A 72089-nucleotide genomic window follows, 5' to 3' on the forward strand; every position below is an offset into this window, starting at 1 on the left:
TTTTCTACAACCGTACATTAACAAATTACCTTCTGCCCATAACCGCGGGCACGGCTTTCGAAAGTTCAATCCCTGCAGGGGTGTCCCAACTTAGCCCATCACAAGCTCTCATGGTCAACGAAGGATATTCCTTCTCCCAAGACAATCCGATCAGACTCGGCATCCCGGTTACAAGACATCCTCGACAATGGTTAAACAAGTCCAGCAACACCGCCCGGATGTACCGACAAATCCCGATAGGAGCTGCACATATCTCGTTCTCAGGGTACACTCAGATGAGCAAGACGTCGGGTAGGCCAGCCCAGAGTTGCCCCTGGTAGCTCCGTACATCGCTCAGTTGGACCAACACTTAGAGAAGCACTGGCCCGGGGGGTTTAAATAAAGATGACCCTTGAGTCTGCAGAACCCAAGGGAAAGAAAAGGCTAGGTGGCGAATGGTAAAACCAATGTTGGGCATTGCTGGAGGAGTTTTATTCAAGGCGAACTATCAAGGGGTTCCCATTATAACCCAACCGTGTAAGGAACGCAAAATCCGGGAACATAACACCGATATGACGGAAACTAGGGCGGCAAGAGTGGAACAAAACACCAGGCATAAGGCCGAGCCTTCCACCCTTAACCAAGTATATAGATGCATTAATTAAATAAGAGAAATTGTGATATCCCAACAAAATATCCATGTTCCAACAAGGAACAAACTCCAATCTTCACCTGCAACTAACAATGCTATAAGAGGGGCTGAGCAAAGCGGTAACATAGCCAAACAACGGTTTGCTAGGACAAGGTGGGTTAGAGGCTTGGCTCAACAATATAGGAGGCATGATAAGCAAGTGGTAGGTATCGCAGCACAGGCATAGCAAAAGAGCGAGCAACTAGCAAGCAAAGATAGAAGTGATTTCGAGGGTATGGTCATCTTGCCTGAGATCCCGCAAGGAAGAAGAACGGGTTCCTGAAGAAGACAAACGGACGTAGTCGAACGGGTCCTCACAAATGCGACGTAATTGGAACCAACCCGAAGAATCAACACCGGAAAGAAACACACGACATAGTAAACAAACCACACACGTACATGGTATGATATGCGGGATGCGGTATGTGATGCATATGCATGATTTGGAAAGCAAATATTGAACCTGGCCTCAACTTAAAAATCCAAGAGTGCCACTGGAAAGGGGAGGTGATTTCGGTTGAAATCGATATAAAGATCGCCGGAATCGGATGCACGGTTTGGAAATGGCAAGCAAAACAAATATGGTACCGGTCTACGATAATCAGCAAGTGACCCAACTAAATGCATCAAGATGAATATGCTACAGCACTCAAACATGGAAGCAAAATACATGGCAGGTATCCACTCATGATGCTTGACAAAAGATGAACACTGAGCTACGGCTAATTTCATCCATTAACAGGTTCAAACAAGCATGGCAAAAGAGCAAAAGATTACTGGTTTCAGACTTAGTGAAATTAACACAAGTCCGGGATTTATCATCAGGAAGCAAACTTTAGGGCATGATAACTATATGCTACAGGAACATATCATGGCAAAACAAGGCATGTCATGAAGCTACTCTAAGAATATAACAAAAGTCCCTTAGTGACCTTGAGCCAAAAGGGATCAGAAAAAAACAATTGCAAGCATGGGAACATAGCAAAAACATAAACAGATTCAGACTTAGTGAAAAACTGGAGCATGCAAAACAGTTAATGAGTAGGCATATTTACGAGCTCGATTCACTCACTACAAAGCATGGCATGACAATATAAGCATACACCCATCAAGAAGACATGGCATAGAAGCTAGGCATGGCAAGAACAACAACATAGCATGCATGGATCAACAACAACAAGCTCGGCAAAATCGCTAAACATGTTAACAATCTGCCAGGAACATTTTATAGCAAAAGTAGAGCTCGATTGACTCAATCTAGGGTGCTCCATAAAGGCAAACAAAGACATGGATGGATAGAGCACTACAATGTTAACAAAACATCCTTACTGATCATCCTCAAAAGAGGCACAGATCACTAGGAAACAACATGAACATATGGCATAAAAATTACAGCAGGACAAGGACTTAGTGAAAAACTAAGTCCCTGAAATCAGCACCATTGAGTAGGCTACTTTGCATGCTTGTGCTAGTCACCACAAAGATCACAAAAATACATGACATACACCCCTGTAAAGATGGCATGGCATATAACAAAACACATGTAGAGCTCAGGATCATAGCATGCACACATTAATCATGGCAAAAATGACAAAAGGCCATTTGCTGAAACAGATCTGACATAATCATCACATAGCCCTCTTCCACATTTCGGGCATCAAGATAAGCTCAAATGAAAATGATGCAATGAGATGAAATGATTTACTCTTTGAGACGAACATTTTGATATGCTACACGCGCAAAACGGAGCTACGGATGCAAGGTTATGACATGATGAACATGGGCACATGAATCTGGAAACTTCGGGGACTTAGTGAAATTTTTACCTCCGCGAAAGTCAACGCGGGACGGAGGGATCCGGGACGGAGCGGATCGGGACGCGAGGAGGCCGTTTGGTTCGATGCGTTGGTGGATCTGGTCCCGATCCTGGGGACCTCGCCGGAGAAGAAGAAGATGGCCGGAGCGACGAGGCCGGGGATCGCCGGAGTAGCAGGGAGGAAGGGGCGGCGAAGGGGACGGCACTCCGGCGGGCGGTGACGCACGGCGGCGCGGGCGGTGACCCGTGACGAGGCGGCGGAGGCGGCAGCCGGCTCGGGCTGCGCGGGACGCGGTGGCGACGTCGCGCGGTGGTGCGGGTCGGCGATGGGAGGAGCACGCGGCGCGGCGGCGGAGACGTCGGCGGGCGGCGGCGCAGGACTCCGCGCGGTGCGGGAGCCCGCGGGAGGCGGCGGCGCGGCGAACCGGGCCGGGCGGCGGATCTGGGCCTCCCGGGCCCACGCGGGCGCGGTGGAGAGAGAAGCCCGGCGGTGGTGATTGGCGGCGGCGGATTGGCTGGAGGCGGCGGCGGATCTGAGGTGGCGGCGCGCGATTGGCCGGAATGAGGTGGTTGTGGAGTGGACGCATCCGCCGGCGAGACGGACATGTCCGGCGGCGCGATGGAGAAGAAGGTTAGGGTTTCATCCATGAAAATTTCAGGGGAGGCCACATATTTATAGGTAGAGGGAGCTAGGAGAGTCCAAATGAGGTGCAGTTTTCGGCCACACGATCATGATCGAACGACCGAGATGATGGAGGGGGTTTAGATGGGTTTTGGGCCACTTTGGAGGGGTGTTGGGCTGCAACACACACACGAGGCCTTTACAGTTCCTCGGTTAACCGTTGGAGTATCAAACAAAGTCCAAATGGCACGAAACTTGACAGGCGGTCTACCGGTAGTAAACCAAGGCCGCATGACAAGTCTCGGTCCAATCCGAAAACGTTTAACACCCGCACACAAAAAGAGGTAGAAAGGGACACCGGGTGACATAGGAGCACCGGATTGCAAAACGGATAACGGGGAAAATGCTCGGATGCATGAGACAAACATGTATGCAAATGCGATGCACATGATGACATGATATGAGATGCATGACATGCAATAAATGACAAGGTAACAACAGCGAATAACTGGAAGACACCTAGCACATCGGTCTCGGGGCGTTGCACTGTGTACCAGACCTATTGTATACCCTGCCCTGAGTTTGGCAAGGGAGTACAATAGTGATCTAGGAGTAGATCACTGGACATTGGTCAAAATTATCCTTAGTGGAATAAGGATATGTTTCTCAATTATGGAGATGACAAAAGGTTCATCGTAAAGGGTTACGTCGATGCAAGTTTTGACACTGATCCAGATGACTCAAAGTCTCAATCTGGATACATATTGAAAGTGGGAGCAATTAGCTAGAGTAGCTTCGTGCAGAGCATTGTTGACATAGAAATTTGCAAAATACATACGGATCTGAATGTGGCAGACCCGTTGACTAAACTTCCCTCACAAGTAAAACATGATCACACCTTAGTACACTTTGGGTATTAATCACATAGCGATGTGAACTAGATTATTGACTCTAGTAAACCCTTTGGGTGTTGGTCACATGACGATGTGAACTATGGGTGTTAATCACATGGTAATGTGAACTATTGATGTTAAATCACATGGCGATGTGAACTAGATTATTGACTCTAGTGCAAGTGGGAGACTGAAGGAAATATTCCCTAGAGGCAATAATAAAGTTATTATTTATTTCCTTATATCATGATAAATGTTTATTATTCATGCTAGAATTGTATTAACCGTAAACATAATACATGTGTGAATACATAGACAAACAGTATGTCACTAGTATGCCTCTACTTGACTAGCTCGTTGAATCAAAGATGGTTAAGTTTCCTAGCCATAAACATGAGTTTTCATTTGATTAACGGGGTCACATCGTTAGATAATGATGTGATTGACTTGACCCATCCCGTTAGCATAGCACTGGATCATTTAGTTTGTTGCTATTGCTTTCTTCATGACTTATACATGTTCCTATGACTATGAGATTATGCAACTCCCGTTTACCGGAGGAACACTTTGTGTGCTACCAAACATCACAACATAATAGGGTGATTATAAAGGTGCTCTACATGTGTCTCCGAAGGTACTTGTTGGGTTGGCGTATTTCGAGATTAGGATTTGTCACTCCGGTTGTCGGAGAGGTATCTCTGGGCCCACTCGGTAATGCACATCACTACAAGCCTTGCAAGCATTGAAACTAATGAGTTAGTTGCGGGATGATGTGTTATGGAACGAGTAAAGAGACTTGCCGGTAACGAGATTGAACAAGGTATTGAGATACCGACGATCGAATCTCGGGCAAGTAACATACCGATGACAAAGGGAACACCGTATTTTGTTATGCGGTTTGACCGATAAAGATCTTCGTAGAATATGTAGGAGCCAATATGAGCATCCAGGTTCCGTTATTGGTTATTGACCGGAGACGTGTCTCGGTCATGTCTACATAGTTCTCGAACCCGTAGGGTCCGCACGCTTAAAGTTCGATGACGGTTATATTATGAGTTTATGTGTTTTGATGTACTGAAGGAGTTCAGAGTCCCGGATGAGATCGGGGACATGACGAGGAGTCTTAAAATGGTCGAGACATAAAGATCGATATATTGGACGACTATATTCGGACATTGGAAAGGTTTCGAGTGATTCGGGTATTTACGGGAGTACTGGGGAGTTACGGGAATTCGTATTGGGCCTTAATGGGCCATACGGGAAAGGAGAGAAAGGCCTCAAAGGGTGGCCGCACCCCTCCCCATGGGCTGGTCCGAATTGGACTAGGGAGGGGGGCGCCCCCTTCCTTCCTTCTCCTTTTCCCTTCCCTTTCCTTCCCTCCTACTCCTACTACTAGGAAGGGCTCCTAGTTCTACTAGGAAAGGGGGAATCCTACTCCCGGTGGGAGTAGGACTCCCCTAGGGCGCGCCATAGAGAGGGCCGGCCCTCCCCCTCCTCCACTCCTTTATATACGGGGGCAGGGGGCACCCCAAAGAGACAACAATTGATCTCTTGATCTCTTAGCCGTGTGCGGTGCCCCTCCACCATAATCCACCTTGATCATATCGTAGCGGTGCTTAGGCGAAGCCCTGCGTCGGTAGAACAACATCATCGTCACCACGCTGTCGTGCTGACGAAACTCTCCCTCAAAACTCGTCTGGATCGGAGTTCGAGGGACGTCATCGAGTTGAACGTGTGCAGAACTCGGAGGTGTCGTGCGTTCGGTACTTGATCGGTCGGATCATGAAGACGTACGACTACATCAACCGTGTTGTGCTAACGCTTCCGCTTTCGGTCTACGAGGGTACGTGGACAACACTCTCCCCTCTCGTTGCTATGCATCACCATGATCTTGCGTGTGCGTAGGAAATTTTTCGAAATTACTAAGTTCCCCAACACGAAGCGCCTGGCCTGAGCCTTGGGTGTTGGAACTCGAGGCGGGGGGAGGATTCGATTGAGTACGAGAGGGAAAAAAGGACAGGCCTTGGCCTCTTTATAAAGAGGGTGAATATCAAGCGTCCTCCTCGTGGCCGTTTGGGACTTGCCTAAAATCGAGGAGTCATACCAACGGGCACGATTGGGTTACCCACGTCCGTATTGATGAGAATCCCGTAATAAGGGGGACACGATCTCTACTTCGACAAGACGTGCCAAGGAAACCACCTCGCAATATGTGCAGTAGCTGGTTGAGAAAATGGTTCGAATAATGACCGGGCCATGGCATGATGTCATGTTGCTAAACATGTCAGCAGATTAGATTTGTGGAAATATTATTCTCTCTACGGTGGTATGTGGAACTTGTTTTGCAGAGCCGGAAACTATCCTTGTTTTTAAAATCTTCTATGGAGTATTCGGAGGAAGAACCCGCCTTGCAATGCCGAAGACAAATCTGTGCGCCGGACTCATCGTCATTGAAGCCTGGTTCAGGGGCTACTGAGGGAGTCCTGGATTAGGGGGTCTCCGGACAGCCGGACTATATCCTTTGTCCGGACTGTTGGACTATGAAGATACAAGATTGAAGACTTTGTCCCGTGTCTGGATGGGCCTCTCCTTGGCGTGGAAGGCAAGCTTGGAAATGCGGATATGTAGATCTCCTTCCTTGTAACCGACTCTGTGTAACCCTAGCCCCCTCCGGTGTCTATATAAACCGGAGGGTTTAGTCTGTAGGACAACAACAATCATACCATAGGCTAGCTTCTAGGGTTTAGCCTCTACGATCTCGTGGTAGATCAACTCTTGTAATACTCATATCATCAAGATCAATCAAGCAGGAAGTAGGGTATTACCTCCATCGAGAGGGCCCGAACCTGGGTAAACATCGTGTCCCCCGCCTCCTGTTACCATCCGCCTTAGACGCATAGTTCGGGACCCCCTACCCGAGATCCGCCGGTTTTGACACCGACAACAGGAGACCAGTTGCATAACTCTGGTCACCCACCGGTCGTCAAAGTCCTTTCATATTAAAACTTCCCGAAGGAAGGGCCAGGAAACCGTATCATAGGCCTTATGAAAGTCGAGCTTCAAGAAGACCTCCCGTTTGTGTCTGGACCGGACTTCGTGAAGGACCTCGTGGAAGACCAGCACCCCATCTAGAATAAACAACCCTTGGGTGAAGGCGGATTGGTTGGGGTGACTGGGTGAGTGATAGTGTCAGCTAAAAGGGTCACCCTATTGGCGTACCCTTTAGCCAGGATCCGTAATATCACATTAATCATGGTGATAGGCCGGAACTGGCGGATGTCAGAAGCCCCCAGAACTTTGGGGATGAGGGTGATGACCCCATAGTTAAGGCGGCCAAGATCCATAGACCCCGAAAAGAACTTCTCGAAGAGGGCCATGATTTCCGGCTTGATGGTCTGCCAAAAGGATTTGAAGAAAGTCACAGGCAGGCCATCAGGCCCCGGGGCCGAGGAGGGGTTCATGCCCTTTATGGTCGCGAGGACTTCGTCCTCCGAGAAAGGTGCCACCAAAGCGGCATTAGCCGCATCGGATACTAGCTGGGGGCCCGACCAAGTGTCGGGAGCCAGCGCGGCCCCACCCCTAGGGGTGAGGGAGAACAGGGCTTTGTAAAAGCCGTCTACGTGGGCACGGATATCCGAAGGCCGGACAAGTTGGGTACCTCCATCCCATAGGCAATGGATGGAGTTACGACACCGCCGCCCATTAGCGATCGCCTGGAAGTAGGCAGTATTAGCGTCGCCACGAAGCACCAACCGATGGGTGCCACGGAGCCTCCAGTACGCCTCCTCGTCCGTGTAGATGGTCGAGAGCTGATCCTCGAGATCGTATCTCTACATCCACTCATCCGGGGAAATTCCGGTGGTGTCAATGCGGGTGTCTAGGGTTTGGGTGGCGGTGAGTAGGGCTTTCTTGCACTCGCGGAGGTCCCGGCCAAGGTTAGCGCCCCAACCCTTCATAAATTGTCGGGCGAGCTTGGCACAGAACTGCCACGAGTCCATGGCAGACATGGAATGGTGGGGGGCAGCGCGCGCCGCGATCCACTTAGCCGCGACCGCCGCGTGGAATCCCGCCTGGTTGAGCCAGCAAAGCTCGAACCAAAACAGTGGCGGGATGGGGGCGTTCGTCGGTGGTGGGTAGGAGGAGAGGAACATGGTCAGACCCAATTTGATTAATCGTCCGAAGCGAGGTCAGGGGACATCTGAGGTCCCATTCCAGGGAAACTAGGACACGATCCAGGACAGATCGCATCGGGTCAGCCTGACGGTTAGTCCAGGTGAACTTGGCACCCGTCCGCTCAAGCTCACACAGACCTAGCTCCACGATGCAGTCATTGAACAACTGCATCCGAGGGCGGTTGATCCGGTCATTATTCTTCTCATCCGGGGAGCGGGTGAGGTTAAAGTCACCTCCCACGACAACGGGAAGGAGGGAGGCGGAGACCTTCTGCTGTAGCTCAGCGAGGAAGGTCGGGGAACGCCAGTGATCAGTCGGCCCATAAACAATAATGGCCTCCTATTTGAAGTTGAGCGCCCTCTCGAAGAGCTCCATGCTAACGAAGAATTCGCCCCGGTCCATACCGCCCACCTCGAAGGTGGCATCCTTCACATCGAGAAGGATGCCACCCGAGTGCCCAGCGGTCCCACTAGAAGGGAGCCAATGCCAGGCGAATAGGTGTGGGCTAAGACTATCAAGCTCGGGGAGAGAGAAGTATGTGCGCATGGTTTCCTGGATGGCAATGATGTCTATGTGTTTGTCTCGCATGTACTCGATGAGTTGGCGATGCCGGTCGTCATGGCCGAAGCCGCGGATGTTCCAAAAAAGGACCCGCATCTAGACCGCCATCGAGGGGCTGCTTTACCCCAGAACAGTCGAGGCGCTACGGGCCCTGAGAGCGGCAGTGCGGGAGCGGTTACGACGATGAATTTCCTTGACCGGTGTCGCAGTATAGAGGAGGCGGGCCCGGGTCTCAGCAAGTTTCCCATCGAGGATCTCGCGTGCCCAGATGGCCGCAATCTGCTCTTGGAGGGGCCTAACTCCCGCTGGGGGCCATCCAACTGTTTCAACGCCCTTATAAAAGGCACATATATTTACCAGTTTGCATCAGGTTGATTGTGATGAGGATTATTAGAAGTAGGTAAGAACAACAAAGTCAATAGTTCAAATAGCTATGTATGGTCAACTGGTTTCTTGTACCGATGCACCAACAAACTCGGAGAAGTTGCAAAGTTTTGGCACCTCATATTTACCATTACAGTTCTCGTGTTCATACTTCATAATCCTCTTTGTGTGAGAACAAAGAACACGTGCCACGAGAGAGATGTAATGAATGAACATGTTGAATGGTGAAATGCATGATTTAGTTTCTGGTCTCTTTTAATGAATAGGTTGAATGCTTGCATGTTTAGGAGAAACTTGGAATTCCGATCTTAGGGTCGTTCCTGTTTCGTGGTTGTTGAGAGTGTTGAGCGTACGTTGTCCACTGCATATGTATAGGACTTGGGTCTGTATTTATAATGTTGTATCTCTCTCTCTCCCCTTGTATATTTGTACTTCTTGGGAGACAAGTAGAGGCCGGTCCACCCTGTACCTATATATGTGCACCATGCACACAATCAATGATTATCGATTCGTGCAATCTCATTCTTCCTAACTAACATGGTATCAGTTTAGCACGCCGATCCCTTTCCTAGCTTCCGCCCTAGCCCGCCGTCGCCGCCCTACAGCCTCCGCCGCCGCCCCTCTTGCGTCGCTGCCGCCGCTGTACGCTGCCGCTGCGTCCCCTTCCTCCCCGCAGCCGCCACACTTTACCTGCTGCCGCTACCTTCCCTTCTCCTCCTAGCCGCCGGGCCACCCAACCCTAACCCTACGCAGCGTCACCGCTAGCCAACCCACCCGAGCCGCCGCCGCCTTCCCTCCGCCGCCACTGCTCCATGGCCTCTCCCCACTCTAGCAACTCCAACCCGTTCGCCGGACCTAAGCCCAACGCCACCGCCATTCGTGATCTCGACATACACACCCACGTCCCCATCAAGATCGACCGATCCAACTCCTCGTACTACACCTGGAAGACCTACTTCAACCTTGTCTTCCGCGAGTACCATCTCCTCGAGCACATCGACTGGTCTATGGATGGCGACATCATGGCAGGCGATCCGGACTAGGCGGCCATTGAGGCCTCTCTCATCCGGCGGTTCTACCTAACCGTCTCGTCGGACATCTTCCACACGGTTGTCTCGGAGAACGACAATGCGTGTGTCGTATGAACCAAGATCAACGCCCTCTTCACCGACAATAAACTCCAACGTCTTGTGATTTTGTAGCAGGAATTTTTCGGGTGCCATCAAGATGACTCATCCATCGACGACTACTGCGTGCGCCTCCGCCGGCCCCGACTCACCCGCGTCTGCCCTCACCATCGGGGTATTTCCCCCTCCCACTGGCCCCGCCCGCGCCACCCGCCCCCTCGCAGCAGCCGCAACAGCAGGGCGGTGGCCGACGCAACCGGCGCCGCGGAGGAGGCCGCTCCGGGCCACCACAGCAACAGCAGCAGCCGGGGTACGGGGGCTGATACGTCTCCAACGTATCTATAATTTTTGATTGCACCATGCTATATTATCTACTGTTTTGGACATTATTGGGCTTTATTATCCACTTTTATATTATTTTTGGGACTAACCTATTAACCGGATGCCCAGCCCAGAATTGTTGTTTTTGCCTATTTAGGGTTTCGAAGAACAAGAATATCAAACGGAGTCCAAACGGAATGAAACCTTCGGGAACGTGATTTTTTCGCCGATGACGATGTTGAACTAGGTATTGAGATACCGACGATCGAATCTCGGGCAAGTAACATACCGATGACAAAGCGAACAATGTATGTTGTTGTGCGGGTTGACCGATAAAGATCTTCGTAGAATATGTAGGAACCAATATGAGCATCCAGGTTCCGCTATTGGTTATTGACCGGAGACGTGTCTCGGTCATGTCTACATAGTTCTCGAACCCGTAGGGTCCACACTCTTAAAGTTCAGTGACGATCGGTATTATGAGTTTTTGTGTTTTGACGTACCGAAGGTAGTTCAGAGTCCCAGATATGATCACGGACATGACGAGGAGTCTTGAAATGGTCGAGATGTAAAGATCGATATATTGGACGACTATGTTCGGACACCGGAAAGGTTTCGGACATATACCAGAGTACCAGGGGGTTACCGGAACCCCCCGGGGGCCTTAATGGGCCTACATAGGCCTTAGTGGAAATAGAGGGCAGCAAGGGGAGTGTATCCCCCCCCCCCCGAGACGCAAACTGAACTGGTTTAGGGCAAAGGGGGCCGGCCCCCTCTTTCCTTCTCCTCATCTCCCTTTCCTTCCCCCTCTCCTACTCCTACTAGGAAAAGGAGGATTCCTACTCCTAGTGGGAGTAGGACTCCCCCTCTTGGCGCGCCTCTCCCTGGCCGGCCGCCTCCTCCCCCTTGCTCCTTTATATACAGGTGCAAGGGGGCACCCCATAGACACAGCAATTGATCATTGATATCTTAGCCGTGTGCGGTGCCCCCCTCCACCATAATCCACCTCGATCATATCGTAGTGGTGCTTAGATGAAGCCCTGCGTCGGTAGCATCATCTTCACCATCACCACGCTGTCATGCTGACGAAACTCTCCTGTGAAGTTGTGCTAGATCGGAGCTCGCGAGACGTCATCGAGTTGAACATGTGCTGAACTCGGAGGTGTCATGCGTTCGGTACTTGGATCGGTCGGATCGTGAAGACGTATGACTACATCAACCGTGTTGTGCTAACGCTTCCGCATTCAGTCTATGAGGGTACGTGGACACACTCTCCCCTCTCGTTGCTATGCATCACCATGAACCTGTGTGTGCATAGGAATTTTTTTTGAAATTACTACGTTCCCCAACAGTGGCATCCGAGCCAGGTTTATGCGTAGATCTTATATGCACGAGTAGAACACAAGTGAGTTGTGGGCGATACAAGTCATACTGCTTACCAGCATGTCATACTTTGGTTCGGTGGTATTGTTGGATGAAGCGGCCCGAACCGACATTACGCGTACGCTTACGCGAGACTGGTTCTACCGACGTGCTTTGCACACAGGTGGCTGGCGGGTGTCAGTTTCTCCAACTTTAGTTGAACCGAGTGTGGCTACGCCCGGTCCTTGCGAAGGTTAAACAACACTAACTTGACGAACTATCGTTGTGGTTTTGATGCGTAGGTAAGAACGGTTCTTGCTCAGCCAGTAGCAGCCACGTAAAACTTGCAACAACAAAGTAGAGGACGTCTAACTTGTTTTTGCAGGGCATGTTGTGATGTGATATGGTCAAGACATGATGCAATATTGTATGAGATGATCATGTTTGGTAACAGAGTTATTGGCAACTGGCAGGAGCCATATGGTTGTCGCTTTATTGTATGCAATGCAATCGCCCAGTAATTGCTTTACTTTATCACTAAGTGGTAGCGATAGTCGTAGAAGCAATAGTTGGCAAGACGACAACGATGCTACGATGGAGATCAAGGTGTCGCGCCGGTGACGATGGTGATCATGACGGTGCTTTGGAGATGGAGATCAAAGGCACAAGATGATGATGGCCATATCATATCACTTATATTGATTGCATGTGATGTTTATCCTTTATGCATCTTATTCTGCTTTGTTTGACGGTAGCATTATAAGATGATCTCTCACTAAATTTCAAGGTAAAAGTGTTCTCCCTGAGTATGCACCATTGCCAAAGTTCGTCGTGCCGAGACACCATGTGATGATCGGGTGTGATAAGCTCAACGTTCATCTACAATGGATGTGAGACAGTTTTACACACGCAGAATACTCGGGTTAAACTTGACGAGCCTGGCATATGCAAATATGGCCTCGGAACACTGGAGACCAAGAGGTTGAGCATGAATCATATAGTAGATATGATCAACATAATGATGTTCACCATTGAAAACTACTCCATCTCACGTGATGATCGAACATGGTTTAGTTGATTTGGATCACGTGATCATTTAGATGACTAGAGGGATGTCTATATAAGTGGGAGTTCTTAAGTAATATGATTAATTGAACTTAAATTTATCATGAACTTAGTACCTGGTAGTATTTTGCTTGTCTATGTTATTGTAGATAGATGGCCCGTGCTGTTGTTCCGTTGAATTTTAATGCGTTCCTTGAGAAAGCAAAGTTGAAAGATGATGGTATGAATTACACAGACTGGGTCCATAACTTGAGGATTATCCTCATTGTTGCATGGAAGAATTACGTCCTGGAAGCACCGCTGGGTGCCAGGCCTGCTGCAGATGCTGCTGATGATGTTAAGAACGTCTGGCAGAGTAAAGCTGATGACTACTCGATAGTTCAATGTGCCATGCTTTACGGCTTAGAACCAGGACTTCAACGATGTTTTGAACGTCATGGAGCGTATGAGATGTTCTAGGAGTTGAAGTTAATATTTCAAGCAAATGCCCGGATTGAGAGATATGAAGTCTCCAATAAGTTCTATAGCTATAAGATGGAGGAGAATAGTTCTATCAGTGAACATGTACTCAAAATGTCTGGGTATCATAACCACTTGACTCAATTGGGAGTTAATCTTCTTGTTGATAGTGTCATTGACAGAGTTCTTCAATCACTACCACCAAGATACAAGAGCTTCATGATGAACTAGAATATGCAAGGGATGAATAAGACAATTCCCGAGCTCTTCGCAATGCTAAAGGCAGCGGAGGTAGAAATCAAGAAGGAGCATCAAGTGTTGATGGTCAACAAGACCGCCAGTTTCAAGAAAAAGGGTAAAGGGAAGAAGAAGGGGAACTTCAAGAAGAACGGCAAGCAAGTTGCTGCTCAGGAGAAGAAACCCAAGTCTGGACCTAAACCTGAGACTGAGTGCTTCTACTGCAAACAGACTGGTCACTAGAAGCAGAACTGCCCCAAGTATTTGGCGGATAAGAAGGATGGCAAGGTGAACAAAGGTATATGTGATATACATGTTATTGATGTGTACCTTACCAGAGCTCGCAGTAGCACCTGGGTATTTGATACTGGTTCTGTTGCTAATATTTGCAACTCGAAACAGGGACTACGGATTAAGCGAAGACTGGCTAAGGACGAGGGGACGATGCACGTGGGAAATGGTTCGAAAGTCGATGTGATCGCCGTCGGCACGCTACCTCTACATCTACCTTCGGGGTTAGTTTTAGACCTGAATAATTGTTAATTGGTGCTAGCGTTGAGCATGAACATTATATCTGGATCTTGTTTGATGCGAGACGGTTATTCATTTAAATCTAAGAATAGTGGTTGTTCTATTTATATGAGTAATATCTTTTATGGCCATGCATCCATGAAGAGTGGTCTATTTGTGTTAAATCTTGATAGTAGTGACACACATATTCATAATGTTGGAGCCAAAAGATGCAGAGTTGATAATGATAGTGCAACTTATTTGTGGCACTGCCGTTTAGGTCATGTTGGTGTAAGGCGCATGAAGAAACTACATACTGATGGACTTCTGGAATCACTTGATTATGAATCACTTGGTACTTGCGAACCATGCCTCATGGGCAAGATGACTAAAATGTCGTTCTCCAGAACAATGGAGCGAGCAACAGACTTGTTGGAAAACATACATACTGATGTATGTGGTCCGATGAATATTGAGGCTCGCGGCGGGTATCGTTATTTTCTCACCTTCACAGATGATTTGAGCAGATATGGATATATCTACTTAATGAAACATAAGTCTGAAACATTTGAAAAGTTCAAAGAATTTCAGAGTGAAGTGGAAAATCATCGTAACAAGAAAATAAAGTTTCTATGATCTGATCGTGGAGGAGAATATTTGAGTTACGAGTTTGGTCTACATTTGAAACAATGCGGAATAGTTTCGCAACTCACGCAACGTGGAACACCATAGCGTAATGGTGTGTCCGAACGTCGTAATCGTACTTTACTAGATATGGTGCGATCTATGATGTCTCTTACTGATTTACTGCTATCGTTTTGGGGTTATGCTTTAGAGACGGCTGCATTCATGTTAAATAGGGCACCATCTAAATCCGTTGAGACGACTCCTTATGAACTGTGGTTTGGCAAGAAACCAAAGTTGTCGTTTTTTAAAGTTTGGGGTTGCATGCCTATGTGAAAAAGCTTCAACCTAATAAGCTCGAACCCAAATCGGAAAAATGTGTCTTCATAGGATACCCAAAAGAAACAGTTGGGTACACCTTCTATCACGGATCTAAAGGCAAGACTTTTGTTGCTAAGAATGGATCCTATCTAGAGAAGGAGTTTCTCTCAAAAGAAGTGAGTGGGAGGAAAGTAGAACTTGATGAGGTAACTGTACCTGCTCCCTGATAACCCACAAGTATAGGGGATTGCAACAGTTTTCGAGGGTAAAGTATTCAACCCAAATATATTGATTCGACACAAGGGGAGCCAAAGAATACTCTCAAGTATTAGCAGCTGAGTTGTCAATTCAACCACACCTGGAAGCTTAATATCTGAAGCAAAGTATTTAGTAGCAAGGTAATATGATAGTAGTGATAACGGTAACAAATGGTAACGGTAGTAAAAGCAATGTTTTTGGTATTTTGTAGTGATGATAGCAATAGCAACGGGAAAGTAAATAAGCGAAGAACAATATATGGAAAGCTCGTAGGCAATGGATCGGTGATGGAGAATTATGCCGGATGCAGTTCATCATGTAACAGTCATAACCTAGGGTGACACAGAACTAGCTTCAGTTCGTCAATGTAATGTAGGCATGTATTCCGAATATAGTCATACGTGCTTATGGAAAAGAACTTGCATGACATGTTTTGTCCTACCCTCCGGTGGCAGCGGGGTCCTTACGGAAACTAAGGGATATTAAGGCCTCCTTTTAATAGAGAACCGGAAAAAAATCATTAACACATAGTGAATACATGAACTCCTCAAACTACGGTCATCACCGGTAAGTATCCCGATTATTGTCACTTCGGGGTTAACGGATCATGACACATAATAGGTGACTATAGACTTGCAAGATAGGATCAAGAACTCTCATATATTGATGAAAACATAATAGGTTCAGATCTGAAATCATGGCACTCGGGCCCTAGTGACAAGCATTAAGCATAGCAAAGTCATAGCAACATCAATCTCAGAACATAGTGGATACTAGGGATCAAACCCTAACAAAACTAACTTGATTACATGATAGATCCCATCCAACCCCTCACCGTCCAGCAAGCCTATGATGGAATTACTCATGCACGGCGGTGAGCATCATGAAATTGGTGATGGAGGATGGTTGATGATGACGATGGCGACGGATTCCCCTCTCCAGAGCCCCGAACGGACTACAGATCGGCCCTCCCGGGAGGTTTTAGGGCTTGGCGGCGGCTTCGTATCGTAAAACATGATGATTTCTTCTCTCTGATTTTTTCTCCCTGAAACTCAATATATGGAGGTGGAGTTGGAGTCGGAGAGGCAACAGGGGGCTTACATATAAAAGATACTTGAATAAGAGTTTTTCAATGAAATACCTCGGTGAAGCTGCTTACATATTGGGCATCAAGATCTATAGAGATAGATCAAGCCGCTTAATTGGACTTTCACAAAGCACATTCCTTGACAAAGTTTTGAAGAAGTTCAAAATGGATCAGGCAAAGAAAGGGTTCTTGCCTGTGTTACAAGGTGTGAAGTTGAGTAAGACTCAATGCCCGATCACTTCAGAAGATAGAGAGAAAATGAAAGATGTTCCCTATGCTTCAGCCATAGGCTCTATCATGTATGCAATGTTGTGTACCAGACATGATGTGTGCCTTGCTATTAGTTTAGCAGGGAGGTACCAAAGTAATCCAGGAGTGGATCACTGGACAGCGGTCAAGAACATCCTAAAATACCTAAAAATGACTAAGGATATGTTTCTCGTTTATGGAGGTGACAAAGAGCTCGTCGTAAATGGTTACGTCGATGCAAGCTTTGACACTGATCCGGACGATTCTAAATCGCAAACCGGATACATGTTTATATTGAACGGTGGAGCTGTCAGTTGGAGAAGTCCTAAACAAAGCGTCGTGGCGGGATCTATGTGTGAAGCGGAGTACATAGCTGCTTCGGAAGCACCAAATGAAGGAGTCTAGATGAAGGAGTTCATATCCGATCTAGGTGTCATACCTAGTGCATCGGGTCCAATGAAAATCTTTTGTGACAATACTGGTGCAATTGCCTTGGCAAAGGAATCTAGATTTCACAAGAGAACCAAGCACATCAAGAGACGCTGAAATTCCATCCGGGATCAAGTCCAGGTGGGATACATAGAGATATGCAAGATACATACGGATCTGAATGTTGCAGACCCATTGACTAAGCTTCTTCCACGAGCAAAACATGATCAGCACCAAGACTCTATGGGTGTTAGAATCATTACTGTGTAATCTAGATTATTGACTCTAGTGCAAGTGGGAGACTGAAGGAAATATGCCCTAGAGGCAATAATAAAGTTATTATTTATTTCCTCATATCATGATAAATGTTTATTATTCATGCTAGAATTGTATTAACCGGAAACATAATACACGTGTGAATACATAGACAAACATAGTGTCACTAGTATGCCTCTACTTGACTAGCTCGTTGATCAAAGATGGTTGAGTTTCCTAGCCATAGACATGAGTTGTCATTTGATTAATGGGATCACATCATTAGTAGAATGGTGTGATTGACTTGACCCATCCGTTAGCTTAGCACGCTGATCGTTTAGTTTGTTGCTATTGCTTTCCTCATGGCTTACACATGTTCCTATGACTATGAGATTATGCAACTCCCGAATACCGGAGGAACACTTTGTGTGCCACCAAAGGTCACAATGTAACTGGGTGATTATAAAGGTGCTCTACAGGTGTCTCCGATGGTACTTGTTGAGTTGGCATAGATCAAGATTAGGATTTGTCACTCCGATTGTCGGAGAGGTATCTCTGGGCCCTCTCGGTAATGCACATCACTATAAGCCTTGCAAGTAATGTGACTAATGAGTTAGTTACGGGATGATGCATTACAGAACGAGTAAAGAGACTTGCCGGTAACGAGATTGAGCTAGGTATTGAGATACCGACGATCAAATCTCGGGCAAGTAACATACCGATGACAAAGGGAACAACGTATGTTGTTATGCGGTTTGACCGATAAAGATATTCGTAGAATATGTAGGAACCAATATGAGCATCCAGGTTCCGCTATTGGTTATTGACCGGAGACGTGTCTCGGTCATGTCTACATAGTTCTCGAACCCGTAGGGTCCGCACGCTTAAAGTTCTGTGACGATCGATATTATGAGTTTTTGTGTTTTGATGTACCAAAGGTAGTTCGGAGTCCCGGATATGATCACGGACATGCCGAGGAGTCTGTAAATGGTCGAGACGTAAAGATCGATATATTGGATGATTATGTTCGGACACCGGAAGTGTTTCAGGAGGTTTGAGACATATACCGGAGTACCGGGGGATTACCGGAACCCCCGGGGGATGTAATGGGCCTATTGGGCCTTAGTGGAGAAGAGGAGGGGCAGTCAGGTCAGGCAGCGTGCCCCCTCCCCCTCTAGTCCGAATTGGACAAGGAAGGGGGGGGGGCGCCCCCTTTCCTTCCTCCTCTCTCCTTCCCTTTCCCCTTCTCCTTCTCCTACTAGGAAAGGAGGAGTCCTACTGCCGGTGGGAGTAGGAGTCCCCCCTTGGCACGCCCTCCTCCTGGCCGGCCGCCTCCCCCCTAGCTCCTTTATACACGGCGGCAGGGAGGCACCCCAAAGACACACAAGTTGATCATTGATCTCTCCCAGTCGTGTGCGGTGCCCCCTCCACCATAATCCACCTCGATCATACTGTAGCGGTGCTTAGGCGAAGCCCTGCGACGGTAGCTTCATCAACATCGTCACCATGCTGTCGTGCTGACGAAACTCTCCCTTGACCTCTACTGGATCGTGAGTTCGCGGGACATCACTGAGCTGAACGTGTGCTGAACACGGTGGTGCTGTACGTTCGGTACCGAGGATCGGTCGATCGTGAAGATGTACGACTACATCAACCGCGTTGTCATAACGCTTCCGCTTAATGGTCTACGACGGTACGTGGATGACACTCTCCCCTCTCGTTGCTATGCATCACCATGATCTTGCGTGTGCGTAGGAATTTTTTTGAAATTACTATGTTACCAATAAGGATGCCATTAGGATGATGTCGTCCACATAGAGCAGCAGGTACGCAGTAGTAGTGCCCTAATGGTAGACGAAGAGAGACTTGTGCGAAACCCAAGCTGCTGCAAGAACCCAGCCATACGCTGGTACCACGCCCGGGGGGCCTGCTTCAGTCCATAAAGAGACCGAGAGAGCAAGCAGACATGGTCGGGATGCTCGGCGTCGACGAAGCCAGTCGGCTGCTCATAGAAGACCTGTTCTGTGAGGTGGCCATGCAAAAATGCGTTGGAGACATCCAACTGATGCACGGGCCATGCACAGGAGACCGCCAGCTGAAGCACTGTGCATATCGTGCCCGGTTTAACGATCGGGGCGAAGGTGTCGGTGAAGTCCACGCCGGCGCGCTGGCAAAAGCCGCGCACCACCTAGCGAGCCTTGTAGCGCTCGAGAGAATCATCAGGGTTGGTCTTGTGATGAAACACGCATTTGCCACTGATGACGTTGGCGTGAGGGGGTCGCGGAACAAGATGCCACGTACGGTTACGGTTGCACTGCAACGCTTCAAGCTCTTAGCGCATCACGACGAGCCAATGTGGATCGCGGAGGGCGGCGCGTGCGGACAAGGGGATGGGCGACGATGGAGAGGACGGTGTCGACACCGCGCACGCATACTCATCAGTGGCATGCGCATGCTGGGCCGATGGATACCGGCGCGAGACCGCATCAACGTGCCAGTGGGAGGTGGGTCGGCTGCGGCAGGAGCAAAGGACGAGGGTGGCGAAGAGTCCGTCGCTCTCAGCGTTGCAGCGGGGCCAGCCGGTGCGGTGGAACCGGCCGCGGCACCCGTCGGGGTGGGAGCCGAAGGGCCACCCGAGGCCACGGGGGGCCGCGCTGGGACCGAGGCCGAGGGGCCCGCAGCGGGGGCCGCGGCAGAGTGGCCCACAGCAGGGGCCGAGGCAGAGGGGCCCGTGGCCTGGGGAGCCGCCACGGAAGGGCGCGCCAAGGCCGCGCCGGGAGGGGCCGCAGGGAGCCATGCCGGGGGCTGCACCAGGGCCGCGTCCGAAACACCGCCAAAGAGCGTCGAATCCTCTGCAGAACGCGGTACCTGGTGAAAAGGAAATACCCGCTCATCAAAGTACACGTGTCGGGAGGTGTACACACGGTGGGAGACGGGGTCGTAGCACCGGTAACCTTTCGTGTTAGGGGGATAGCCTAGGAAGATACACACTACAGAGCGAGGGGCGAGTTTGTGTGGTGTAGTGGAGGCGGTGCTTGGGTAACACAGACAACCGAAGATACGGAGACCATCGTAGTATGGAGGGGAACCGAAGAGAAGTTGGTGCGGAGTGTAGTTCCAGTGGGAACGACATGGCCTGATGTTAACTAGGAGAGTGGCGGTGGCGAGAGCGTCGGGCCAAAGCCGAGGGGCACGTTGGAGTGGAACAACAATGTGCGGACACAATCATTAAGAGTGCGGAGAATCCGCTCCGCGCGGCCGTTCTGCTGGGATGTGTAGGGGCATGTGAGACGAAAAGTGGTGCCGTGAGACGCGAGAAGGTGGCGAGTGGCAGCGTTGCCAAACTCTTTTCTGTTGTCAGTCTGGAGGGCGAGAATAGGGCATCTGAACTGGGTGGTGATATAGGAGTAAAAAGTCGTGAGGGTGGCGAGGACATCGAATTTGCGACGGAGTGGAAACGTCCACGCAAAATGAGAGAAATCATCAAGTAAAACAAGATAATATAAGAAACCTGTGTGGCTTGCAAAGGGAGACACTACTGGAATCTGGCATTTTGTCGTCTGCCTCCTCTTTGCCGTTGGCCAGCTGACGGCAAAGAGCCTCTTTGCCGTCCTCTTCCACAAAGCGGACGACAAAGAAAGGGCTGATGGCAAAAACGCTATTTGCCGTTAGCCAACTCTTTGCCGTCCGCCAGTAGACGACATAGAATCTTTGTCATCTGGGACGGCAAAGAATGAGGGTGGCCCACTACCGAGAACCACCTAACAGACACTTTCTTTGCCGTCCGCTAGCAGACGGCAAAGAAAGTGGCCAAGCTAACGTTCGTTAGCTAGGATCTTTGCCGTCTGCTGGCGGACGGAAAATAACCATGCCCTAACTAAAATCCATCGACGCCCGCCCCCGCCCCATCTCTCTGTCCCCTCTCTCTCTCCACCCGCACCCGAGCCTCCGCCGCCCTGCGCCACCCCGCCCCTGTGCCGCCGCCGCCCCAGCAGCCCCGGTGACCCCCTTCCCCGCCCCGTGCCATCCCCGTCGTCGCGCAGCGCCGCCCCGTGCGCGAGCCTCCGCCGTCCCACGCCACCCACGTCGCCGCGGCACCCCCTCCTCCACCACGGCGGCCCCGGTGCCCCTCTGCTCCACCACCGCGGCCGCCCCGCCGCCCCGCCGCTCCGGCGCCCCTCTCCACCTGGCGGCCCCGGCGCCCCTCTGCTCCACCACCGCGGCCGCCCCGCCGCTCCGGCGCCCCCTCCTCCATCCGACCACCGCGGCCGCCCACCCCTCCGGCGCCCCCTCCTCCACCCGGTGAGCCCTCTTGCATTTTTTATGTTTTTGTTTCTATATTTTAAGTAAAGTTTAGGTTTACTTTAGGTTTGGTTTAGTTTAGGTTTAGAGCAGAGAGCCTTATACTGCAGTGCAAGAATTGATTATGATAGCTCATCCAGACTTGGAAGTTCTTAGGGTCCGTGCGAATAGAACCTGATAGTTTGCTGATACACACCAGTAGCTCAAGATGCGTAGCCTGCTACTGAAATGCGGTGCTGGTGCACTGATGTGAAGCATGGTGTATAATCCAGCTGCTGATCACACTTGAGTATGCAGTGTTACTTTTCTCAGGAGATATCATCTCAGCGATATTAATATAACTAGATAAGTTCCCTATAATATGATAATTTTGCTCCCTACAAGAACAACACATAATAAAGCATTTTAAAAAATATTGAAATAATTAAGCATGAACCTGTTGAAGTAATCAGCAACACTCGAATTAGTTTAATTTGAGAAAACAACAAGGCATGCATATTGCTTATGGAATCTGTCATAAGAGGCAAACTATACCCGTCCTTTTCTTTTCTTTTTTGCGGAAAGGAAAACTATACATTCAGCAAGCCGAAGGAAAGTCTAGCGTGCCTTTCTCACTAGCATAGGCATGAAAGCATAATCTCAATCTAAACAGGAGGTCGTGTTGATCGGAGTGACTGCGACGGTCACATTCCTGGCAAGTGGCAACATCATTATTGAGGTGTGTGTGCCTCAAACTCATATGTTAGTTGCGTCTCCTGTGATCATAGTTGAGCAAGTATAAGATTGCAGTATGGTTATAATGTCTTACCCCAGCTTGCATTTACATACCTTTTCTGTAATAGGATCCTATGGTAATGTGATGTGGTACTAGCTTGTTCTGATTTGCATACAAAGTAAATTGATTTTAGGACACTACCCTTAGTTTCTTATTTGAGGTATGTTTGTTTGCTTGGTGTGTGGCACCTAGAGCCACCTAAAACATGGTGCAACTATGATTGTTGCCACAAGTATTCCAGTGTGATCACACCACAAGGAACTTTAGGTTTAGTTTTGGTTAAGAAGAAAGAAGAAAGATGAAAAAAATAAGAAGAAGATAAAGAGGAGGAAGAAGAAGTGTATTTTTCCCTATTTTTAGATTACTATGCTCTTTTTTCAACATTTTCAGTTTTCTTTCACGTCTGAAGAAATTCCTAGTTTTGAAGGGTGCCAATTGCCATTGCCAACTAACCTACCAAATTAATTAAGTGTTGTTGATGTTGTTGAGCACAAGTGCATTGCTTTTTTTCTCAGTTTTCTTTCATGTCTAGAAACTTGGCTCTATGTTTATAGATATGCTTCTAGCTAGATACTAATTGGTCTCTTCTGTTGCTTATTAGAGATGGGGGGAGGCCGTCACTGCAGGCTCCGCTCTGCCACACCGGAGTACGAGTTGGATGCTTTCGAGTTCTTCAGTATCATACTTGGGACTTCCTCCAAGAGGCAGGTATATAAAAGGAGAGATCTCCCCTTCACCCATCTCATTATGATAACTCTGTTGTTTGCTACATCACTCCTTCTCCCAAATTGCAGAGGCTTCCTGGCACTTTTATGACGATGCTAGACGGCCATCGGCCAAAGAATGTGAAGCTGCGACAGGCCGACAGCGGGCTTCGCAGGCTTTGGGACGTGGAGTTGGTGATCAGGTACGGCCACATGTACCTGTGTCGTGGCTGGGAGCAGTTCTACCATGCCTATGACCCGCGGCACGGGTACTTCCTTCTCTTCAGGTACGACGGCGACGCCATGCTCACCGTGAAGGTGTTCAACACGACTATGTGTCGCATGCACTACCAGGACGACGATGATGCCAGTACATTCTGCCTCTTCTTCCTCTACATTTTGCTTTGTCTCACATCGATTGTTAACGGTCATTGTTAAATTTGGTTAGGCAATGGGAGCAGTAGTAGCGACTCTGGCTACAGCCAAAGCAGCAGCGACTCTAGCTGCAGCAAAAGTAGCAACGAGGATGATCTGGAATGGAGTGGGGAAGAAGAGGAGCAGAGTGGGGATGAGGAGGTGCAGGCTGACGATGGGCAACAGATGGTGGTGGCTGAGGATCACGTAGCGATGGTGGTGGCTGACGATGGGCAAGAGATGGTGGTGGCCGAGGATGACCTAGCGATGGTGCTGCCTGAAGATGGCCTCGCGATGGTGGCGGTGCCTGACAATGACCTCGCGATGGTGGTGGCACCGGCGATCCCACAACTGGGCGACATGACCATGCCAATTGTGGTAGAAGAGTACATCCCACTGCCTCCACCGCCTCGCCGCTCTTGGCGCATCAGGATGAGGAAGGAGAAGGAGAAGAAGAATGAGGAGTGAACTATGTCAGGTATGTCAGATCTCCAGAATGATCTATATATACTTAGCTTTGTTTCCTCCGAAATGACATAAGTTAGCTCTAATATGCTAAGTTATCTCTAATATGCTTAGTTTCCTAGGTTTGCTCAATAATGACATACACTTGGCTTACTTGTGTAAAAAATGGCATAATTATGCTCAGTTAACTCAAAAATGGCATAATTAGTTAAGTTAGCTCCAAAATGACCCATTTAACCTAGGTTAGCTCCAAAATGACCAAGTTTACCTAGGTTAGCTCCAATATGATCCATTTTAGCTAGGTTAGCTCCAAAATGACCAAGTTTACCTAGGTTAGCTCCAATATGATCCATTTTAGCTAGGTTAGCTCCAAAATGACCTAGTTTACCTAGGTTAGCTCCAAAATGACCAAGTTTACCTAGGTTAGCTCCAAAATGACCTAATTTACCTAGGTTAGCTCCAAAATGACCAAGTTTACCTAGGTTAGCTCCAAAATGACCAACTTTACCTAGGTTAGCTCCAAAATGACCTAGTTTACCTAGGTTAGCTCCAAAATGACCAAGATGGCATAATATGCTTAGTTCACTCAAAGATGGCATAATTAGCTAGGTTAGCTCCATTTTACCTAAGTATGCTTACTTCTTATTCCAGTCTTCTTCTTCTTCATTTTCTTCTTCTTCTTCTTCTAACTTTCTTGTTTCCCATTTTGTAGATCTCATTTAATTCACGAAAGCTTGCATGGATGTAGTGCTTCTTTTCCCTTTCTGCTTTTATTTTGTATCGATGAACTTGCATGGATGGATGGATAACGGTGTTGGATGAACAATGTGAAACTTTTGTAATATGTATGGATGGAACTATGTGTTGGTTATGTATGTATATATGATGAAACTTGTGTGTTGGATATGTCTTTCGTGAAATTTGTGTGTTGAAATTTGTGCGTTCAAACTTGTGTGTTCAAATTGAATGAATTTAAGAAAAAACACAAAAACAAGGGCTATACAGGATCTTTGCCGTCCGCTGGCGGACGGCAAAGAAATTTGCTGTCCTCCAGCGGACGGCAAAGATGCCACATGGCAGCTCCCTGTATAGCCTGGGGGCTGTCCTATTTGGTTACTTTGCCGTCCGCTGGCTGACGGCAAAGGTGCAATGGTCTTTGCCGTCCGCCAGCTGACGACAAAGCTCACAGTTAGCCCCCTAACGGCCAGACGTTGTCACATGTGCCATCCAGGACCTTTGCCGTCAGTCGGCTGACGACAAAAACCGTTTCATCTTTGCCGTCCGCCAGCTGACGGCAAAGAAGCCTTTGTCGTAGCCTATTCAGCCGGACCTGTTGCCGTCAGCTGGTTGACGGCAAAGAACTTTGCCGTCCGCCATCTATGCCTTTGCCGTCTGCCATGGCGGACGGCAAAGAAGATGATTCCAGTAGTGAGATGTCCATACATCACTATGAATTAACTGAAACGGAAAAGTAGAAATAGTGTTTGACTCGCTAAAGGGTCGACGAACATGTTTACCGAGATGGCAAGCATGACAAGTGTGCTCGTCGAATTTATTACATGAAAATGAATTTTTTTGAGAATCTGACAAAGGACGGTGGAGTTGGGGTGACCCAAGCGTGCATGCCAAAGGTAGACACCTGTGGAGAGGGCGACCGGAGAGGTGGTGGCGGTGGCGGTGGAGCCGGAGTGCACTGGGTATAAGCCATTTGGGCTATCACATTGGTGGAGTACCATCTGTGTACGGGCGTCCTTCACAGAGAAACCAGGACCATCAAATTCAATGGTGAGAGGATTGTCACGTGCAAGACGATGAACGGAGACAAGATTTTTAACTAGGTTAGGTGAGACAAGAACATTAGTCATGTTAATAGGCATAGAATTAGATGAAAAGAAACTATGACCGACATGAGTAATGTGTACGGAAGAACCATCACCGAAGGTGATGCGGTTCGAGGTGGTGATCGGAAAGGAGGAAGCAAGGTTACCGGGGTGCGACGTCATGTGGGCGGTAGCCCCCGTGTCCATGTACCAATCACCGCCACCTCCGTAGGTGGAGGGAGACGGCACCGAGTGCAGCGCGGCGAGAAGTGCAGGGTCCCACGGGGCCGGTGGGAGGGAGTAACCTTCGGGCTGGATTGGCGTGGGGGGTGGCACGTAGCCGCCCGGCTTAGGCTCGAGCGCCTGCAGGTAGCCACCTCCACTCGCCGGGTAGCCGCCGCCCGTCACCTGGTACGGGGCAGCGGCGAAGTGCGCCTGTGGGCTGGTGGGGTGCGGACCGAGGATGCCCGTGTTGGGGAACATAGTAATTTCAAAAAAATTTCCTACGCACACATAGGATCATGGTGATGCATAGCAACGATAGGGGAGAGTGTGTCCACGTACCCTCGTAGACCGAATGCAGAAGCGTTAGCACAATGCGGTTGATGTAGTCGTACGTCTTCACGATCCGACCGATCCAAGTACCGAACGCACGGCACCTCCGAGTTCAGCACACGTTCAACTCGATGATGTCCCGCGAGCTCCAATCCAGCAAAGCTTCACAGGAGAGTTTCTTCAGCACGACAGCATGGTGACGGTGATGATGATGCTACCGACGCAGGGCTTCGCCTAAGCACCGCTACGATATGATCGAGGTGGATTATGGTGGAGGGGGGGCACCGCACACGGCTAAGAGATCAATGATCAATTGTTGTGTCTATGGGGTGCCCCCTGCCCTCGTATATAAAGGATCAAGGGGGAGGAGGCGGCCGGCCAGGGAGAGGCGCGCCAAGAGGGGGAGTCCTACTCCCACTAGGAGTAGGACTCCTCCTTTTCCTAGTAGGAGTAGGAGAGCGGGAAGGAAAGGGAGAGGAGGAGAAGGACAGAGGGGGCCGACCCCCTTTGCCCTAAACCAATTCGGTTTGGTCTTGGGGGGGGGCGCCCCACACTCCCCTTGCTGCCCTCTATTTCCACTAAGGCCCATGTAGGCCCATTAAGCCCCCCCTGGGGGGGGGTTCCGGTAACCCCCCGGTACTCTGGTATATGCCCGAAACCTTTCCGGTGTCCGAACATAGTCGTCCAATATATCGATCTTTACGTCTCGACCATTTCGAGACTCCTTGTCATGTCCGTGATCATATCCGGGACTCCGAACTACCTTTGGTACATCAAAACACAAAAACTCATAATACCGATCGTCACTGAACTTTAAGCGTGCGGACCCTACGGGTTCGAGAACTATGTAGACATGACCGAGACACGTCTCTGGTCAATAACCAATAGCGGAACCTGGATGCTCATATTGGCTCCCACATATTCTACGAAGATCTTTATCGGTCAAACCGCATAACAACATACGTTGTTCCCTTTGTCATCGGTATGTTACTTGCCCGAGATTCGATCATCGATATCTCAATACCTAGTTCAATCTCGTTACCGGAAAGTCTCTTTACTCGTTCCGTAATACATCATTCCGCAACTAACTCATTAGTTACAATGCTTGAAAGGCTTATAGTGATGTGCATTACTGAGTGGGCCTAAAGATACCTCTCCGACAATCGGAGTGACAAATCCTAATATCGAAATACGCCAACTCAACAAGTACCTTCGGAGACACCTGTAGAGCACCTTTATAATCACCCAGTTATGTTGTGATGTTTGGTAGCACACAAAGTGTTCCTCTGATAAACGGGAGTTGCATAATCTCATAGTCATGGGAACATGTATAAGTCATGAAGAAAGCAATAGCAACATACTAAACGATCAAGTGCTAAGCTAACGGAATGGGTCAAGTCAATCACATAATTCTCCTAATGATGTGATCCCATTAATCAAATGAAAACTCATGTCTATGGCTAGGAAACATAACCATCTTTGATCAACGAGATAGTCATGTAGAGGCATTCTAGTGACACTCTGTTTGTCTATGTATTCACACATGTATCATGTTTCTGGTTAATACAATTCTAGCATGAATAATAAACATTTATCATGATATAAGGAAATAAATAATAACTTTATTATTGCCTCTAGGGCATATTTCCTTCAGTCTCCCACTTGCACTAGAGTCAATAATCTAGATTACACAGTAATGATTCTAACACCCATGGAGCCTTGGTGCTGATCATGTTTTGCTCGTGGAAGAGACTTAGTCAACGGGTCTACAGCATTCAGATCCGTATGTATCTTGCAAATTATCTTGCAAATCTCTATGTCTCCCACCTGACTAGATCCCGGATGGAATTGAAGCGTCTCTTGATGTGCTTGGTTCTCTTGTGAAATCTGGATTCCTTTGCCAAGGCAATTGCACCAGTATTGTCACAAAAGATTTTCATTGGACCCGATGCACTAGGTATGACACCTAGATCGGATATGAACTCCTTCATCCAGACTCCTTCATTTGCTGCTTCCGAAGCAGCTATGTACTCCGCTTCACACATAGATCCCGCCATGACGCTTTGTTTAGAACTGCTCCAACTGACAGCTCCACCGTTCAATATAAACACGTATCCGGTTTGCGATTTAGAATCGTCCGGATCAGTGTCAAAGCTTGCATCGACGTAACCATTTACGACGAGCTCTTTGTCACCTCCATAAACGAGAAACATATCCTTAGTCCTTTTCAGGTATTTCAGGATGTTCTTGACCGCTGTCCAGTGATCCACTCCTGGATTACTTTGGTACCTCCCTGCTAAACTAATTATAGCAAGGCACACATCAGGTCTGGTACACAGCATTGCATACATGATAGAGCCTATGGCTGAAGCATAGGGAACATCTTTTCATTTTCTCTCTATCTTCTGCAGTGGTCGGGCATTGAGTCTTACTCAACTTCACACCTTGTAATACAAGCAAAAACCCTTTCTTTGCTTGATCCATTTTGAACCTTTTCAAAACTTTATCAATGTATGTGCTCTGTGAAAGTCCAATTAAGCATCTTGATCTATCTCTGTAGATCTTGATGCCCAATACATAAGCAGCTTCTCCGAGGTCTTTCATTGAAAAACTCTTATTCAAGTATCCTTTTATGCTATCCAGAAATTCTATGTCATTTCCAATCAGCAATATGTCATCCACATATAATATCAGAAATGCTACAGAGCTCCCACTCACTTTCTTGTAAATACAGGCTTCTCCAAAAGTTTGTATAAAACCATATGCTTTGATCACACTATCAAAACGTTTATTCCAACTCCGAGAGGCTTGCACTGGTCCATAAATGGAAAGTGGGAGCTTGCACACTTTCTTAGCTCCCTTTGGATCAACAAAACCTTCTGGTTGCATCATATACAACTCTTCTTCCAGAAATCCATTCAGGAATGCAGTTTTGACATCCATTTGCCAAATTTCATAATCATAAAATGCGGCAATTGCTAACATGATTTGGACAGACTTAAGTATCACTACAGGTGAGAAAGTCTCATCGTAGTCAACTCCTTGAACTTGTCAAAAACCTATAGCAAAAAGTCAAGCTTTGTAGACAGTAACATTACCGTCAGCGTCAGTCTTCTTCTTGAAGATCCATTTATTCTCGATGGCTTCCCGATCATCGGGCAAGTCAACCAAAGTCCATACTTTGTTCTCATACATGGATCCCATCTCAGATTTCATGGCCTCAAGCCATTTTGCGGAACGCTTCTTCATAGTTCGTAGGTTCATCATGATCTAGTAACATGACTTCCAGAACAGGATTACCGTACCACTCTGGTGCGGATCTTACTCTGGTTGACCTATGAGGTTCGGTAGTAACTTGATCTGAAGTTTCATGATCATTATCATTAGCTTCCTCACTATTGGTGTAGATGTCACAGGAACCGATTTCTGTGATGAACTACTTTCCAATAAGGGAGCAGGTAAAGTTACCTCATCAAGTTCTACTTTCGTCCCACTCACTTCCTTCGAGAGAAACTCCTTCTCTAGAAAGGATCCATTCTTAGCAACGAATGTCTTGCCTTCGGATCTGTGATAGAAGGTGTACCCAACAGTCTCCTTTGGGTATCCTATGAAGACACATTTTGGGTTCGAGCTTATCAGGTTGAAGATTTTTCACATAAGTATCGCACCCCCAAACTTTAAGAAATGACAACTTTGGTTTCTTACCAAACCACGGTTCATAAGGCGTCGTCTAAACGGATTTCGATGGTACCCTATTTAATGTGAATGTAGCCGTCTCTAAAGCATAATCCCAAAACGATAGCGGTAAATCAGTAAGAGACATCATAGATCACACCATTTCCAGTAAAGTACGATTACAATGTTCGGATACACCATTAAGTTGTGGTGTCCCGGGTGGTGTGAGTTGCGAAACTATTCCGCATTCTTTCAAATGTAGACCAAACTCCTAACTCAAATATTCTCCTCCACGATCAGATCGTAAAAACTTTATTTTCTTGTTACGATGATTTTCCACTTCACTCTGAAATTCTTTGAACTTTTCAAACATTTCAGGTTTATGTTTCATCAAGAAGATATACCCATATCTGCTCAAATCATCTGTGAAGGTGAGAAAATAATGATACCCACCGCGAGCCTCAATCTTCATTGGACCACATACATCAGTATGTATTATTTCTAATAAATCTGTTTCTCACTCCATTGTTCTGGAGAATGGCGTTTTAGTCATCATGCCCATGAGGCATGGTTCGCAAGTACCAAGTGATTCATAATCAAGTGACTCCAGAAGTCCATCAGTATGGAGTTTCTTCATGCGCTTTACACCAATATGACCCAAACAGCAGTGCCACAAATAATTTGCACTATCATTATCAACTCTGCATCTTTTGGCTTCAACATTATGAATATGTGTATCACTACTATCGAGATTTAACACAAATAGACCACTCTTCAAGGGTGCATGACCATAAAAGATATTACTCATGTAAATAGAACAACCATTATTCTCGGATTTAAACGAATAACCGTCTCGCATCAAACAAGATCCAGATATAATGTTCATGCTTAACGCTGGCACCAAATAAAAATTATTCAGGTCTAAAATTAATCCCGAAGGTAGATGTAGAGGTAGCATACCGACGGTGATCACATCGACTTTGGAACCATTTCCCACGCGCATCGTCACCTCGTCCTTAGCCAGTCTTCGCTTAATCCGTAGTCCCTGTTTCGAGTTGCAAATATTAGCAACAGAACCAGTATCAAATACCCAGGTGCTACTGCGACGCTAGTAAGGTACACATCAATAACATGTATATCAATATACCTTTGTTCACTTGCCATCCTTCTTATCCGCCAAATACTTGGGGCAGTTCCGCTTCCAGTGACCAGTCCCTTTGCAGTAGAAGCACTCAGTCTCAGGCTTAGGTCCAGACTTGGGTTTCTTCACTTGAGCAGCAACTTGTTTGCTGTTCTTCTTGAAGTTCCTTCTTCCCTTTACCCTTTTTTCTTGAAACTGGTGGTCTTGTTGACCATCAACACTTGATGCTCCTTCTTGATTTCTACCTCCGCAGCCTTTAGCATTGCGAAGAGCTCGGGAATTGTCTTATCCATCCCTTGCATATTATAGTTCATCACGAAGCTCTTGTAGCTTGGTGGCAGTGATTGAAGAATTCTGTCAATGACACTATCATCCAGAAGATTAACTCCCAGTTGAGAATCAAGTGATTGAGTACCCAGACATTCTGAGTATATGTTCACTGACAGAACTATTCTCCTCCATCTTGCAGCTGTAGAACTTATTGGAGACTTCATATCTCTCAATCCGGGCATTTGCTTGAAATATTAACTTCAACTCCTGGAACATCTCATATGCTCCATGACGTTCAAAACGTCGTTGAAGTCCCGGTTCTAAGCCGTAAAGCATGGCACACTGAACTATCGAGTAGTCATCAGCTTTACTCTGCCAGACGTTCTTAACGTCATCAGCAGCATCTGCAGCAGGCCTGGCACCTAGCGGTGCTTCCAGGATGTAATTCTTGTACCCAGACATTCTGAGTATATGTTCACTGACAGAACTGTTCTCCTCCATCTTGCAGCTGTAGAACTTATTGGAGACTTCATATCTCTCAATCCGGGCATTTGCTTGAAATATTAACTTCAACTCCTGGAACATCTCATATGCTCCATGACGTTCAAAATGTCGTTGAAGTCCCGGTTCTAACCCATAAAGCATGGCACGCTGAACTATCGAGTAGTCATCAGCTTTACTCTGCCAGACGTTCTTAACGTCATCAGCGGCATCTGCAGCAAGCCTGGCACCTAGCGGTGCTTCCAGGATGTAATTCTTCTATGCAGCAATGATGATAATCCTCCAGTTACGGACCCAGTCCGTGTAATTGCTACCATCATCTTTCAACTTTGCTTTCTCAAGGAACGCATTAAAATTTAAAGGAACAACGGCACGGGCCATCTATCTACAATAACATAGACAAGCAAAATACTATCAGGTACTAAGTTCATGATAAATTTAAGTTCAATTAATCATATTACTTAAGAACTCCCACTTAGATAGACATCCCTCTAATCATCTAAGTGATCACGTGATCCATATCAACTAAACCATAACCGATCATGACGTGAAATGGAGTAGTTTTCAATGGTGAACATCTCTATGTTGATCATATCTACTATATGGTTCATGCTCGACCTTTCGGTCTCAGTGTTCCGAGGCCATATCTGCATATGCTAGGCTCGTCAAGTTTAACCCGAGTATTCTGCGTGTGCAAAACTGTCTTACACCCGTTGTAGATGAACGTTGAGCTTATCACACCCGATCATCACGTGGTGTCTCAGCACGGCGAACTTTGGCAACGGTGCATACTCAGGAAGAACACTTTTACCTTGAAATTTAGTGAGAGATCATCTTGTAATGCTACCGTCAAACAAAGCAAAATAAGATGCATAAAGGATAAACATCACATGCAATCAATATAAGTGATATGATATGGCCATCATTATCTTGTGCCTTTGATCTCCATCTCCAAAGCACCGTAGTGATCACCATTGTCACCGGCGCGACACCTTGATCTCCATCGTAGCATCGTTGTCGTCTCGCCATCTATTGCTTCTATGACTATCGCTACCGCTTAGTGATAAAGTAATGCAATTATAGGGCGATTGCATTGCATACAATAAAGCGACAACCATATGGCTCCTGCCAGTTGCCGATAACTCCGTTACAAAACATGATCATCTCATACAATAAGTATAGCATCATGTCTTGACCATATCACATCACAACATGCCCTGCAACAAGTTAGACGTCCTCTACTTTGTTGTTGCAAGTTTTACGTGGCTGCTATGGGCTGAGCAAGAACCGTTCTTACCTACGCATCAAAATCACAACGATAGTTCGTCAAGTTAGTGTTGTTTTAACCTTCTCAAGGACCGGGCGTAGCCACACTCAGTTCAACTAAAGTTGGAGAAACTGAAACCCGCCAGCCACCTGTGTGCAAAGCACGTCGGTAGAACCAGTCTCGCGTAAGCGTACGCGTAATGTCGGTCCGGGCCGCTTTATCCAACAATACCACCGAACCAAAGTATGACATGTTGGTAAGAAGTATGACTTGTATCACCCACAACTCACATGTGTTCTACTCGTGCATATAACATCTACGGATAAACCTGGCTCGGATGCCACTATTGGTAACGTAGTAATTTCAAAAAAATTCATACGCACACACAAGATCATGGTGATGCATAGCAACGAGAGGGGAGAGTGTCGTCCACGTACCCTCGTAGACCATTAAGCGGAAGCGTTATGACAACGCGGTTGATGTAGTCGTACGTCTTCACGATCAACCGATCCTCAGTACCGAACGTACGACACCTCCGCATTCAGCACACGTTCAGCTCGGTAACGTCCCGCGAACTCACGATCTAGTAGAGGTCGAGGGAGAGTTTCCTCAGCACGACGGCGTGGTGACGATGTTGATGAAGCTACCGTTGCAGGGCTTTGCCTAAGCACCGCTACAGTATGACCGAGGTGGATTATGGTGGAGGGGGGCACCGCACACGGCTGGGAGAGATCAATGATCAACTTGTGTGTCTTTGGGGTGCCTCGCTGCCCCCGTATATAAAGGAGCTAGTGGGGAGGCGGCCGGCCAGGAGGAGGGCGCGCCAAGGGGGGAGTCCTACTCTCACCGGGAGTAGGACTCCTCCTTTCCTAGTAGGAGTAGGAGAATGGGAAAGAGAAGGAGAGAGGAGGAAGGAAAGGGGGAAGTCGCCCCCCCTTCCTTGTCCAATTCGGACTAGAGGGGGAGGGGCGGGCGGCCTGCCCTGGCCGCCCCTCCTCTTCTCCACTAAGGCCCAATAGGCCCAGTACATTCCCCGGGGGGTTCCGGTAATCCCCTGGTACTCCGGTATATGTCTGAAACCTCCAGAAACACTTCCGGTGTCCGAACATAGTCATCCAATATATCGATCTTTACATCTCGACCATTTCGAGACTCCTCGTCATGTCCGTGATCATATCCGGGACTCCGAACTACCTTCGGTACATCAAAACTATAATACCGATCGTCACAGAACTTTAAGCGTGCGGACCCTATGGGTTCGAGAACTATGTAGACATGACCGAGGCACGTCTCCGGTCAATAACCAATAGCGAAACCTGGATGCTCATATTGGTTCCTACATATTCTACGAAGATTTTTATCGGTCAAACCGCATAACAACATACGTTGTTTCCTTTGTCATCGGTGTGTTACTTGCCCGAGATTCGATCGTCGGTATCTCAATACCTAGCTCAATCTCGTTAACGGAAGTCTCTTTACTCATTATGTAATGCATCATCCCGTAACTAACTCATTAGTCACATTTCTTGCAAGGCTTATAGTGATGTGCATTACCGAGAGGGCCCAGAGATACCTCCCCGACAATCGGAGTGACAAATCCTAATCTTGATCTATGCCAACTCAACAAGTACCATCGGAGACACCTGTAGAGCACCTTTATAATCACCGAGTTATGTTGTGACGTTTGGTAGCACACAAAGTGTTCCTCCGGTATTCGGGAGTTGCATAATCTCATAGTCATAGGAACATGTATAAGTCATGAAGAAAGCAATAGCAACAAACTAAACGATCATCGTGCTAAGCTAACGGATGGGTCAAGTCAATCACACCATTCTACTAATGATGTGATCTCGTTAATCAAATGATAACTCATGTCTATGGCTAGGAAAGTCAACCATCTTTGATCAATGAGCTAGTCAAGTAGAGGCATACTGGTGACACTATGTTTGTCTATGTATTCACACATGTATTATGTTTCCGGTTAATACAATTCTAGCATGAATAATAAACATTTATCATGATATGAGGAAATAAATAATAAATTTATTATTGCTTCTAGGGCATATTTCCTTCAATCCTCGCCTGGGCTCCTTCAGCAGCTCACGGCTCGTCTTCGTGATGAGTTTGCCCTCAAGGATCTGGGAGCGCTGCACTACTTCCTTGGCATTGAGGTCGTTCGCCGTGCCGACGGGTTCTTTCTGCATCAGCAGAAGTACGCTCATGAGCTTCTCGAGCGCGCGGGTATACTTAATTGCAAGACCGCCCCCACACCTGTTGACACCAAGGCGAAGGTCTCTGCTTTGGAGGGTTCTCCTGCGCCGGATGTCGCGTTCTACCGCTCCATCATCGGCGCCCTGCAGTATCTCACCCTCACTCGGCCTGACTTGCAGTATGCAGTCCAGCAGGTGTGCCTCCACATGCACTCTCCGTGTGATTCCCACTGGACTCTGGTGAAGCTTATTCTTCGGTACATACGCGGCACTATGGACCTGGGACTCACCCTGACGGCATCCTCCTCCATCGACATGGTCGCCTACTCCGATGCTGACTGGGCTGGCTGCCCGGACATGCGTCGCTCTACGTCAGGCTATTGTGTCTACCTCGGGCCCTCGCTGATTTCGTGGTCGTCCAAGCGGCAGCCCACGGTCTCTCGCTCGAGTGCTAAGGCGGAGTATCGGGCAGTGGCTAACGCCGTTGCTGAGTGCTCTTGGCTCCGTCAGCTTCTCCAGGAGTTGTTTTGTGTGGTCCCTAAGGCCATGATCGTCTACTGCGACAACGTCTCCGTCGTCTATCTCTCCGCCAACCCCGTCCACCATCGCCGTATGAAGCATATTGAGCTCGACATTCACTTCGTTCGCGAGCAGGTGGCTCTCGGGAAGGTTCGTGTTTTGCACGTTCCTACCACTTAGCAGTTTGCCTATGTCATGACTAAGGGACTACCGACCCCAGTCTTTGAGGAGTTTCGGTCCAGTCTATGTGTCTCCGGCGACGCTTCGACTGCGGCGGGGGGGGGGGTGTTGAGTGTACGTTGTCCACTGTATATGTATAGGACTTGGGTTTGTATTTATACCGCTGTATCTCTCTCTCCCCCTCATATATTTGTACATCTTGAGAGACAAGTAGAAGCCGGTCCACCCTGTACCTATATATGTGCACCATGCACATGATCAATGATTATTGATTCATGCAATCTCATTCTTCCTAACTAACAGAGAGATCCCAAAGCTCGGCTATATTAAATTTCTAAGAGGAATAGAGTGACCCAATCAGATGTGAACTTAAAAACCAGGTTTGTTGACTGTTTCTTGTCCCTCCCTTCCCTCACAATCCAGCTTCTGTTCTGCGCAGTCATCAGTAACATCTTAGTTGTAAGTAAATTTTCTTTTGAGTTTGTAGACTGCTTGAAGCAATCAGAGCCAATCATAAAATCAATTTGCAGACAGATGTGAATTTTACCTAGTCCTATTTGGTATACTGGTCGTGTTTCCGCGAACGGGTTGGTACAACTAATTCCTGTACGTTTATCTTACCAAAATCCAACCACACCCATATTATCTGACCTGTGATTGATTTTGACCCAACATTTGAAAAATTTGCTGGACAAGTTGGTGAACAGGAGTGCTAGCCATAAATATGCATGGAAGAATATCAGGGACCATTAAAAAAAATGGGTGCGTCTCATATCGTTGTCGATTTATTTTGGATAAATTGACCTTGTCCTGGTATGTAGATTCAAAGGAGGATAATTAACCTTATCTTGGTATTGATGAGTATGACATAGTGTTCACCAATAACTTGAGCCGACAGAAACCATGGACGACACGCGTTCAATCAGCCACCTACTTATGCTTGAATTTCTTTCCCTGGAGTACTGCACATACATATTTGTCAGTTGAGTTTTGAAGGAAGAGATGGAACATGACACCTGGATATACATGCTCGTATCGCAACAGTGTAGAGGCATAAAAAATCAGTAAATAAACAATTTGGACATGGCTAGTTCCATGCATGGTTAAAGTACTAAACTTTGCTATTTCGTCAAAAAAAAAAAAAACTATTTCGTCAAGTACTAAACTGTGAAGAAGCTCTGCTCATCAGTGATCACCTGGATATATGGAATCCTTAATTTTCAGTCTATTGCAGCTTGCACAGCATAATCTTCTTCAGATAAGAAGCCAGGAAAAGCGCACAAAGCACATTTGCAGTCAAGCTAGTTCTAATTTTCTCCACATTGTTTGACGAATCGTCTCAATCTAAACCTGTCTCTTTCAGAAAGGGCAAAAAAAACGCATTCTGCATGAAAAGGAACACGTGCTACTAAAAGAAGCAGTATGTTGAACAGAAGAATTATTTGCTGTTAACATGCGGTGCCTGGTTTTTCTTTCTAGTAAGCGATGTGTTGTGAACTGTGGTTGCTTTCAGACTCCGGATATTGACGCCATGCAATCAAATTTGCTCTTAGTTTAGCAAGTTCAGACTTGGGTGAGAAATCAACAGAGCAACTACGGATCAAACTAGGTGCAAAACTACGAAAACAGACAGGACAGAAAAAGCACAATTTCAAAGACTTCAGAGTTTATAGAATAATAACAAGGAACATTTTCAAACAAAAAGGACCAAAAAATTTGAAATTGATACGTATTTGGTAGGGGCCGCGCGAACGCGTACCCCCTCTACCACAAATTATGACGTCCACTCTCCCTCAAAGGGGAGATGGTAAGCCAGCGCGCCCACAAAGTGCAATGTCGGCCACTAGCCTAGGCCATGACTCTTCTTGATCAGCCATAGACCCCGTCCAGGTAAGTGAGTTTAAAGGTAGCCCAATGCCCTGTTAATATGATGCGCTGCCTCTGCTACCTCCCTCGACAGGCGATGTGGTACTAAACGAAAAGAATGTATGCCTCGCCTGGTGCTCTCTGCGGCTTTCCAGGACGAGGAGTTCGAACGGGCCACTGTGTATGGGCCTATTGGCATCGGAAAAAGAAAAGAGTTAACCGGGTTGCCAAGTCCCAAGAGGAGCAGAGGCTGAGAACCGAGATGGGATAGGAGATGCGTAGATTCTGTCAAACTGTCAAACGGAGAACGATGACAGGTCAAACTTGTCGCCGAATACCGCCACGGCTGCGTGATCCTCTATCGTTTATTCCCCCTTTCCAGGTGAGCTTCAGAACTGTTCCTTCCTTGATTAGGAGGATGCAAATCGATAGGTTTTTCTGTGCTAACGACCAAATGAATGTCAGTCAATCAATGTGCTGAAGAAGACTGCGCCAGTGTATTTGAAAGGGCTGTCCGTGCACGGTCCTCTGCTCTGAAGTCATACGCACTTGCCGTCAGGCTCCGCACCTGCAGCAGCTCAACGAAGTGTGCAATTTGTAGGCAGGGAAGTTTCAGAAAAAGTGTGCAATTTACAGGCAGGGAGACGGAAGAAGTTAGCTCATGCATCTTCCTCCATCCAGACGCTCTCATTTCGCCTTTTTGCTTCCACTTTACCCAGAAGACTCTCTACCACATTCAAATCGACGACGACTTCCAGGCTGCAAAAACCTCTGAACTCTGAAGAACCTCAGTCTAGCGTCAGGACTCTGTGCCGCCACGCACTGAAGTCTTTATCCTCCTCTTTATTCGTTTCTTGCCAAGGGCAGTGCCTTTTCTCCAATGCAAAGAATGGCTCGCCGGAGTTCGAGACGCGTGGTAATCTGCCTGCACTTTCACGACACCGTACGGTTCTACAGTACTACACTGAAACTGTTTGTTCTTCTCACCTCTTCTTTGTGATATTGACCCCCTTATCTCCCACTCTTTTGAACTAAAGACGCACTGTCATTTCTTGTTAGCATGCGTGGCTAGGGTTACGTACTAAACATAGCGCGTTATTTCTGAAGATGTCCACGGAATATGTAATGCACCCAGCTGTTTCAACGCCCTTATAAAAGGCACATATATGTCCCCGTTCGCATCAAGTTAATTGTGACGACGATCACAAAAGTAGGTAAGAACAAGAAAGTCAATAGTTCATGTACCTAGGTATGTTCTACTGGTTGCAAAGTAACCGATCGACAAACTCGGACTTGAGATGGAAAAGTTGCAAAGCTTGGACACCTCATGTTTACCACTACAGTTCTTGTGTCCATACTTCACAATACTCTGTATGAAAACAAAGAACCCGTGCCACGAGACATGTAATGAATGAATGTGTTGAATGGTGAAAATTGCTTCCTGTCAACGCATGATTAATTCCTGGTCTCCTCTTCTAAATCTAATGAGTAGACTGAACGCTTGCATGTTTACGAGGAACTTGGAATTCTGATCACAGGATCGTTCCCCGTTTTGTGGTTGTTGAGAGATCCCAAAACTAAGCTATATTTAATCTACAAGAGGAATACAGCTACGCAGTTCTGATGTGAACTAAACCAGGCTTATTGACAGTTTCTTCTCTCTCCCTTCCCTCACAATTCTGATTCTGTTCTGCGCAGTCATCAGCATCTCAGTTGTAAGCAAATTTTTCTTTTGAGTTTGTAACTTGGTTGACGCAATCAGAGCCAATCATACAAACAGTTTGCAGACAGATGTAAATTTTACCGAGTCTTTTTTGGTATACTTTATGCAACTACTAAGTCTTGTTTCCGCAAACGGGTAGGTACAACTAATTCCTGTATGTTTATCTTACTAAAACCCAACCACAGCCATATTATCTGACCTGTGTTGATTTTGACCCAAGCTACCATCATTGGAAAAGTTGGTGGGTAAGTTGATAAAAGGGATTACTAGCCATAAACGTGCATGGAAGAATATCAGGACAATAAAAAAAGGGATCATCTCAGATTTGTTGTCTGATTTATTCTGGATAAATTGACCATATCCTGTTGTCTATATTCAAAGGAGGATGAATTGACATTATCCTGGATTCCTGGTATCCAGAAGTATGACAGTGTTCAACAATAACTTGAACGGACAGAAATCATGCACCATAAAAGTTCAACCAGTCACCTACTTATGCTTGGATATCTTTCGATACCCATACTTGCCTCAGACCATTGCACAAAGCCTAAAAAGTTCAGTAAATAAACAAATTTGCACATGGCTAATGCTACGGTTAAGTACTGGAAGAAGCTCCCTCTTTATGCTATCACCTTCCCAGATTGGAGGTGATTTCCTCGGTGTGGACGAGGACGAGGCCCGGATAAGAGGTGTCATTGCTGCCTCGCTCACTGCTACTGCACCGCGTTGGCGGATTTTGGTCTCGTCTATTACAGAACTTCGTGAAATGCATGCTGTCGTTATTATTCAGATTTTGAGCTTGCACGGGATAACCAGGAAAAGTACAGAAAGCACATTTACAGTCAAACTAGTTCAATTTTTTCTCCTCGTAGTTTAAACCTGTCTCTTTCACAAAGGGAAAAACCGAATTCTGTATGAAAGGGAGCACGTGCTACTAAAAGAAGCAGTATGTTGAACAGAAGAAATCTTTGGTGTCAACTTTCGGTGCCAGGTTTTTCTTCTAGTAAGCCCGGGTTCTTTTTCTAGTATATATAAGCAATCTGATGTGAACTGTAGTTGTTCTTCAGACTTCAGAGATTGACGCCGTGCAGTCAAATTTTGGACAGTTGGACTGGCTATTTTAAGAAAAGAAAAAGGTTAGGCTATCAGCAATTTCACCTCTCGCATCTCATTACCAGTATGATCTTTCACCTCTACCATATCATTACCAGTATGCTCGCTCTTAGTGCAGTTCAGACTTCAGTGCGTACTGGTAATACATGGCAGACAATAGAAACAAGCCCAAGGTCACTGAAAACCTTTTTTAGAGGAAAAGGCCACTCTCCCACAGACCAAGGATCAAACTCCCAAACAGAATGTGCGAATATTAAACACATTTGGCCCAAGTACAACACTGTAAATCACAAAGACCAAAACTTAAAATTTATATTTTGCAGGGGCTGCGCGAACGCGTACCCCCTCTATCACAAATTACGACGTCCACTCTCCCTCAAAGGGGAGATGGTAAGCCAGCGCACCCACAAAGTGCAATGTGGGCCACTAGCCTAGGCCATGGCTCTTCTTGATCAGCCATAGACCCCGCCCAGGTAAGTATGTTTCAAAGTTGCCCTATGCCCTGCTTTTATAGGTTGCGCTGCCTACGCTGGCTGCTTGGACAAGCGATGTGGTACTAAACGAAAGAAAGCATGCCTCGCCTGGTGTTTGTTGCGGGTTTCCGGGAAGGACGGCGTGTATGGGCCTGTTGGTACCAACCGGGCTGTTTTTATGGGTTGGACTGGAAGCCCATGCACCATATGTATGAGTCTGACGCTGCTGGCCCGTCAGATCGACATCAACGGGGAAGAAACCGTATGAGTAATCACATGCTCAAATGCTAAAAAAGAAGAGTAATCACACGTTCAAAGGCATCCTTTCACAAAGATTTGACAAAAACCCTCAGAAGCTGAAGTTTGCACAAATTCTTTTACTGACCACACTTCTTTAGCCAAGGAGGAATTAACATAGTGCCCATTTTTTAACTCAAAAATAAACAGATGGATCTCTTCGATTCTTGGTGCTACTGTTGGTAGCAAAAGAACAATGCCGTTCAAATCAGGCAGCGATAATACTTGTTGGTCGGTACAAACACTGAAGGTGCTAGCATGATGTTTTTACATCTTACGTTTAAGGCCCTACAAATATATGCATGTAATCACCTTAGACGTAAAAAAAATAAGGCATAAAAATAGTATTGGTGACCTAGCAAATTGTTTTTTTTAGGGAAGACCTAGCAAATTGTTGTCAATAGTTGTTATAATCAGTGCCAAACAAGAATGCAGTTGGCTTCCAGCCCATAGTTGAATGCGGTATGGCTTCTCGAGTCCACAAGTTGGCTCGAAAATGATGTGACACGGATCCATCTCAGAAATTTCTGTTAGTATGATTCCTTCAGGTTCTGTAGTAGCTCTACACGTAAGCAGTCAAATTCAGTGTACCATCATATCTTATTGTAGTGCTACTATTAGATAGAGAAACCGTGTAAGCATGAATTTGAATAAGGAGGTCACTTAAAAAAACAGATTTGTGGCCAGATCACAGTATTCAGCATAAGAAAAATGCACGTTCCTGTTTGTGACCCGGTAGTTCTACTGACACGGCACATACTGAATTTTAGTTATTTGTAAATCAGATTCAAACAACTTGCATGAAGTTTTAAATTAGCACCTGATCAGTTAGATGAGCTAAAAGTTTTCAGGAGTAAGTCTGGTTTCTATAATTCAAAGAAACTTTGCTGGTGCTTGATCTAAAGAATTTAAAGAAATGGCCAGATGATGTAGGAGAACTGACCAGATCATGTTAATAAGAAAAGAAAAAGAAAATCTCAACTGGTACAAAGAATAGATTAAAAAAACACATCCTTGATATGATGAGTGGAAATTTTTGTTTAATAAAATGCTCAAATGGTAGCAGCTTCTATAAATAAGCTTGCCACAGCAAACATAGTTCTTTAGAAATGCAAAAGAACAATGAGCTGCGTATTACTGACATGGAAAGAAGCAGAAGTACATTCACAAAGGATGGTAGCTTTGGCACCGAGCAGAGTCATCTGATCATACAGTTAATTAGCGGTCTACTAACCTGTGCATTCGACACAGAATGTTAGTGCAACCACCAGAATGTGCCAGCAAAATGAGATCCAGAGAAATTGATGGCATCATATATCCACCACTTGTGTAGTGCCCGAGGAACATGCCACATAAAGTTCCTCTTTAATTCCAAGGTAATGAACCAATCCTACAGGTTGAGCAATGACATCCTGCAGGTGCAAAAAAACAATCATACCATAAGAACGGCTATCATACACATGTTTAACAGAGTGATCAATTTGATACTAACCATAGTAGCACCAGAATGGTGAAATTCATAGGTGTGAGGGGGCCAAAGGGGGAAAGAACAGCACCTCTTCCTGTTCAAGTATACCACTTACTAATGCCCGATAAAATAAAAATTTGCAGACAGATGAATTTTACCGAGCCCTTTTTTGGTAAACTTTATGCAACTAGTGATCTTGTCTCCGCGAGCGGGTTGGTACAACTAATCCCTGTAGGTTTATCTTACCAAAACCCAACAACACCCATATTATCTGACCTATGTTTGATATTGACCCTAGATGCCATCATTGGAAAATTTGGTGGACAAGTGAACGGGAGTACTAGCCCTTAACAGGCATGGAAGAATATCAGGGGCAATCCAAAAACGACTGCATCTCAGATTGTTGTCTGATTTGTTTTTGATAAACTGAGCTTATCCTTCTACTTAGTTTTGAAGGAGGATAAATTGACCTTAACTTGGTATCCAGGAGCGGGAGTATGACACCATTCACCAATAACTTCAGTTCACAGAAATTGTGCACATAGCTTGGTATGACACCTGAACATCCGATCTTGCAACCAAACACTCAACTAGAGTAAGAATTTGCTTGCATCAGCAACCTGGTTTAAATAGCTGAACTAAATAACAACCAAGATATAGCTGCTGTCAAAATCAAGACAGCAATAGCATGTAAATAAAATCCAATAGCTACACCTTCAAAGCATATGAACAGAATACAGAAATACTGAGCATAGAACCCAAATTACTGTATCATGTCACAGAGAAGCTGTATGAACAGAATACAGAAACTCTATGTAAACTGGATTCAACCTCAATGGATGCTGAGCATAGAACCCAATTTACTGACACAACACAAGCATAAAGCATCACTTCTGACATTAAAATCGAGGATGTCCACATTCACTTGTCTCAGCATATTAGAACTAGAAATGGTGATAGGCACAAGTCTCAAACGGATTAGCTCACAGAATGCCTCAGCAACCTAACATAACATTCGACGCACAAGAGATGCACCTGAGCAAAGCACCAATACATCAGATTAGCTAACCAAATGTCTCAAGACACTAGTCACTTTACTCCACGCAATGTTTGGGCGGTTGAGCCAAGGAGTCTAGTCATCTTCGGAGAAGTCATCATCGCTTGGTTCCGACACATCTTCATCCTCAGTCTCATCGTCTTCACTCTCGGAAGCGACGTAGACTACTGCCGCCTTCCTCTCCCTTGTTGTCCTTCTCGGTGCAACTGGCTCAGCAGAGCTGCCGGAGGGAGGAGCCTCACCATCTTCTGTCCCTGTTGAAGCGCTCGCCATTCTGTGCAGAACCGAGCCGCTCTTCTTGTTGAAGGGGGAGTCTCTGATCCTTCGCACCTTCTTCTCAGGAGAAGGAGCACTGAGGGTGCTGTCATCAGTAGGCTTGAATATTTCTTCCATCACTTTCTGCCTCATGCCTTTGGTCTGAGCTGGCGCCCTCTTCCTGATGGTAGTCTTCGGCTTCTCGGCAGCAGGTTTTCTTCCTTTAGTTTTCTTCTCAACTTCCATGGAAGACCCCCCATCGTCGCTCTCACGGTCGGGCTCAGCTATGTCTTCATCAGAAATTTCAGCTAAGGATGACATGGCCTTCTTTGCTGCGCCTCTTTTGCTTGGTCCATTCCTCCCTTTCTTTCCTTTCTGCTGTTCTTCTGTTTCCATGGCTGTACAAGTGGACACCATCAGCTTAAAACTGTAAGAGATGGATATTTTATGTTCACAAACACAACATTATACCAATGGCCATTACCACTGGGTTCTGGAGAGTTGTCACTGTCGATATTATAAGCAGCCAGGCGGTCTTTCAGTTCGGCCACTTCGTCCTCCTCATCTTTCACCTCATCTTTCACCGGTGCACTTGCCTATGAAATTGTTAAATTGACTTGTTAAGACAGCAAATAAACTATGACACACAATAAGAAAAGGCTTGATTGAGGACCCAACCTTCTTGGGTGGTGGTTTCTTCTTTTGTGCAGCAGGTTTCGGAATGTCTCCTTTATAATCAACATCATCATCACTCCCAGCCTAGAAAAGTTTGATTGTTTTATCAGTAAAGAGCAACAAGTACTACCTAGTCCTCTGCAACTGAAGAAACGCATCACTTGTGTTAGTCTGTACCTTCTGGGATTTGGCTGTAGCCTTCTTAGGCTGTTTCTTGGGTGCTGGCCTAGAGTCCTTCGCCTTTTCAGAATTTTTGGCGCGCTTGCGTGATCTGTCGTTCTGTTCAGCTTCAAGTTTTGCATCAAGCACCTGTATCAAAATCAATGTGAGAAGAGCAGTGAAACACGTAACATCAAGCAAAACCTGCTCAAGAGAAAAAATACATAACAGAGAGAAACACTGCTTACATCCAGTTCCTTCTCAAGAGCGTCAAGGTCTCTCAGCCAAAGAGTGTTTGGCTCTGTGTTACGCAGGATTTCAAGATCAGCCTTCACCTTATCCTGCTGCGCAATGAGCTCCTTCACCTTCTCCATAGTCAAGGTACCAATCGACATTGCAAGAAGATACTCATAATCACTTGCTGCAGCTTCAGCAGGACTCTCATCATTATCTTCATCTGCTTCTGTAGATCCTACAGCAACTGGCCCAGACATGGGTTTTTTCTTTGGGAAAGCTTTATAGCCCTTCTGCTTCAGCTCATCGAATAGGTCTGCTCTCTTCCTGTTATTGACTATGATTTCCACAGAAATAACAGCAAGAATAAACCTAACTTTGTTCTGATACTTGAGCAACTCATTCCCCATGTTTTCCAACATTACTTTCTGCGCAGCATACATTTGTTAGATAATAATTTAGTAGTTTGCAGAGGAACAACTAAAGGAAAAGGTCAACATGTACCTTCCGTTTGACATAGAATTCGAACCTCAAATCGAAGAACTCTTTTAGTACTGAAAAGTTGACATAATGTCAGTGCCAAAACCACAAGTAAAAGGATTTGTTGCTATAATAAGGTCCATGTTAGAGGTACTCACCATCCTCTGGGGTGTCATATTTTTTGATTTTACCATGTGAGTCAAACAAGTGCATGTTTGTTGTTCCTATTGTGGTAGTCAGCTTGAATTTCTTCTCAAGGCCTTCTTGCTTGGCTATATTCATGTTTTGCTCAGTCAGTATAAGCTCAAATTCCACATCCGCGTGATCACACTGCGACCTTATTTCCTGTAAATTGGTTGAAGTGCAAGAAAGTCAAAACATCTGAAACCCAAGAGAATGAACTATTTGCACTATTAAGTACCTCTAACAACGGTGGTTCCTTGCTCTTTTCCTTTTCCTTGTCCTTGTCCTTGTCCTTGTCCTTCTTCTTTTCCTTGTTCTTGTCCTTGCTCTTTTCCTTTTCCTTTATAGGAATAGGACACATGGATTCAAGAAACTCTTTATAATCTGTAGTCCAGCGGCGGACGGGAAGCTCAGTAATTTTAAGCTTGGTGTCAGCAACTTCCTCTATAACACCAGTGATGGTATATGTCACACCGGTTGCCTTTGAACTTGTCTCTATCAAAGAGCCCTGTAAGGCGATGAACAAAAAATTTGCATCAAAATCAATTGCTGAATTAAGCAGCCAAACTTTCAGTCTAACAGAAATATTATGCTAGTAAAAGCATCGCACCGACCTTGAACCCCCTGTACCAAGGAATCATTGGTACAATAGTCTCCCCATTTAGCAACCTTTTCAGATTAGCAATAATGTCTCTTGGATTGTAGTTTGGGACATAGGTGCTCCATCCAGTGCCAATGCCTTCACTTCCATTGACCAAAACCATGGGAATGATTGGCATATACCTGAGAACATAACATGGCATATTTTAGGTACACAAAAAAAAAATCCAATTGCAATCATAGTTGGCAGGATGAATGTTCAAAGAGATAATATATGTTACCAGCTGGGTTCAATTGACTGCCCATCTTCATTCAAATAGTTCAGAAGAACATCATCATCCTTCGGAAAAATTAAACGGGTGATAGGATGTAATTTGGTGAAGATATACCTAGCACTAGCAGCATCTTTGCCCCCCTGAAATGAATGTAAACAAGCATGAGAACCTACTACAGAGTCATATGGTACTTGGCTTTAACAAAGCTAACCCACCGAATTTCTGGTACCAAATTGGCCACGGGGCTCCAAAAGATTAATATTATTGCTGCCAACAAAATCCTGAGCCATTCCTATGATTGTGCTTGCTAGACTCTGCTCACCATGGTGGTATGCGGAGTGTTCTGACACATAACCAATAAACTGTGCCACCTGTAGCAAATAAAGGTAGCAAATTTAGGAATATGCATGATGATTTCAATACAAAAATTCAAAAGCTCTTTGGTGAACCTTAGATTCTTTAGTCAAATTCTTCTTGAACGAGCAAAACAAAATCTTCCTCTGTCCTGGTTTAAAGCCATCGACCATTGAAGGTATTGACCGTTCAAGGTCTGCCATCGAGAAGAGTATCAGCTCTTTGTTGATAAAATCACTGTACTTGATGCGTTTCTCACGTTGGTCAAGGCAAGTACCAGGCTGCAATAAGGTTTGTGTGTTACTATTGATACAGAATAAGGAACTTCTATCAAACTGGGAAAGGATCCAAATATTTAACCTGATAATTGGTCAGCCATTCCTTCCTCTCAGCAATCTTTTTCTTGCTGAATGCTAACTCAATAGCCTCATTATCTTTTTCGTCATTTGCCCAGACAAAATCCTTCTTGTGAAGGTCAATATGGTCAAAGTAATCCCGGCCTTCTTCAGCTGTGCTGGTTCCCAGCCCCTGTACCAGTCAGAACTCTTTTAAGAACAAATATAACTACAGACATCTTCCTTATACTGCCGTCCAGTGAAAAATCATGTGTGTGTGTAGTGGGGGCAGTATCATTTGGCAAAACTATAATGCAAAAACGAAATAAGGGGCAAAAGGCACACCTTGTAGTACTTTATAGTCCACGAACTTGCACTTGCTCCTAAGTCCTCTTTCCATGCTTCATAGTCTGGCATTGAGTAAAATGGCTTGACAGCCTTGCCCTTGGTTGCCTGGACAAATAAGCAAAAGCATTATTTTTAACTGGAGTTATAATACCAATTTGATTTCACGTAGAGAAATAGAAAAACTGAATGATAAATATTAGGATTAAATATGTATTAATGTGCATCTTAACACACAAAAGAGCATTTGTCAAATGACCCAAAGAATTGCCTACCTTGATAATTGGAGTGATGAACTCAACCAAGAAAGAAGGAACTTTGAGGAGAGATGGCCACTCTTTGTGAATGAAATTGATCAGCAACCCTTTGATGTGGGAACCATCATGGTCCTGAAATGTCACCAGTTTAATCAAAGCCAAGAAACAGCTTCAATTCGACTAGTTGGGATAAATTGGAGATATTGTCAGCCAAACCTGATCTGTCATGATCATGAGGTGGCCATATCTCAAGCCTTTCGTGCTATCATACTTTTTTTCATGCTGCAGACCTAATATTTTCTTTATATTTTGGATCTCTGCATTCTCCATTAATTGCTTATGGCTCGCTTCCCTCACATTTAATAATTTACCCCTGAGAGGAAACACGCCATAGTGGTCCCTTCCTACTACACCTATGCCAGCCATCTGCGAAGAAAACAGACTGAACTCTTCAGTATGACTGCAAAATAGCATACTATGGCACTTAATAGCTTCTTGTTACTCACAGCTAGAGCCTTTGCTGAATCTCCTTCAGTAAGGATCAAGGTGCACTTGTCAGAGTTCTTCCCACCAGCGTCATTTGCATCCTCCAGCTTAGGGATGCCAACAATACTTGTCTTCTTGGTTCCATCAGTCTTTTTAAGTTCCTTGTTTAGTTTGAACTCGGCCCAAGAAAGAAGATTGGTAACAACACCCGAACTAGAGACTGCAATTGTAAGAAGTGAACATTAGCATTAGTGGTGCAGCCACAATAGACAAATCAAGGATAGCAAAGTTAACTCATCACATACCCTTCTTAAGGAATTCATCAGAGAGCTCACAAGTGGACCCAAAGCTTCCTTGACGAGTCGTCAAGGTCTCTTTGGTCTGTGAGTCAAACGCAGGGTTGTCAATGAGCGCATTAACAAATACCCATAGGTAGCCCTTCACTGTATGCAACTTCATGTTAGCCTGCTTGTTCTTCTTGTTCACAACCCCCATCACATGGCTAGCAACTTGGTTTGCAACATAGTCAACATGAGTTCCACCTCTTATGGTGGCAATTCCATTTACAAAACTGACCTGCAATCCAAGCAAAATGTCTGAGGTATAAGTATAACAACACACTACAGGGGAGCTTCACAGGAAACTACGCAACACTTACCTGCTGGAACTGGCCTTCACTTAGACTCACACACACCTCCCAACGATCATTTATTTTTTGGTAAATTCTGAAAAGGAAGGCAAATTTGAATATCAGAAATAGTGCTTCAGAGCTTTTCCTGGAGACGATCAAACTGGTAAGAAAAAACAATGTCAAACCTTGGTAGATCGATTCCTTCTTTGGAAGCAGAGTTAATATACAGTTGCACGTAATCAGAGAAGCTTTTTACTGCCACCTTCTCGCCATTCAACTCAACCTTCACTGTTTTGCCAAGGGTGCCTGCCATATCAACTACTCGCTTCCTCATGAGCGCCACAACATCAGCTTCAAGCTCGGTCATGTTGAACTTTGCAAGGTCAGGCTTGAAGGTAACCCTGGTCCAGTTCTCTGACTGCTTGCACTTTTTAATCTCAGGCTCCGACTTCTTCCCCATGTTCTCGGAGAAAACCTGCACAGGCATTCAAGGAGGGATGTCACAATGTACCATGTGCTTGGTGATCTGGGTAGCTGTGCCTAAATAACGTACAGGAGATATTAGTTAATATACTCCTACTGCAACCCTGGTGTGAGTTTAAATTAGCTATGTGTCTTTGTGTTAGTTTTAAACTAGATGTGCATATTCATGGTAAACCACACTGAGTAATAATGCTAAAAAGTACCAAAGGAAACAAGATTCGGACAAGTGTATAATAATTAAGAAACCCTTATGTAGCCAGGTTCTACAGACGATAAATTTTGAACTGACCCTGCAAAATTTTCATCAGAAACCACAATTAAACAACACACATGCTCCAATCTACTACCAAAATCTCATTCATGGTAAAAAAAACTACGGTCTCGCACTCCAATATAACCAGATTCCCAACTCTAATGTGGTCACAACCAACCGTGCCTCATTACAGCCACATGGCACATCGATTCACCAGAATGTCTGCAGTTCTAACTAACCCGGTCCCAAACACCGACCCAAAAACCAGAATAGCAACCGTAAAACGCTCGTGAGATCCGTGATTGTCTTACCTGCCTGTACCGCTTCAGCCGATGCCCATCAGCGGTCTCGATGACGAACTCCGTGGAGAAGATGTTGGCGAGCTTGGCACCGTAGCCGTTCCTCCCGCCAGTGGTCTTCCGCTCGTTGTCGTCGTAGTTGCTGCTTGTGAGGAGATGGCCGAAGATGAGCTCCGGCACGTACACGCCCTCCTCCTGGTGGATCTCGACGGGCACGCCGTCTCCGTTGTTGTAGATGGAGATGCAGCACCCCTCGACGTCGATGTCGACCTTGAGGGAGTCCATGGAGGAGTCGCGCTGTTTGTTGTCAGCGGCGTTGACGAGGATCTCGTCGAAGATCTTGTAGAGGCCGGGGACGTAGGAGACGGGCCGGTTCACCATGGCGCCGTCCTCGTAGACCCAGAGCGTCTGCGTGTGGTTCTGGACGGAGCCGACGTAGGTGTCCGGGCGCAGCAGGATGTGCTCCAGCTGGGTCTTCTTCTGGTACATCTCCTCGATGGTCTTCCCGGCGGCGTCCCCCGCGGCGGAGTTGTGCGAGGAGCTGGACTTCAGCGGCGGCTTCTTCGCGGCGGGCGCCATGGCGGCACACAGAGGTTGTGTGCGCGCTAGGGTTTTGGTGGTGGGGCGGAATGCGGGGCGGGGGTTGGGATTGGGGTTGGGGGGGGGGGGGGGGGGAAGGGGGTGGGGTTTAAAGTGGACTGGGAGGGGGCTGCGGGGCGATTCGAAATTTGAATTTGGGGAGCGGGCGACGCTGGCTGCGCGTGTGCGTCCGGTCGGATGGGCCATTCTGGAGACGGCGACGGGAGTGGAACGCGCGGGCCAGCGCGTCAAGGGAAACAGACTCGAGCCGTTCCCTTCCCTTTTGACGGTTTCACACGCGAGAAGAGGGCTGTCTCAAAGAAAAAAGTGAGAAGAGGGTGCGTCCAATCCCACCGTCGGCCGCCGGCAAGGCCACGGACTCCTTCATCCTCCGTCCGCCGCTTCAGCGACGTGAGGCTGAAGGAGTCCCAAATTTTCATATCAGGCGCTTAGATAGGTCTAGAATAATTTGGCATGTCGGCATCCATTACGGCGGTGCTAAGACGCTCGCGGATTGGTGAGTCTACTATGTTGGGCGGTGTTTGTTTTTGGCGGTGACATTAGCAGCGCATCCAAAAAAATGGTCGGGTTTTCATCCTGTCTAGATAACATCCATGGTGGCGTCCCCTGGGGTGACGGTTTGGGTTCACTCCGACGTTTCAGGAGCGACCAGGGTTTCTCGGTCTACCAGCGATCCCGCCGATGAACCAAATCAATCTTCGTGACCGGATCGGTGTGCGATCTGTTCCGGTCCTGATCCCGGCCACCGTCGCAGTCTTCGGCGTGCTCCCTAGGGCGCGCCGCCGGAGTACACATAAAACCCTAGGAGGTGGAGGGGCACGTGAGGTTGAGGAGGTCCATGGAAGGAGTTGCAGGGATGATGAAGGGACTCAAGCTCTCGGAGGAGGAGAGGAAGGGGTGAAGATCTGGATCCCGGAGCGGGAGAAGGGTAAGAGGATGGAGGTGCACGCGGTGGGCAAGGTCCTGTCGGACAAACTGGTGCATCAGGATGCGATCTCACTTTCGTTGGGGCGGGTGTGGTGCCCGATCAAGGGGGTGGACTGTAAGGAGGTGGGCAAAAATCTGTTCTTGAATCTGTTCTTGTTCACCTTCAATCAAGATTCAGGGAAGAGGAATGCACTTGAGGATGGGCAATGGATGTTTGATAGACCCGGTGGTGGTGGAGGATTATGTGCCAAGTAGGAGAATGTAGGACTATGCGTTCAACAACATCCCGGTCTGGGTGCGCGTATTCGGTCTCTCTCTAGGTATGATGAATGAGGACTCGGCGGAGGCGATCGGTAATACCATTGGGAGCTTTATGGAGGCAGACACGGGTAGAGATGGGAAGGCTGTGGGGAAGTTCATGAGGGTGAAGGTCAAGATGTGCATTGACAAACCTATCATGAGAGGATTCACTCTTGAAGATGATGTTGTGGAGGGAGAGGCTCGACAGAAGAAGAAGAAGAAGAAGAAGAAGAAGAAGAAGGGCAAGAATTCCACTAAAGTGATGGAGGGAGGCTCCCGCGACGCGCTGGGCGACTCGCCGCCCGTGGCCTCGCCGCAGCCCCCCATGTCGCCGGAGTCCTGCTTCCCCTCGCCCCCGCTCACGCCCACGCCGGCCGAGGCTCCCTTCTTCCCCGTCTCGCCTCCCGCCCCCTCCCCAGTGCCCCACTGGGCGGACTTAGCCGAGCTGGACAATGAGGTCGTCGGCCGCCCGATGGTCCGTCGCGCGCCCCCGACCCGACCTGCCTTGCCTCGTGGGGAGGGTGTGATGTCGGCCCGGCGCGGCAGCTGTGTGGACCTCCCGCGGTCGCGCCGGTCGGCTGGAATTGCCCCGCTGGCTCCGCTCCAGCAAAAGCCCTCCCGGGGATCCCGGACTGCTCGCCACCTCCGCGCTCCGGCGTGGGGCGTCGTTGGGCGTTTCGACCTGGGAGGCGCCCGCGTCTCATGGCGGTCCTCGCTGGCGTCTCCCTCTGCCCGTGCGGCCGGGCGTTCCCCCCATAGTTCGGGCGCTCCTTCGGAGGGATCCCAGCTGCTCCGCCGTGTCTCCCCCTTCCGTCCCTTTACTGCGGCTTTTGGGTCGTCTTCCCTCAGGCTCTCTCCCCGGCTCTCCCCGCGACGGCCCTGGTCCACCCTACCTTCGACGCCGGCACCGGGGGTGGCGGCGACGAGGGAAACCGCCGCGCCCAACCCCCTGCCTCGCTGGCTGGGCCGCGCACAGGTGGGCCGACCTCGGCCTGGGCCAGGCCCTTCGCCACGGCTCGCGGCCCTCCCCACGCTGGGCCTTTTTCCTGGGCCCCCCCTTCCTGGGGACGGCCCGCTCGGGTGATTCGGCCATTTGGCTCCCGGCCGGCCTTCCCCGACCCCTAACCCCGTTTGCTTCCTCCCCAGAAACCCTACCCTCCGTCGCCCGCCCCCCCAGTGTCGCCCACCTCCCCCCCCCCCCCCCCCCCCCCCGTGGCTCTGCCCATGACGCGTGCATGGGACGATTGGGGCGCGCGCCCCAAGCGGCGGGCGGATGACTCCCGCGACCCTGGCCGCCCCTCACCCGACGCCATTCGTCGTGAAGCCGACCTCCGTCGCTAGCTGTCTTCGCGCGACAGTCGCCGGTCTCCGCCTCGCTCTGATCGTCGCTCCCTCCTGCAGACCGTCGACCCTCCCCTCGTCGCTCTTCGGCCCGGGCTGACCGCCGGGACCGCCCATGGTCCCGCTCGCCCCTGCCGGCCTCCGAGTGGAGGAGCCAGCGTCGCCACTCCCCCTCGCCCTCCCGCCGTCGCGACGGCGACCGCTCTCCGGCTCGCGGTGGCCGCTCCCGCTCTCCAGCTCGTCCCCACCCCGCTCATCCCAGCATCGTCGCGCGCCGCTACCAACTGCCCTGAGGCGAGCCGAGCTTCCCGCCAGGCGCGGCCGGTGCGGGCCGGGGCAAGCAGGGCCCCAAACGCAAGAAGAAGCGGGGGTTAGGCCATGGCAACGGCCCGGCCATGACCGCTGCTCATCCTCGCGACCCGGCGGCTCCCGCCTCGACTGCCTTGCTTCCTAATGACCAAGCCGCCGACCTCGTCAAGTGCTTCAACTGTGGCACCGTGGGACACTCTCAGGTGACTTGCACACGGCCGCAGTGCTGCTTCGTGTGTTCCGACCCCGATCACCCGGCTGCACTTTACCCTGACCGCCCGGCGTCGGAGGAGCTGATGATGTACGGGCATGGGATCGAGGGCCTCGGCTTCTTCCACATCGAGGTCCCATACATCCTCCCGCCCTCGCCCTCGCTCCTTGCGATCGTCTCCGTGAAGGATGGGGTGGCATCTCCCGAGATGATTGAGGAAGAGCTTAATCACCTCTACCACTACACCTGGGACTGGCAGGTCACCTTGCTGACGGGCAACCAGTTCTCGGTGGTGTTCCCCGACGCCGTGAGCCACAGCTACGGCACCCGCAACGGCGACATCACCCTTGCACTCAATAAGCTCGTGGTTGACATCTCGATGCCTGTCCGGGACCCCCTTGAGGTGGTCGTCCTGGACACGGTATGGATCCTCATAGGTGGCCTCCCCGACATTGCGCGCTCGGAGCGGGTCATCCGCAACATGTCCCGCATCCTCGGCAAGGTGGTGGTGGTGGTGGACGAGCTTTCCCTCCGTAAGGAGGAGGAGGTGCGAGTCAAGGTTAAGTCCCTTGACTCATCCAAGCTCCCTGCCACTGTCCGGTTCTTCTTCAATGACCAGGGCTTCGACCTCCGGATCTCCCCCGAACCTCCCAACCACATCGGTCGCCCCCGCATCCCCGACGACAGCATCCTGGGGGCGGCCTTGGCGGTGGGGAGGTGATAACCCACAAGTATAGGGGATCGCAACAGCTTTCGAGGATAGAGTATTCAACCCAAATTTATTGATTCGACACAACGGGAGCCAAAGAATATTCTCAAGTATTAGCAGCTGAGTTGTCAATTCAACCGCACCTGTAAACTTAGTATCTGCAGCACAGTGTTTAGTAGCAAAGTAATATGATAGTGGTGGTAGCAGCAACAAAAGTAAAGACAGCAAAAGTAATGATTTTGGTATTTTGTAGTGATTGTAACAGTAGCAGCGGGAAAGTAAATAAGCGAGAACCAGTATATGGAAAACTCGTAGGCACCGGATCAGTGATGGATAATTATGCCGGATGCGGTTCATCATGTAACAGTCATAACATAGGGTGACATAGAACTAGCTCCAATTCATCAATGTAATGTAGGCATGTATTCCATATATAGTCATACATGCTTATGGAAAAGAACTTGTGTTACGGCATATCTCTCTCAAGGTAGTTTTGGTGATTGATGACAACATGTTTGCGGACTAATCATGTGCTTTGAATAGTTCACAGATTCACCCCTGGCATGAGACGTTTTCTTCCCTTCGGAGTGTCTTTCAAGACGGTGTAGCTCTTTCGTTTCTCTCTCGGTGGACTAGTTGCGTAGAGGGCACCGTACTATCAAGAGGGGTTCGCTGGGGTATTGCATGGGTGGAATCAACACGTACACATCAGCTTCTCACCCTCCAAGCTTTTCCATTCCATTGAAGAGATCTCTCCGCTTTTCTTTGTCCTGTCTGGGTCCCAGCGGTAGTACCGCGCAACCCAGCCGTAGTACCGCTGAGGAGCCACAAGCGGCAGTACCGCTCCACAACGGTAGTACCGCTCGTGACTCCACAGCAGTAGTACCGCTGGGGTGCCTGGCACCACCGCCTCGTCCTCAGCCTCTTTGGAGAGATTCTCTCTCTCTCTTCAGTGTCCCAGCGGTAGTACCACACTACCAGCGGTAGTACGGCCGAAGGGTCACAAGCGGCAGTTCCGCTCCACAGCGGTAGTACCGCCCGTGACCCCGCTGCCGTAGTACCGCTGGGCTGTCTGGCTCCTACCGCCTCGACTCGAGGGGTCTTTTTCTCGTGTCGGGTTTTGCGGCACTAGTTGCGGTTGTAGAGGCGGTAGTACCGTTTCAGGAGTGGTAGTACCGCCCCTACCACCGCGGTAGTACCGCGTTGGGTCCTATTCCCTACTAGTCTCCTCTGCGCGGCAGTGTCGCTGGCTGGTGCGGCAGTACCGCTGACCTAGCGGTAGTACCACCCCCTCTTAGCGGTAGTACCGCCCTGTGCGGGGCTGGTTGGTGAGGGGCAATGGTTGGATTGTTGCCCCCACTATAAAAAGGGGTCCCCTTCTTCCCTTTGACCTACCTCTTCCCCCTCAAGCTCCATTATTGCTCAAGCTCCATTAAATGCTCCAAGCTCCATTTTCGCCCGATCCATCTCTCTAGCCAATCAAACTTGTTGATTTGCTCGGGAGTGGTTGAGAAGGCCCCGATCTACACTTCCACCAAGGGATTTTCGATTCCCCCACTCATCCCTAGCGGATCTTATTACTCTTGGGTGTTTGAGCACCCTAGACGGTTGAGGTCAGCACGGAGCCATAGTCCATTGTGGTGAAGCTTCGTGGTTTTGTTGGGAGCCTCCGATTAAGTTGTGGAGATTGCCCCAACCTTGTTTGTAAAGGTTCGGTTGCCGCCTTCAAGGGCACCAATAGTGGAATCACGGCATCTCGCATTGTGTGAGGGCGTGAGGAGAATACGGTGGCCCTATTGGCTTCTTGGGGAGCATTGTGCCTCCACACCGCTCTAACGGAGACGTACTTCCCCTCAAAAGGAAGGAACTTCGGTAACACATCCTCGTCTTCACCGGATCCACTCTTGGTTATCTCTTACCTTTACTTGTGCAAGCTCTTTAGTGTTACTTCTCTTGCTTGCTTGTATGCTTGTTGTTATTGCATCATATAGGTTGCTCACCTAGTTGCACATCTAGACAACCTACTTTGATGCAAAGTTTAATTTGGTAAAGAAAATTAAAAATTGGTAGCTGCCTATTCACCCCCCCTCTAGTCAACCATATCGATCCTTTCAATTGGTATCAGAGCCTCATCTCTTTATTAAGGACTTTACCATCCAAAGAGTATGGTTGATACCATAGACGGTGTGGAGGAACACTCTGGTGTGAATCCGATCTCGTCTACGGGCGATGGGGGAACCTCGGTCTCTCGTGAGGAGTTCAATGTGGCCTTGGAGACATTGAAAACCTCCATGACGACCAAAGTTGAAAGCATGTTTACTAAATTTCTTGAGGGGCTTAAACTATCCACCGCACCGTTGAAAGTGGGTGACCCCGCCAACAAGGTGACGGATGCTATCCCCGACAAGGGGGAAGCTAGTAGTGAAAAGGCTCCTTTTCTAGTGGTAAGAATGGCGCTGGCATCTTTGCCCATGTGGAACCACCACTTGTTTATGGTGGACTGGTTCCTTCCACTCATTTGAATCATGCCGGTCCTCCCCCTAAGATTGTGAAAAATGAGGACTTTGATTCTTGGGTTTACCGCTTTAAACGTCATTTAAATCATGTGAACACTAACCTTTGGAGAATCATTGAAGAAGGTTTCTATCCACATGATCCAAGCAACTTCACTCCTCGAGAAGCCGCAGACAATCAATTCAATGAGAATGCTCTCTTCATCATTCAAGATGCAATTCCACCCGAAGACCTAACTCATCTTCGTCCCTTCGCCTTGGCCAAAGATGCATGGCATTGTGTTGTCTCTCTCTACCGGGGAAGCGCAAGCATTCAACGCTCCAACTATGAAGTGGTACAAGATGAGGCCGATGAGTTTGCAATGAAAGAAGATGAAGAACCTCGTGAGCTTTATCGGAGAGTAACCAAACTCGCGGTCTCACTACGAGATCACGGGAGCAAGGACACATATGACAATTGGATCAAGCAAAAATTCCTCAAGGCAATGATGCCCTATCACAAGGCCATGTCCTCTGTCATTCGTTAAAGACCAGACTTCCACACTTTGACCTCAAGTGAAGTGTTGGATGAGTTTGTGGCCATGAACATTTTGGACAAGACCGCCGACAATGCGGTGCTTCGTTATCAAAGGGCAAAGAGGCCTAACCTTGCATTGAAGGCCAAGCTCACCATTGAATAAGAAGAAGAGGAAGAAGAGGAGAGCAACCCCGAAGATACGAAGTATGCATATCATGAACACATGGCACTTGCTTCAAGGCAATTTTGGAGCAAGAAAAACTCGAGGCCAAACTTTAGCAAAAACAACTCAAGTGGCACGAAGAGCAAGCAACGTGTAAGGACTTGCTACAATTGCGGCAACGTGAGTCATTTTGTTGCGGAATGCCCATATGAGAAGAGGGAAGACAATGGTGGCAAGCTCATCCGAAAGGACAAGGCCAAGTCGTTCCCCAACAAGAGCAACTTCACCAAGAAGACTCCTCCCAAGGCATTGGTGGTACAAGAAGAGTACAATGAGGATGATGGTGATGATGAAAGTGATGAGTCGGTTGCCATGGCCTCCGTTGCCATTGCGAAGACTCCACGGGTATCTCTCTTCGACTCACCCAATGAGAGCATCACCGCCAAGTGCCTCATGGCTAAAGCCACCAACAAGGTAACCTCCAACATCAAAACTACCATCATTAATCATCCTTCTCCGGCGGATAGCATTAATGAACTTGATGAAGATAATGTGGAGGCTAATGAGTTTGAGGCCTTTATGGGAAAACTCAAGGGAAAATCCAAGGAGCACTTTGTTGCTCTCTTGGAACAACTTGGTGAAGCCAATGACATGATCGAGGCTCACGAAAACACCATCACTAAGATGGAAGGGCATAGTCGTGACTATGCCGATGAGATTTCGGATCTTTTCAATGCTCTTGAGGAAGAGTGTGGTCTTCGTTTGGCTCTTGAGGAGTCACACAATGTTGATCATGCTAAGTTAAAGAAAGATTATGATCATGTCCTCATTGTTTCTCGTGTGCTAAATTTCGAGAAGGCCAGACTTGGGGTTGATCTTGCTAGACTCAAAGAGGAGTTTGATATACTTGACAAGGCCCACAAGGCCTTGATGGGTATTCACACTAGTCTCAAGGAGTCTCATGATCAACTCCAAGTGAAGCTAACTAAGGAGAAAGCGACTTTTCCTCATATGGTTTTAATTGACAATGCAAATGCTACTAACCCGTGTTGTGAGCATATACATCTTGTTGAGGAAAATGCTAAGTTGAAGGAGCAACTTGAGAGAGGTCTTGCGACTTGCATACAAGGCAGGAAGAACCTCAATGATCTCTTGATCAACCAAAGGGGAGTTGTGGCCAAGGAAGGGGTTGGGTACGTGCCCGACTCCAAGAACAAGAAGAAGAATGACAAGACCAAAAGACCTCCTCCTCTCATGCAAACCTTTGTGAAGGAGGGAGAGAGTGCCTCCGAGGAGAAGAAAAAGAACACTGCAAAGGGCGGCAATGTCAAGAAGGGCAATGCCACCCCTCCCAACAAAGCCGGCGATTTTAACCCTTCTTATGTGTTATGCCGTGCTAGTGATGGGATGTTTATGCCAAATTTGTTGGTTCTCTTCATGAGTACATTGAATGGTCTATTTGGGTTCCAAAGACCCTTGTTACTAACATCAAAGGAGCCATTACAAAATGGGTACCTAAAACCAAGCATTGATCTCTTGTAGGTGTTTGCTTCCGGTGGTGGATCATGGTTGCTCGATAGCGGAGCTACAAATCATATGACCGGAAGTAAGGACTTGGTGGTGGATGTGCACAAGGTTCCATCTATGCCCACCAATGTCGAGTGGGGTGACGCCTCATCTTCTAAGGTATTGGGACTTGGCAAGGTGGTCATCTCTCATGATCTCACAATCGAGAAGGCCATGCTTGTTGAGTCCCTTGCATACAATTTACTTTCGGTTCGTCAACTTGCAATCATGGGCTTTGCCACTTTCTTTGATATCGATACCGTGGCCCTCTTGTGGAGCAAGACTCTTAAAGTAGCTTTTGTTGGGCATGTCGAGAACGGTCTATACGTGATTAACTTTTCGGAGCGATCCACTAAGACCGCGACGTGCCTAATGGCTAAAGTTGATGTGGGATGGCTTTGGCATCGCCGTTTAGCCCATGTCAATATGAGATCTTTGCAAAGTCTCCTCAAGGGGGACCATGTCCGTGTACTAACGAATGTTAGTTTTGCTAAAGATCGTGCTTGCAGTGCCTGTATCGAAGGAAAGCTACATGAGAAGGCTCACCCTCCCACGACTATCATTTATTCGAAGAGGCCTTTGGAGCTCCTTCACATGGATCTCTTTGGGCCTCCATCCTTCGATAGTCTTGGAGGTAGGAAGTATTGCTTGGTGATTGTGGATGACTACTCAAGGTACACGTGGGTGTATTTCTTCAAGAGGAAGAGCGAGACCCAACAAACCGTCATTGACTCTGCAAATTAAGCACAACGTCAACACAATGCAAAGATCTTGACAATAAGAAGTGACAATGGCACAGAGTTCAAGAACTACACCTTGGATGAATTTCTTAGTGATGAGGGAATCAAGCATCAATATTCCGCACCCTACACCCCTCAACAAAACGGTGTTGTGGAGAGGAAGAACCGGACGTTGATGGATGCGGCAAGGACCATGATGGCGGAGTTCAAGTCTCCATACAACTTTTGGGCCGAAGCCATCAACACCACGTGTCATGCATCCAATCGGCTCTACCTCCACAAGGGCTTGAACAGGACTCCATATGAGATACTCACCGGTAACAAACCCAATCTCAAGTACTTCCGGGTATTCGGGTGTAAGTGTTTCATTCTCAAGAAAGGTGTTCAGTTGTCTAAATTTGAGGCTAGAGCTTATGAGGGCATATTTGTTGGTTATGCTACGAACTCTCATGCTTACCATGTCCTCAATAAATCCACGGGACTTATTGAGGAGACGTGTAATGTGGAGTTTGATGAGAATAACGGCTCCCAAGTGGAGCAAAGTGGACTTGTGATGTAGGTGATGAAATTCCTCCCCAAGACATAAGAAGAATGGGTGTTGGCTTTATCCTACCCATTGAGGAACCCCTTGTGGCCGAAGGAGAAGGACAAAGCTCCACTCAAGTGGAGCCATCACCAACCCAAGGCCCACACGCTTCTGAAGAACAACATGAAGGTCCTCATCCTCAAGAACATGACCAAGGGCAAGATCACGCTCAAGACGGTGTTGATGTTGGAAATATGCCCTAGAGGCAATAATAAATTAGTTATTATTATATTTCCTTGTTCATGATAATCGTTTATTATCCATGCTATAATTGTATTGATAGGAAACTCAGATACATGTGTGGATACATAGACAACACCATGTCCCTAGTAAGCCTCTAGTTGACTAGCTCGTTGATCAATAGATGGTTACGGTTTCCTGACCATGGACATTGGATGTCATTGATAACGGGATCACATCATTAGGAGAATGATGTGATGGACAAGACCCAATCCTAAGCCTAGCACAAAGATCGTGTAGTTCGTATGCTAAAGCTTTTCTAATGTCAAGTATCATTTCCTTAGACCATGAGATTGTGCAACTCCCGGATACCGTAGGAGTGCTTTGGGTGTACCAAACGTCACAACGTAACTGGGTGACTATAAAGGTGCACTACGGGTATCTCCGAAAGTGTCTGTTGGGTTGGCACGAATCAAGACTGGGATTTGTCACTCCGTGTGACAGAGAGGTATCTCTGGGCCCACTCGGTAGGACATCATCATAATGTGCACAATGTGATCAAGGAGTTGATCACGGGATGATGTGTTACGGAACGAGTAAAGAGACTTGCCGGTAACGAGATTGAACAAGGTATCGGGATACCGACGATCAAATCTCGGGCAAGTATCGTACCGCTAGACAAAGGGAATTGTATACGGGATTGATTAAGTCCTTGACATCGTGGTTCATCCGATGAGATCATCATGGAACATGTGGGAGCCAACATGGGTATCCAGATCCCACTGTTGGTTATTGACCGGAGAGTCATCTCAGTCATGTCTGCATGTCTCCCGAACCCGTAGGGTCTACACACTTAAGGTTCGGTGACGCTAGGGTTATAGAGATATTAGTATGCGGTAACCCGAAAGTTTTTCGGAGTCCCGGATGAGATCCCGGACGTCATGAGGAGTTCCGAAATGGTCCGGAGGTAAAGAATTATATATAGGAAGTGCTATTTCGGCCATCGGAACAAGTTTCGGGGTCACTGGTATTGTACCGGGACCACCGGAAGGGTCCCGGGGGCCCACCGGGTGGGGCCACCTGCCCCGGGGGGCCACATGGACTGTAGGGGGTGCGCCTTGGCCTATATGGGCCAAGGGCACCAGCCCCAAGAGGCCCATGCGCCAAGAGAGAGGGAAAGGGGAGGGTCCTAAAGGGGGAAGGCACCTCCGAGGTGCCTTGGGGAGGATGGACTCCTCCCCCCCTTGGCCGCACCCTTCCTTGGAGGAAGGGGCAAGGCTGCGCCCTCCCCCTCTCCCTTGGCCCTATATATAGTGGGGGAAAGGGAGGGCAAACCAATCTAAGGCCTGGCGCCTCCCTCTCCCTCCCATGACACATCTCCCTCCTCCCGCAGCGCTTGGCGAAGCCCTGTTGGAATCCCGCTACTTCCACCACGCCGTCGTGCTGTTGGATCTCCATCAACCTCTCCTTCCCCCTTGCTGGATCAAGAAGGAGGAGACGTCGCTGCTCCGTACGTGTGTTGAACGCGGAGGTGCCGTCCGTTCGGCGCTAGGATCATCGGTGATTTGGATCACGACGAGTACGACTCCATCAACCCCGTTCTCTTGAACGCTTCCGCGCACGATCTACAAGGGTATGTAGATCCACTCCTCCCTCGTTGCTAGATGACTCCATAGATAGATCTTGGTGACACGTAGGAAAATTTTGAATTTATGCTACATAACCCAACAGTGGCATCATGAGCTAGGTCTATTGCGTAGTTACTATGCACGAGTAGAACACAAAGTAGTTGTGGGCGTTGATTTTGTTCAATATGCTTGCCGTTACTAGTCTTATCTTGATTCGGTGGCATCGTGGGATGAAGCGGCCCGGACCGACCTTACACGTACTCTTACGTGAGACAGGTTCCACCGACTGGCATGCACTAGTTGCATAAGGTGGCTAGCGGGTGTCTGTCTCTCCTACTTTAGTCGGATCGGATTCGATGAAAAGGGTTCTTATGAAGGGTAAATAGCAATTGACATATCACGTTGTGGTTTTGCGTAGGTAAGAAACGTTCTTGCTAGAAACCCATAGCAGCCACGTAAAACATGCAAACAACAATTAGAGAACATCTAACTTGTTTTTGCAGGGTATGCTATGTGATGTGATATGGCCAAAAGGATGTGATGAATGATATATGTGATGTATGAGATTGATCATGTTCTTGTAATAGATGATCATGGAGCCCCAAGATGGAGATCAAAGGAGCTATATGATATTGGCCATATCATGTCACTATTATTTGATTGCATGTGATGTTTATCATGTTTATACATCTTATTTGCTTAGAACGACGGTAGTAAATAAGATGATCCCTCATTAAAATTTCAAGAAGTGTTCTCCCCTAACTGTGCACCGTTGCTAAAGTTCATCGTTTCGAAGCACCACGTGATGATCGGGTGTGATAGATCCTTACGTTCACATACAACGGGTGTAAGACAGTTTTACACATGCAAAACACTTAGGGTTAACTTGACGAGCCTAGCATGTGCATAGACATGGCCTCGGAACACAGAAGACCGAAAGGTCGAGCATGAGTCGTATGGTAGATACGATCAACATGAAGATGTTCACCGACGTTGACTAGTCCGTCTCACGTGATGATCGGACACGGCCTAGTTGACTCGGATCATGTAATCACTTAGATGACTAGAGGGATGTCTATCTGAGTGGGAGTTCATAAGATGAACTTAATTATCCTGAACATAGTCAAAAGGTCTTCGCAAATTATGTCGTAGCTCGCGCTTCAGTTCTACTGTTTAGATATGTTCCTAGAGAAAATTTAGTTGAAAGTTGATAGTAGCAATTATGCGGACTAGGTCCGTAAACTGAGGATTGTCCTCATTGCTCCATAGAAGGCTTATGTCCTTAATGCACCGCTCAGTGTGCTGAACCTCGAACGTCGTCTGTGGATGTTGCGAACATCTGACATACACATTTTGATAACTACGTGATAGTTCAGTTAAACGGTTTAGAGTTGAGGCACCGAAGAAGTTTTAAAACGTCGCGAAACATATGAGATGTTTCGAGGGCTGAAATTGGGATTTCAGGCTCGTGCCCACGTCAAGAGGTATGAGACCTCCGACGATTTTCTCAGCCTGCAAACTAAGGAGAAAAGCTCAATTGTTGAGCTTGTGCTCAGATTGTCTGAGTACAACAATCATTTGAATCGAGTGGGAGTTGATCTTCCAGATGAAATAGTGATAGTTCTCCGAAGTCATTACCACCAAGCTGCTAGAGCTTCGTGATGAACTATAATATATCAGGGATACATATGATGATCCTTGAGAAATTCGCGATGTTTGACACCAGAAAAGTAGAAATCAAGAAGGAGCATCAATTGTTGATGGTTGGTGAAACCACTAGTTTCAAGAAGGGCAAGGGCACGAAGGGATACTTCATGAAACGGCAATTCAGCTGCTGCTCTAGTGAAGAAACCCAAGGTTGAACCCAAACCCGAGGCTAAGTGCTTCTGTAATAAGGGGAACAGCCACTGGAGCAGAATTACCCTAGATACTTGGTAGATAAGAAGGCTGGCAAGGTCGATAGAAGTATATTGGATATACATTGTGTTGATGTGTACTTTACTAGTACTCCTAGTAGCACTAGGGTATTAGATACCGGTTCGGTTGCTAAGTGTTAGTAACTCGAAATAAAAGCTACGGAATAGATGGAGACTAGCTAAAGGTGAGCTGACGATATGGGTTGGAAGTGTTTCCAATGTTGATATGATCAAGCATAGCACGCTCCCTCTACCATCGAGATTGGTGTTTGCGTTGAGCATAGACATGATTGGATTATGTCTATCGCAATACGGTTATTCATTTAAGGAGAATAACGGTTACTCTGTTTATTTGAATAATACCTTCAATGGTCTTACACCCAAAATGAATGGTTTGTTGAATCTCGATCGTAGTGATACACATGTTCATGCCAAAAGATATAAGATGGTAATGATAGTACCACCTACTTGTGGCATTGCCACGTAAGTCATATCGGTATAAAACGCATGAAGAAGCTCCATGTTGATGGATCTTTGGGCTCACTCATTTTTTGAAAAGTTTGAGACATGCAAACCATGTCTATTGGTGTATATCATGAAGAAACTCCATGCAAATGGACCGTTTGGACTCACTTGATTTTTATTCACTTGAGACATGCAAATCATACCACATGGGCAAGATGACTGAAATCCTCGGTTTCAGTAAAATGGAACTAGAAAGCAACTTGTTGGAAGAAATACATTTTGATGTGTGCAGTCCAATGAGTGCTGAGGCATGTAGTGGATATCGTTATGTTCTTACTTCATAGATGATTTGAGTAGATGTTGAGTACATTTACTTGATAAATCACGAGTCTGAATTATTGAAAGGTTCAAGTAATTTCAGGGTGAAGTTGAAAGATCGTCGTGACAAGAGGATAAAATATCCATGATATGATCATAGAGATGAATATCTGAATTACGAGTTTGGCACAGAATTAAGACATTGTGGAAATTGTTTCACAACTAATACAGTCTGGAACACCATAGTGTGATGGTGTGTCTGAACATCATAACTGCACCCTATTGGATATGATGCATACCATGATGTCTCTTATCGAATTACCATGATAGTTTATGGGTTAGGCATTAGAGACAACCACATTCACTTTAAATAGGGCACCACGTAATTCCGATGAGATGACACCGTATGAACTATGGTTTAGAGAAACCTAAGCTGTCATTTCTTAGAAGTTTGGGGCTGTGACGCTTATGTGAAAAAGTTTCAGGCTGATAAGCTCGAACCCAAAGCGGATAAATGCATCTTCATAGGACACCCAAAACAGTTGGGTATACCTCCTGTCTCAGATCCGAAAGCAATAAGGGTTTGTTTCTAGAATCGGGTCCTTTCTCGAGGAAAAGTTTCTCTCGAAAGAATTGAGTGGGAGGATGGTGGAGACTTGATGAGGTTATTGAACCGTCTCTTCAACTAGTGTGTGGCAGGGCACAGGAAGTTATTCCTGTGGCACCTACACCAATTGAAGTGGAAGCTTATGATAGTGATCATGAGACTTCAGATCAAGTCACTACCAAACCTCGTGGGATGACAAGGATGCGTACTACTTCAGACTGGTACGTAATCCTGTCTTGGAAGTCATGTTGCTAGACAACAATGAGCCTACGAGCTATGGAGAAGCGATGGTGGGCCCAGATTCCGAAAAATGGCTCGAGGCCATAAAATTCGAGAAAGGATCCATGTATGAAAACAAAGTGTAGACTTTGGCAGAACAACTTGATGGTCGTAAGGCTGTTGAGTGCAGATGGATTTTAAAAGGAAGACGGACAATGATGGTAAATGTCACCATTAAGAAAGCTCGACTTGTCGTTGAGATGTTTTCCGACAAGTTCAAGGAGTTGACTACGATGAGACCTTCTCACTCGTAGTGATGCTAAGAGTCTGTTGAAATTATATTAGTGATTACTGCATTATTTATGAAATCTTGCGGATAGGATGTCAAAACATTGTTTCCTCGACGTTTTTTTTAGAAAGGTTGTATGTGATACAAACCGGAAGGTTTTGTCAATCCTAAAAGATGCTAATAAGTATGCAAAGCTCCAGCAATCCTTCTAGGGACTGGAGTAAGCATCTCGGAGTTGGAATGTATGCTTTGATGAGATGATCAAAGATTTTGGGTGTATACAAAGTTTATGAGAAACTTGTATTTCCAAAGAAGTGAGTGGGAGCATTATAGAATTTCTGACAAATATATGTTGTTGACATATTGTTGATCAGAAATGACGTAGAATTTCTGGAAAGCATATAGGGTTATTTGGAAAGTGTTTTTCAATGGAAAGCCTGGATTAAGCTACTTGAGCATTGAGCATCAAGATCTATAAGGATAGATCAAAACTCTTAATGGTACTTTCAAATGAGCACATACCTTGACATGATCTTGAAGGTGTTCAAGATGGATCAGTCAAAGAAGGAGTTCTTGCCTGAGTTGTAAGGTATGAAGTTAAGACTTAAAGCTCGACCATGGCAGAATAGAGAGAAAGGACGAAGGTCGTCCCCTATGCTTAAGGTACAGGCTCTACAGTATGCTATGCTGTGTACCGCACCTGAAGTGTGCCTTGCCATGAGTCAGTCAAGGGGTACAAGAGTGATCCAAGAATGGATCACAGTACAGCGGTCAAAGTTATCCTTAGTAACTAGTGGACTAAGGAATTTTCTCGGTTATGGAGGTGATGAAGAGTTCGACGTAAAGAGTTATGACGATGAAAGCTTAACACCTATCCGGATAGCTCTGAGTAGAGATACCGGATACGTATAATGGAGCAACAATTTAGAATAACTCCAAGTAGAACAGTTATTTGAAATGGCTCCAAATAGAGCGTGGTAGCTGCATCTAGGAGATGACATAAAGATTTGTAAAGCACACACGGATCTGAAAGGTTCAGACCCGTTGACTAAAACCTCTCTCACAAGCAACATGATCAAACCCAGAACACATTGAGTGTTAATCACATAGTGATGTGAACTAGATTATTGACTCTATAAACTCTTTGGATGTTGGTTACATGGCGATGTGACCTGTGAGTGTTAATCACATGGCGATGTGAACTAGATTATTGACTCTAGTGCAAGTGGGAGACTGTTGGAAATATGCCCTAGAGGCAATAATAAATTAGTTATTATTATATTTCCTTGTTCATGATAATCGTTTATTATCCATGCTATAATTGTATTGATAGGAAACTCAGATACATGTGTGGATACATAGACAACACCATGTCCCTAGTAAGCCTCTAGTTGACTAGCTCGTTGATCAATATGATGGTTACGGTTTCCTGACCATGGACATTGGATGTCATTGATAACGGGATCACATCATTAGGAGAATGATGTGATGGACAAGACCCAATCCTAAGCCTAGCACAAAGATCGTGTAGTTCGTATGCTAAAGCTTTTCTAATGTCAAGTATCATTTCCTTAGACCATGAGATTGTGCAACTCCCGGATACCGTAGGAGTGCTTTGGGTGTACCAAACGTCACAACGTAACTGGGTGACTATAAAGGTGCATTACAGGTATCTCCGAAAGTGTCTGTTGGGTTGGCACGAATCGAGACTGGGATTTGTCACTCCGTGTAAGCGAGAGGTATCTCTGGGCCCACTCGGTAGGACATCATCATATGCGCAATGTGACCAAGGAGTTGATCACGGGATGATGTGTTACGAAACGAGTAAAGAGACTTGCCGGTAACGAGATTGAACAAGGTATCGGGATACCGACGATCGAATCTCGGGCAAGTACAATACCGCTAGACAAAGGGAATTGTATACGGGATTGATTAAGTCCTTGACATCGTGGTTCATCCGATGAGATCATCGTGGAACATGTGGGAGCCAACATGGGTATCCAGATCCCGCTGTTGGTTATTGACCGGAGAACGTCATCTCGGTCATGTCTGCATGTCTCCCGAACCCGTAGGGTCTACACACTTAAGGTTCGGTGACGCTAGGGTTGAGAGATATGTATATGCAGTAACCCGAATTTTCGGAGTCCCGGATGAGATCCCGGACGTCACGAGGAGTTCCGGAATGGTCCGGAGGTAAAGAATTATATATAGGAAGTGCTGTTTCGGCCATCGGGACAAGTTTCGGGGTTATCGGTATTGTACCGGGACCACCGGAAGGGTCCCGGGGGCCCACCGGGTGGGGCCACCTGTCCCGGGGGGCCACATGGGCTGTAAGGGGTGCGCCTTGGCCTATATGGGCCAAGGGCACCAGCCCCTATAGGCCCATGCCTAGGGTTTCCATATGGGAGGAGTCCCACTAGTGGAAGGCACCTCTAGGTGCCTTGGGGGGGAGGGAAACCTCCCTTGGGCAGCCGCACCTAGGAGATTGGATCTCCTAGGCTGGCGCACCACCCCCCCTTGGCCCTCCTATATATAGTGGGGGAGAGGAGGAACTTCATACACCAGCCCCTGGCGCCTCCCTCTCTCCCCGTTACGTCTCTCTCTCGTAGTATAGGCGAAGCCCTGCTACTGTGACGCCCTGCATCCACCACCACGCCGTCGTGTTGCTGGATCTTCATCAACCTCTCCCTCTCCCCTTGCTGGATCAAGGCATGGGAGACGTCTCCGGGCTGTACGTGTGTTGAACGCGGAGGTGCCGTGCGTTCGGCACTTGATCATCGGTGATTTGAATCATGACGAGTACGACTTCATCAACCCCGTTCACTTGAACGCTTCCGCATAGCGATCTACAAGGGTATGTAGATGCACTCTCCTTCCCCTCGTTGCTGGTTTCTCCATAGATAGATCTTGGTGATACGTAGGAAAATTTTGAATTTCTGCTACGTTCCCCAACACCCCCCCCCAACCCCCCCCCCCAATTGGTCGACGGCCCGGGCGGCCGCAAGGGGTTCGCGTTGGCCGATTCATTAATGCAGCTGGCACGACAGGTTTCCCGACTGGAAAGCGGGCAGTGAGCGCAACGCAATTAATGTGAGTTAGCTCACTCATTAGGCACCCCAGGCTTTACACTTTATGCTTCCGGCTCGTATGTTGTGTGGAATTGTGAGCGGATAACAATTTCACACAGGAAACAGCTATGACCATGATTACGCCAAGCTATTTAGGTGAGACTATAGAATACTCAAGCTTGCATGCCTGCAGGTCGACTCTAGAGGATCCAGAACTCACATATATTCATGAAAACATAATAGGTTCAGATCTGAAATCATGGCACTCGGACCCTAGTGACAAGCATTAAGCATAGCAAAGTCATAGCAACATCAATCTCAGAACATAATGGATACTAGGGATCAAACCCTAACAAAACTAACTCGATTACATGATAAATCTCATCCAACCCATCACCGTCCAGCAAGCCTACGATGGAATTACTCACGCACGGTGGTGAGCATCAACAAATTGGTGATGGAGGATGGTTGATGATGACGACGACGACGAATTCCCCTCTCCGGAGCCCCGAACGGACTCCAGATCAGCCCTCCCTAGAGGTTTTAGGGCTTGGCGGCGGCTCCGTATCGTAAAACACGATGATTTCTTCTCTCTGATTTTTTTCTCATCGAAACTCAATATATGGAGGTGGAGTTGGAGTCAGAGACGCAACAGGGGGGCCACGAGGTAGGGGGACGCGCCCTAGGGGGGGCGCGCCCCCACCCTCGTGAGAAGGGTGTGGGCCCCCTGGTCTTCATCTTTGGCGAGGATTTTTTATTGTTTTTTCTAAGATGTTCTGTGGAGTTTCAGGTCATTCCGAAAATATTTGTTTTCTGCACATAAAACAACACCATGGTAATTCTGCTGAAAACAGCGTCAATCCGGGTTAGTTCCATTCAAATCATACAAGTTAGAGTCCAAAACAAGGGCAAAAGTGTTTGGAAAAGTAGATACGACGGAGATGTATCAGGAGGGCCACCGCAGCGACCGTGGCCCTCGTCACTCCCACCACTCCGGATCTGAGGAGGATGACCAGGAGTATGAGGACAGTCCTTACCGTGGGCCTGTCAGGGGTGGCACTGGGGACGGACGTCAGCGCTGCTCGGACCCACCGCCTACCTCTTATGGCAGCGACGCTTCTGATACGAGCCTCCAGGTCTGCCCGGCCTTGTCCCCACGCTCCCTAGTCGGCGCCCCTCTTGACTTCTTCATCGGCCCCCCTGTGGGGGTGGCCTCGGAGCCGCCCGCCCTGGCCCCTCCGGTGGCTCCTGCACCGGCCACGGCGGAGGGGGTACCCTCCCTCCCCCCGCCCGCCTTGCTGGGCATGTCGGACCTGGTAACGCCCCCTGCTGAGGCTGATTCCCTTCCTCCTGCTCGGTCATCATCGACGGCCCTGGCTATGCTCGCAGCGGGAGGAGGCAACCTCAACCTGGACCCTCCCCACGCGATCCCCCGCTCCACGTCGGACCAGTTGGACCAGGCGGTGTCTAGGTTCGATGGGCCCTCGGCCCAGGCCTCGCAGGCGCTGATCTCCGCTCGGCCCGTCTCTTCGCCTGCCTCATCTCCATGCTCCCTGGGCCTCTCCCGTGGTGAGGAGTCGGCAGTGGTGACCACTCCGGTGGCCGCCCCCCCTCTCCCGCCCCGGACCGCGGCCTACTCCCGGCGGGGAAGATCGTCCTCGTCCCCGGTGACGTCCTCCCGTCGCAGTGCCCGGATCGAGGCATCCAGGCCGGTGGGTAGCCCAGCTCTGCCTATCCCCGAGCGGGCAGAGCTTCGGGCTGCTGCCCGAAACCTTGAGCCAGGTACTCCATCCATTCCTGCTACTCCTGCTACTTGTTCGTTCTCTGCTCTAGAGGCTGCCCCGCTGGGTCACCTTGCAAAGGTGGCTGCGGATTCGGCCGTTGTGTTCCGGGGAGAAGTCGCTCCCCCGTTAGTACAGATTGAGGCGATTCATGCGAGGGAGATCCTCGATGGACGTCTGGCGGAAGCCCGCGCGCGTATGCCGACCACCTTGGGTACGGCTTCCTGCGCTTCCACCCACATCCCGCCACCTTCTGTGGCCGATCCAGTGGAGATCCAAGGACGTACCCGGTCCCGCACTACAGCCCTCCGCGCTCAGCGCATCACGTGTCTTGGGGTCAAGCAGTCCCCCGATGGATTTGTGATGCAGACCCTCTTCTGGAACATCCGCGGTTTCGGCCAAGACAGCCGCCGCCGCCAACTGGTCGAGTACATGCGAACCTAGCATATTGACATCGTAGCCATCCAAGAAACTATGTGTACGGAATTCTCCTTGTCGGAGCTCGAGCATCTGAGCTCCGACCTATTTGCTTGGCACTGGCTCCCTTCTAGTGGGAGTGCGGGCCACTCGGGGGGCATCCTCCTAGGGGTGAAGGATGCCACCTTTGAGATTGG

At 47.7% G+C, this 72089-nt stretch overlaps 1 protein-coding gene and 2 non-coding genes across 3 annotated transcripts; all 3 read right to left on the reverse strand.

Moving 5' to 3' along the window:
- Positions 1–37957: 37957 nt before the first annotated feature.
- On the reverse strand, positions 37958–38119 carry LOC125517705. Its single transcript, XR_007287748.1, has one exon. It is a non-coding gene; the product is annotated as a U1 spliceosomal RNA (small nuclear RNA).
- Positions 38120–41242: 3123 nt separating this feature from the next.
- On the reverse strand, positions 41243–41404 carry LOC125517716. The gene has a single exon (XR_007287758.1). It is a non-coding gene; the product is annotated as a U1 spliceosomal RNA (small nuclear RNA).
- Positions 41405–44037: 2633 nt separating this feature from the next.
- Positions 44038–51187, reverse strand: LOC125514222 (DNA topoisomerase 2-like). The gene is made up of 21 exons (XM_048679512.1): positions 50535–51187; positions 49673–49962; positions 49515–49581; positions 49162–49432; positions 48877–49076; positions 48587–48796; positions 48389–48502; positions 48114–48221; positions 47794–47961; positions 47529–47714; positions 47295–47450; positions 47086–47219; positions 46819–46987; positions 46443–46712; positions 46180–46366; positions 46046–46095; positions 45556–45969; positions 45326–45457; positions 45152–45232; positions 44958–45069; positions 44038–44871 (listed from the first exon to the last, which is right to left on the reverse strand). Exons 1-21 carry the CDS (start codon positions 51099–51101, stop codon positions 44294–44296), a joined length of 4464 nt encoding a protein of 1487 aa, XP_048535469.1. The 5' UTR covers positions 51102–51187; the 3' UTR covers positions 44038–44293.
- Positions 51188–72089: the final 20902 nt, after the last annotated feature.

Source organism: Triticum urartu, chromosome 6 (genome assembly GCF_003073215.2).
Source record: "Triticum urartu cultivar G1812 chromosome 6, Tu2.1, whole genome shotgun sequence".
Classification (NCBI taxonomy): Eukaryota; Viridiplantae; Streptophyta; class Magnoliopsida; order Poales; family Poaceae; genus Triticum; species Triticum urartu.

Coding starts and splice junctions, on each gene's coding strand:
- LOC125514222 (XM_048679512.1), bottom strand. CDS start 51,101: ATGGCGCCCGCCGCGAAGAAGCCGCCGCTGAAGTCCAGCTCCTCGCAC. Junction 45,970..46,045: donor AATTCTATGTCAAACGGAAG/GTACATGTTGAC, acceptor TATGCTGCGCAG/AAAGTAATGTTGGAAAACAT. Junction 44,872..44,957: donor CAACTCTCCAGAACCCAGTG/GTAATGGCCATT, acceptor CCACTTGTACAG/CCATGGAAACAGAAGAACAG.